Source organism: Acomys russatus, chromosome 3 (assembly GCF_903995435.1).
Source record: "Acomys russatus chromosome 3, mAcoRus1.1, whole genome shotgun sequence".
NCBI lineage: Eukaryota > Metazoa > Chordata > Mammalia > Rodentia > Muridae > Acomys > Acomys russatus.
Genome location: NC_067139.1, coordinates 33427749 through 33499837, shown reverse-complemented (window position 1 = coordinate 33499837; position 72089 = coordinate 33427749). Strand labels below are relative to the sequence as shown.

The 72089-nt window shown below is 43.6% G+C and overlaps 1 protein-coding gene across 2 annotated transcripts; it reads right to left on the bottom strand.

Moving 5' to 3' along the window:
* Positions 1-14013: 14013 nt before the first annotated feature.
* Positions 14014-58878, bottom strand: Spin1 (spindlin 1). Of its 2 annotated transcripts, none has more exons than XM_051171165.1 (6): positions 58769-58878; positions 37783-37989; positions 33199-33247; positions 23493-23746; positions 18088-18321; positions 14014-14274 (listed from the first exon to the last, which is right to left on the bottom strand). In XM_051171165.1, the coding sequence occupies exons 2-6, from the start codon at positions 37832-37834 to the stop codon at positions 14075-14077; spliced, it is 789 nt and encodes a 262-aa protein (XP_051027122.1). In that variant the 5' UTR covers positions 37835-37989; positions 58769-58878; the 3' UTR covers positions 14014-14074. The 2 variants fall into 2 exon arrangements, with proteins under 2 accessions (XP_051027122.1, XP_051027132.1); XM_051171175.1 differs by lacking the exon at positions 58769-58878 and adding an exon at positions 58231-58316.
* Positions 58879-72089: the final 13211 nt, after the last annotated feature.

The following is a 72089-nucleotide window of genomic DNA, read 5'->3' as shown; positions in this document are numbered from 1 at the left end:
ATTACCACGTCTTCTAGAGTGCTGTCCATTTTGTTTAGAAGCAGGAAATTGCTGACCACATTCTCCTAATTATTAAAATACACTATTCACAATTGGGCCCTCCTTCTTAAAAGATTTCTTTTTAGAATTGTGCTGAGAGAACATGACTGTAGACGCCAGCAGAGGCCACAGGGAACCAGGGCCTCCTTGGGCCTGGAATCCCAGGTATTGCAGACATCTGACACAGGTGCTGGGAACCAGAGGCTGTTGGCTCTGCAGCAGTGTCTCTTCTCCATGGAGCCACTTCCCCAGCCCTCTTTTCTTTCCCCAGTGCAGTAGCTAGGGGCTGAACCTAGACCCCACATGCTAGGCAAGCAGCTACCCTTGGGTTACTGAGACAGGCCTCACTCACTATGTAGCTTCGGTTGCCCTTGACCTGAAGATCTTGTCTCAGCCTCCGCAGTGCTTGGGTGCCACCAGACCCGCCTTGGCCTCTTTGTAACAACTAACCTAGCCTGGCTGTCCTGTTGGCTATCATCTGGTCCCAAGTGTCTTTCTGCTCTGTGTTCCCACCGAAAGTCAGCTTTGAGCCCATAAAACTTGATGAAAATATTTGCTAGACTTAAGGTATACTGCAGCCATTGTGATTATTTTTCTTTTACCAGCCTATCAAAGAACACACTTTCAAAAGGCTGAATTGTAAAGGTTGGGTACCTCTACTGGCTCCTGTAACAGGCATGGAGGACCTGATGCATTGTCCCTTATGATGACTGACCCTTTGGGGTTGGCTGCTCTGAACCTTCTGAGTCTTGAAAAACCAGCTTGTCCCATCAGTTTGATGACAGGACACCTGTCTGCTGCCTTCTTGTGGAGGTCAGAGGACAACGTCTCTCCTTCCACAGGGACAGACCTGCTGTCAGGGGCCATGCCGCCACCACGAGCCAGCTGTAGACTTATGACTCCCTGGCCAGGTGGAAAAGTCTCCCTTCTCACTTGGCTTTTTCCAGGGCTTAGCACAGATGCTAATCTCACTAAATGTGTCTTCTCCCTTTCCGGATGAGCTGGGCCTTCTGTTCCCTCACGGATTCAATATATAGTAACTGATCTAATGTTAAATGCCTCTCAATTGGTCATGTACCTCAGCCTTCCTATAGAGCACTGTTCGTGGTTTTACCTCCACTATTCCTGAGGAGATTGGCCTGCAGTTTTCTTGAATGTTTTGTCTGGGTATGGTGTAATTGGAGTGATACTGGCTTCATAGAATCTGGAAGAGGGTTAACTTATAAACCTTTATTCTGCCTGTCAGTTCTGGAGGCTCCAGACCAAGAGGCCCTATGTGCTTGTGTCTCCTATAAGGCAACACACCTCGGTAGGAGCAACATGACCCCTGAGACCACCTCTGAAAGTTCCACTGCCTCCCCTCAATGCCTGTGTGGGACCAGGCCTTAAACACGTGGAGCAGTGAACACTCCCTCCTTTTCCATTTCTTTCAAGTGTCCACAACACTCACTGGTAAAGCTGACACGGAGCAAAGTCCAAATCCTTAATACAAGAATCTCTTTTTTCCATTTGTAAATTGTGTGTATGGGTGCTTTGCTGGGGGTTTTCGTCTCAAACTGGCTTGAACTTAGTGTGTCTTCAAAACATCAACTGCAGGTGCTACTTCTCCCACAGTAACTAGGGCTCGGGTCCTTCCTCAGTATTGCCTTTAAAGACCACTAAAGGGGCTCCTGACCGCTCAACTTTTAAGAACACCTGCTGCTCTTGCAGAGGACCCAAGTTCCAGTTCACAACCACCTGACACTCTAGTTTCAAGGGATCCCATGCCCCACTGGCTTCCTTGAGCAAGCAAGCGCACACACGCACACATACACATGGCCACAAGCAGGAGCATAAACTAACATTCTCCCCCCCCCCCCCCCCCCCGCCTCTCTCTCTCTCATGCACATTAGCTCAAAGTGACTCTTAACTAAGAATCTTAGTAATGTTAAGACATTATTTTCAACTTAAAAAAAAAAAACATTCAAAACTCTGATTACAAAAGGAACCAACCCTTTTCCCTCAGAGGAAAAAATAGCCTCAGGATAAATCATATGTTTACTGAAGGGCCCTAATATTAACTCTGAAAAAAACTGTAATTCATTCAGTTAAGTACTAAGCAACCATGTAAATTAAATCAAACCTATTGTTCTTTCAACAGTGTAAAGAAAACATCAAGCAGCCTTGATCATCAGAGTCCAAACATAACAGCTTCTTTTTCCTCAAGATATATTAACTTCCTTACGAGTTTGATGAAAACAAAACAAACAAATAAACAAGCAGACAAAAACCCCTCACAATATCCTCATCAGAAAGACCAAGCTGGCATTTCCTCACAGGTGGGAGAGATAAGAACAAGGATTAGGTGGTGGCTCCTGCATTTAATCCCAGCACTCAGGAGGCAGAGGCAGGCAGATCTGAGTTCGAGGCCAGCCTGGTCTACAGATTCAGTTCCAGGACAGGCAAGGCTACAAAGAGAAACCCTGTCTCAGAAAAACCAAAAACCAACCAGCTAACACTAAAAAACAAACAAAACAAAACACACCCCAAGGATTAGGCTGAGCACAGACGTGTACCTGCTATGGCAGGGGGATAAAGACCCAGATAGGATGGGATACACAGTGAGGCCTGCATCCGAAGGGTAGGTTGCCCAGTCACCTTGAATATGGCACCCAGACAAACACACCCTCCTCCTCTGCTCCACTTGGACACGGTAAAACCAGAGCAGTTTTAAAGGACAAGGAAACACGGGGCAGCAAGCTGACGTGGTGGGTGACAGCGCTTGCCACACAGCACGAGGACCTGAACTTGGATCTCTAGAACCTAATGCTGGGTGCAGCACTGTAACCCCTGCCTGCGCTGGTGGAATGCAGACTGGTGGGTCCAAGGAGCCTGTTGCCATTCAGACTAAGGAAGCAGTAAATTCCATTCAGGAAGATGTTGTATGAAAAAGCAAAGATGAACAGTGAGGTGGCTAAGTGACAATGTCCCCATGGGCTCTGTCATTTGCATACTTGTTAACTAGCTAGTGGGTAGGTCAGGCTTGGCCTTGCAGAAGGAAGTACGTCACTGGGGGTGGGCTCTCAAGTTTAAAAACCACAACCTACTCCCTTGTTACCTTGTAGTTCAAGGTATGAGCTCTTAGCTCAGTGCTCCAGCGACCACGCCTACCTGCTGCTGCCCTGCCATGATGCGACGGACGCTTATCCTCTGGAACCCTTCCTTCTAAGTTGTAGGTCATGGGTGTTTTACCACAGCAACAGCAAAGTAACTAAGACAGAAACTGGCGCCAGGAGAAGAGTGCCTGTGGAAAGGCCTGGCCATGCTGGCTTTGGAGGACTGTGGAGGGCTGTTTTGAAGACTGTGACCAAAGCTTAAGGAGCCACCCTGCCAGAAGATTGGAAGACAGTAGTGCTGGGAGCAATGTGGACTCTGAGGTTTCAGAGGTGAACAAAATTAGCAACTAGGTGAGGCCATTATTGTGATATTTTGGCAAAGAATGTGGTTTCTCTAAGTCCATGTCCTAAGAACTTTCCTGAGGCTAAATTTAAAAGTAATGGAGTAATTTCAGTAGAGGAGCATTTAAGACAGCCTAATATTGATTCTGTCCCATGATTATTAGTGATCTTTCTTCTGTAGGTTTACAGTGATTTTCAAATGGGCGAATGGGGCAGGAAAAAAAAAATACAAAATGAACAGTTTGAGGAGAAAAAGATGACTGGAAATGTACTGTTGCACAGAGCACAGAATGAGGGGCAGGGCTCTCCAGTGGCAGGACCACACCTAGCCATGCTTCGGCTCCCATAAAGGACTAACAAAGTTGCTGCAATGCAATTTAAGGAGACCAGGGTTCACCCCAGGTGGCATCTGATTTTGGTGTTGACTTTACAGTCATTAAGGATACACAAAGGGCGGCTTTTCGGTCTTTTGGCTAAGATCTAGAGTACACAAGGGGTTGTGGGATCTTCCTCCATGGTATCAGAGACACTGTGTGTGGGTACCCCCCCACACAAACACTTAAGATGAAACTAAAGACATTTTCATAACATAAAGACATAGAAATGGGATTTTTTTCTGGTAATTATGGAAAGTGACTGGAAGCTTCCATATTTCATGCATGATTAAACTAATGGATAATGCACATGAGGCACCAGAGGAGCCGGCGCTGTTAATGCCTGGTCAGCAAATGGTCTGACCACAATTCCGAGGATCTGGTGAAATTGATTCCTGGTGTGTCAGCATCCTGCTGCACAAACAACCCTAGGGGTTCTAAGCATCATCATAGTGTCTGCTAAGCCAGCAACTAAAAACCATTTGTATTTTATTTTTGCCTCCTAAGGACTACACTCTTGGAGCTCCTCTCTCCCAAGGACTGAAATGTCTGCTGGTCCAACTTTGGTACTGGCTCCTGAGTGCAACATGAGAAAGAACCCTGCAAGCCAAGTGTCTGCTCTCAACTAATACACCACATCACCATCCACTCACGCAGTGACAGTACCAGCAGAACAACCTAAGGCTAGTCTTTACAAAACCCTGTTCATTTATTTGTGAAGTCCAGCAGCTGCCCCAACATGGCTTCCAAGCTGTCCAACATCACCTCAGGGAGCTCCACTGACAACTTCCAGACATGGAACAGAGACTGGCTCAGTGAGTGCTTGCCTAGTAAGCATGGCATGCTGAGTCTCAGTCTCAACACACATAGGGGCACACTTGTAATCCTAGCACTCAGGGGGCAGAAGCAGAAGGATCAAAGTTGTCCTTAGCTACATACTGAGTTCAAGGCCAGCCTGAAACACACTGGATTGTATGAAAAACAGACAGAATTCTCCCAAAACACAGAGACAAACCTTAAAGCCATTTCTGCTGTCTCTGAGGTTAGATGTTACCATTGGTTCACATTTTCGGGGGGCAGGGGGGAGAAGCAATCTTCCAACACGATAAGTTGAAAACTCACAATTAAATGGAGAACTAACAAGAATAGCCACATACCTATTTATTTTGTTCCATTAGATTTTTAAAGTGCATAAAATTACTTGTATGTGCCTGACCTTTGGACAATGACACAGGCAGAGCCCTTAAATGTGGTGGTGCACACTGTCACCCTACCACACGGAGGAGGCCCAAGAATCACAGTTTGAGGTCATCTGAGAATTAGAGTAGAGGAAAGGGGATGGTATGAAGGGAAAAGGAGGAGAGAGAATGAATAAGCCAAAGGGGAAAAAAAAAAAAAAAAACCACAGTTTTGCTAGTATCTGAAGAGATTAAAGCCATACTAGGAAGGTCATTGAGATAGCTCACGTGGTAAAGGTGTTTGCTGCCAAATCTGATGATCTGAGTCCAGTATCTCCTACAAGCTTTTCTCTGAAATCCAAAAGGCTGCTATGGAATGTGAGCAGTGCCCCCCAAACCTAAGTAAATGCAATAAAAAAACTTTATGTCAACCTGTTGAGTCCTGCTCTTTGTGACATAGCTGCAGCCATTTTCATATTCAGTTTCCATTCTGTTTATAAGGTAAAATTAAGTTCATTTTGTTAATGAGGTAAAATTAAGTTAAAAAAATTTTTTAAAGATTTATTTACTATTTATACAGTATTCTGCCCATGTGTGCCTGCATGCCAGAAAAGAGCACCAGATCTCATTATAGATGGTTGTGAGCCACCATGTGGTTGCTGGGAACTGAACTCAGGACCTTTGGAAGAACAGTGCTCTTAATCTCTGAGCCATTTCTCCTTTTGCTTCCTAGAAGTAGTGATTCACAAATGACAGCAACAAACCCTGCTAGAGAGTCACGTTAACCTTCTATTTTATGAAGATTCAATGGTGTCATAATCCATACTTTAATCTACACACTTGGCTATACTCTGGCTGTACTCTTGTTATCTACACACTTGGTTACACTCAGGTTGTGCTCTAGAAGACCCTAACCACCGCCTTACCTGGAACCAATCAGCTTAAAGGTTAGCTGATAATGCTTTGTCTAGTTAGCCAAAATGTGTTACTGTCCTCCCCGTGTCTTTTACCTTTGGTTTTTCTATAAAAAGGCTGCCCTAAAAGCAGGTCAATGTCACAGTTAGGCTCCAGAGCCCTTTCTGTGGCCCTGTTCACTATCAGCAGAAAAGGTGTTCACAATAAACCATCAATATCCAGCGGACACCAGTGTCTGAGTGGTTTATGTGGCACTTCTTGGGCTCCAACAAAGTGAGATTAGAAACAGTTTGTAACAAAGACTTGGAGGGCATTAACATCTATCTAATGTTACCATAATAAAGTTTAAACACTTCTAGCTGTGTTTTCTAATTCATAGAACTGTTAATCCTTCTGAAAGGAGCTTCTAACTGTCCTATATTGCAAGGACCAAATGTTTACTACTGCTGTCACCCACACAATCCACATTTCCAAGGTCCATGGGGAAGAACATGGCAGTTTTACAATTACACCTTAGAATTTTAAAGTAAAAAACATAAGCACTGAGTATCCATTAAAACAGAATGAGACTCAGCAGCAAGCAGCTAGTATTTTTTCAGTTGGGAGGATGAGAAACAATCACATGACAAAGCCACACCACAAATGTTTGGCAGTCCGCATACAAATCTAAGGTGAATTTTGACTCAGGGAATTTTCTTAGGGAAGCAGAAAATTCCAAACCTCTACAAAGACAAGTCACTTGAAATCTACCAGAGGTACAGCTGATTAGAAACCAAGCACAGAAGAACACAAGGGAGTCAAGGACATGCTGAGCTGTCTGTCTGTCTGTCTCTCTACCCACCCCCCACTCCCCACCCCCTACAGCAGCACCTTGCTCAAGAATATGGCTTTCCTCTAGAGGCCAGGATTCCATTCTGAACGGCTCTGCCACCTGGCCAGGTGCGTCAGCTTCACCACACATGACAAGTGCAGGGGCAGCATTTCCTGGCTCAAACATCAAACAAATGCACCCACCCTTCTCCCACAAAGCTTGAATCTGAGGTCTCCTTGGCCTCAACAGAGCAGTATACTGACCTTGCAAGCTTGGTCACCGCAGCTCTCATGTATGTCACAAAAGAGGCTAGCTGCTCAGAAACTGTCTAGATGCCTGTCTTCTCTATGCCCCAGGCTGCTCGGACTGGGGACAGCAGTCCTGGTGTGGTGGTGACTGGACGTCTCAGGCACTCTGGGCCATTTATTGTGCAGCTCTCCTCTGCAGATTCAATCTGAAAGTGAAAAATTCTGTCCTTCCTATTGTGAAGAGTCAAATTCAGATTAAGACAGGGCTAGAGAGATAGCTCAGTGGTTAAGGACATTTGGGGCTGTTCCAGAGGAGCCAAGTTCAATTTCTAGCACTAGTATCAGCTTACTTACAAACACCTGTAACTCCAGGGGATGCAGCACTCACTCTCATGTTCACATGCACATACTCCAACCCAGACACAGCCACACACAACACACACTTACATTCATTATTACAAATACAATGTTCTTTAATATTAGACTAAGAATTAAACCCATGGTTAAAACCAGTTCACCACAGAAATAAGGGGAAAACACTGAACAAGCACTTCATGAAAACCAGGTTTCCAGAACTGGCAATATGGCCAAGCCCAACAATGTGCATTTGATCCCTGGAACCCATGAGGTAGAAGAGAACCAACAGCTGTCCTCCAACTTCAACAGATGAGTGGTGGCAGATGAACACCCGCCAATTAAAACAGACAGACAGACAAATAAACCCCCACAGTCCCCCAGTGAACAGCACACACCCAGAGTTAACTCAGCATCAAGACAAGGAAGAGCCGCAAGAACAGCCAGAGTAGGTGCTGTCCCTCTTCCTGGCTGGCTTAGAGGACACCTGCTAAATGCCTGGGAGAAAAGAGAGGCAGCAGACAGGGAATGTCAAATTCACAAAGTCCAAGAGACAAGTTTAGGACAAGACATCTCAAAACTATTTCACAGATTTGAATCATGTTTATGAAGACAATTCAGAAGGCTTTGCCCCAATTTTGAGTCATCAGCAACAGCTGTCTATGCGAACTTCAAGACTTAAAAATGGCCCCCAACAACAGGCGTGGTGGCACACACCTTTAACCCCAGCACTCAGGAAAGCTGAGGCAGAGACAGCTAGGCTGGTCTACAAAGTGAGTCCAGGGTAGCCAGGGACCTGTTACACAAGGAAACTCTGCCTCAAAAAAGCAAAACAAACAAACAAAAGAAAGAAAGAAAGAAAGAAAGAAAAAGATTAAAAATGGTCCCCAGGGGGCTGGAGAGATGGCTCAGTGGGTTAAGAGCACTGACTGCTCTCCTGAGGTCCTGAGTTCAATTCCCAGCAACCACATGGTGGCTCACAACCATCCGTAATAGAATCTGAATTCCTCTTCTAGTGTGCATGAAGACAGAACACTCATATACATATAATAAATAAATCATTAAAAAAAAAATTGGTCCCCAACCCTTTCTCATTAGTCGGCTTCCAAGGTTCAATGCAGGAACAAAACATGTTTTAAAAAAAAAAAAAAAAAAAAAAAAAGCTACTCTTATAGTGAACTTTAGATAATCCAAGCGGTATATAAAACTTAAGTTTTCTGATGAATACAAAGAAGCCATGACCTTTCAAGGGTCAGGATAAGCCTATGCAACTACTGTGACAGCAAACGGAAGTGAGGCCACACAGGGAGAGAGACAATCCTCCATGCTAGACAGGCAGGGAAAAATGCCTTACCAAATCCGGTCTTCGCCAATCTAAAGGCAGCTGTCGATCTGGACTAGCTGGTTCTCTGAAGCACTGCAGGCTCGAAATTGGTGTATGACACAGGACAAACCACTCAGTATAAAACTTAGTATGAGAAGGCATATGCTGAGCCAAAGAAAAACACTAGACCAGACATGATGGTACACGCCTGCAACTGCAACAGCACCCAGGAGGATTAGCCATCTGAGATCAGCCCAGGCTATATGAAATCCTGTGTCCAAAATCCAGAATGGGATGGAGAGATAGTTTGATTTCGACAGTGTCTAGCACATAAACAAAAAAGACCTGAGTCTAGATTCCTAGAACATTTGTAAAAATCCAGAAGTGGCTACACACATCTGTAACTCCAACAGTGAGGGATGGGTCATAGGCAGGATCCTTAGTTAATTGGTGACTTCAAGGTTCAGTAGGAGACTGTTTCAAATAGAACGAGGGGGGGGTGTGTGTGCAGGGGGCGGGGGAAATAAAGGCAAACCCATCTGCCTTCTTCCTCCAGGCGCTACTAGAGTTACCCACGTGCACACACAGAATACATACAAAGCCACCAAATGAATTAAAAGCAACTTTGGAACAAGTTCTTAATTATAGAGAAGAAAAGGTCTGAATTCTAGTGACCAAGAAAACTTTTGGATCAAGTTCAAAGTACTTTCCTGCCAGGGGTGGCAGTGACTCACACCTGTAACCTCAGCATTCAGGAAGATCGTCAGGGATTTGAGGCCAGCCTAGGCTAAAGTGAATCTGTACCTAAAATACAGACATACAAACATACATACATGATCCTTCTTGCCATCAACTGGTAAGTCTACAAAAAACAATCCAGAAGGTGTTACAGTATTGATTACTGAAGTGACCAATGATTAGGTCCAAGGCATTGAGAGACCTGACAAAATAAGTTACGTTACGCCTACACTCCCCCAAAATCCAGGCCAAAGCCTCTATGCCTTGCCCTGCCCTCCTCTTCAAAAGAGGGAGGAAAAGATTATTAGTAAGAAAATGACAAAACAAAAAACTCCAAACTAGTTATCAGCAAAGCGCTTACTGAGTAAACATCTAGTCACATCTCATTAGTGCCAAATGCTTTTATCATCAGAGTTTAGCTCCCAAGTCTCCCACAGAACCACAGCTTATTTAAACACAGACCTGTTTCGCTGGCCATCAGCACCCAACCTTCAAAGGAAACTTTGTCACTTTGTCCAAAAAAGATTTCCTGAGCTGCACCTTCAGTACACAGCACAGTGGCTCATGCGCCTTCAGCAAGGAAAGTTATGAAAGAAAGCCAGACTGAGTCTCGGGGCTCATTCACTTCCCTCACTGCACCCTGATACTCACTCTAGAATCTGACAGGCCTGGCTGCAGCCAGGCTTCGGCAGCACCACACGGAGAAGCCACTGAACACCAAGCACTCTAACAGCAGAGGAATGCAGGAATTTCCCTCTCCTAGCCTTAGTACATTTGTCAGGAAAAAAAACAGACAGTAAAAAGAATTTAGTTAAGAGTATTACTAATTCTCTACTTAATACGTGAATTCAAATTACCAAGGGACGGAACGCAGGTGGTAACATCTTATACTACCAATAAATATGAAGGAAAGCACTATAGGCAACATTCAATGGATGGGAGGTATGAAAAGGATTCAACACACACACATTACTGAGTTCTACGTACAGTAATTGCTTTAGGTGTAAAAGTCACATTTCTCATTACTGTCAGATCAGAAACATCAACAGTTAGATACATGGACGATGACAACCGTGCCTGCCTCTGATGGTATTAATGTCACCACTCACACAAACATTTGTTTCCTTCCGTTTCTATCAAGCCTGACATTTCCATGTGGTGGAAACATCACCTGACTTCAGGACCCCTTTCAGGAGCAGATTCAACACAGCAGCACAAAGCTCAGTCAGAAGTTGCACATAAAGGGTTTATTTTGAATGTTTTGAGGAAGGATAGAGTTACATCATAATTATAAAAATTACTTACAGAATTAACAGAGTTGTACTGTGTATACTTCTAAATGCAGAGAACAGGGAACTGTCTACACGTTGTATAAAATAAAATTAAAAATGAATTCAAGCTCAAAAAAATGAGGTCGTTTATCTAGTTTTAAATGTGAACACGAAGACCTCTGAACTCTACTCATTCATTCGAACTGCACCAATGATGGAGAATACAGAGAGCGCAGCATTCCCAAGGAACAGACATTTCGACCATAATTGTCTGAATATTTTTCCTGTGTCATCTTTGGAGGACTTTCATCTCTTAGACAATCAGCATTAAGTGTTTTCAGGCACTACAATTTGTGACAATCAGAACAGTTTTCTTTCTAATGGGTCTACAGTGTTCAGAGATTCCAGCCCAATGCACTTCGGGGTTTGGCACATAAAACAAGAATAGAAATGAAATCTGGCTTAGAAGCAACTGTGATTTTTAGAGCGTGCACAGTCCCTTCGAATGCTGCGTGACATATACAACTGGAATCACCTTCTGTCGGCGCTACGACTGCTTCACCAGTGCGTCTTTACCCTACAACCACTAGAACAGCACAGTAAGCAAATATACAGGAAACCAAAAGCAAATCCAAAGAAAGAGAGAAAGAAAGAACCTAAGTCTCTTTAACATGCAATTTTAGTTAGTTACATTGGACATTCTACTTAGAAGAGAGCATGCAAAAATGGATGGTCTGCTTTTAAGGTTCTTCTCTGAAGTTTACGTGGCAGCCTGACATCACACACGCACGCACACACGATACGATACTAGAGCAGGTAAGTGAGGAAGGCCAATAAATTTTATACACAGATTCACGTCTTGTGTTGCCACAAGCCCCATGATAATTTTGGAAATTAATGTTGAACTCCTAAATGAGGAATCAACATTCAGATACCAGAACAATGCAAGCAATGCATGCAGATCTGAACTGTGAGCCTAAGGGAAGCCCAAGGTGGCAGGCTCAAGAGGAGTCAGTCACCCTTAAGGGTGGTGGATGCCACCAAAAAGAAAAAAAAAAAGAAAAAGGAGTGGGGGAGGGATGGAAAAACAATTAAAATACAAATGAACGAATAAAAACCTTCCCCTTCCCTCAGCCTTCCGTAAGGGTAATAAATGGAATAGTGATCAAAGTCATCACCACCATCATGCTGCATGGTCCAGATCGGGAGTTCATGGGTAACCAAAGTAACTTGGGGTGCTTGCAGAAAACCACAATGCAAGGCATCAGATAATGGCAGACACATTTTTTACTGATCCAGCCCTCGGGCCATTTCAAAAGGATTTTAACTTTCCAGTCATCGTGCCATGTTCTGCACTGTCAGTGCATGCAGGACACACTCACCCACTTGTGCCACAGATGTCAGTATGGGCTGTAGGAGTCAGACTCAGCTCTGAGGTTTACATGCAGGACGACACCTGGTCACATACACTAGAAGCACCGAAGACTAGGGTATATCACACTGCATCGAGAAGCTTGTCCCTGAATGCCTATGAGAAAACACTGAGCATAGGGTGATTGCAGCCAGGAACAGAACTGAGGTACTGTGTTCACATGGTGAGCAGTAGTGACCATCCAGTGTGTAAGGCGGTCAACCTCCGTGGAGGCTAAATGGTTATCCAAAAACCATGCGCCTTGAACCATGGAATGATTTCTGCATCAGGAAGAGCCCCAACAAGGTAAACATACCTACACTTGGACAACTCTCTGGTGTTTGCTTGACAGCATTCAAATCTGTCTGGCCACAGAAAGGATTTCCAACCTCCACAACTGGTTGTACATACCATCTTTCTCCCAGTTGACAAGCTACCAGGGTTCTTCCAAAACAAAGTGAGAGCAAGTCAACGTTTGGCTGGTCAATCAACCACGTTTCTAGTTCTAGCTCAGCTTCCCACAACCTTACAGGAGCAAACCATGAATGCACTCTATGGTGAAGAGCTGCTATCTACCCATAACCAGCAAGGATGACTGAACCTTCCACAGGGACACATCACAGACATGCAAAGCCTGGCAGGGGCCACAGAGGGAATGGACCTGCATGAATAGCATACCTGGAGCAAGAACAGACACTGCCACAACAGGGTCAAGGCAAGAAGCCATATTTGTCCAACATTCTCTGTGGGGGAAAGAGCCAGGATGAGTGGGAACAGGTAAAGAAGGGGAGAAGAGGCCTTCTGACCATATATCAACAATAATAGTAATAAAAATTAAAAGTCCCAGAGAACTTGATAGAAGGCAACAATGCCATACTGAAAACTTACATTTCTAATACAAATGCACTGTTCTTGCAGGAATTTACCACATATACAAACCACTGATATACTGTTGCCTTTTAAATCCACATACTACAATCCTGATGACCGGTGTATACAAATGGACCAATGTGCTATCTAAAAGCACATCTATATTATTCCATGTGAACCAAGGTCCTGGGCTTTATTTTAAAAGTACTTATGATGAAAGAATAAACAACAACAACAAAAATCAAACAAATAAACAACAACAAAAACCACAGAAAACAAAGCTTAGAATAGAAGGCAGCCTTTTACCCAGATTTCTCAACAGTTTACTAGCTTCTGTTGTGGGTTGTTAACTGTTTATGGCTAATTTATACCTGGACTCAAAGCTAAAAGCCTCCAGATTGAAATGGTACTGTGAAATTCTGACTTCTGAAACAACTAATGTCCCTGTGTGCTTCCTGTGCCCAGTATTAATTTTAAACAAAGAGCAGGCATATTATAAATATGACTGACTTGGGTCAAGCACTCCTGTTGAACTGGAGAAAACATTATCACCCCCCCACCCCAATCCGCAAGGAAAGGAGTGCCAGTGGTGAATGCCTCTGTGTGTGTATAATATATACATAGGCACACAGATGCAGATCTAGACAGGTAGCTATATAGATACATAATCTCTCAAAAAAGGCAGTAACAAAAATAACAAACTATGCTTGCATTGTGGCAGCAGAATAAGACAGTGTCAGAGTGAAGGGGAAAATGGTTACAATCTATCCAAATTTAAATGACTATGATACTAGCTTAACTTTTACCACCTTGCTTGTAACCCCCAACAGACAGCCTTCTTGTAAGAGGGAAGACCCCCCCACATAGATGCTTTGAAGAGGGAGGACTCCCCTCATAGATGCTCTGAAGAGGAAGGACTCCCCTCACAGATGTCTTGTGTTCGAATCAGTCTGCACTGTTCAGAACAACACCAGCTCTGCTGGTGGAGATTGTGGGTTCGCAGGGACATCTAAGCTTTCATTAAACTGGAAAGCAATCAAGTCTTTATGTCTACAAATTATACATTTAATAGTTCCACAAATTTGGCAAAGTTTGTGATGACATCTAGGATGTTTTCACCAAATCGTAGACGTAAATATGGAAGTCATCATCAAACTTGATGAAATAGACAGAGGGTTTGGCCTCTACTTGATGGATGACCATGCCAGTCCTTTTCGAGCCATCTTCTTTGGCATATTCCACTTGCTTGCCTACCAGGCTGTCCACAACTTCTCCTGGTTCCCTTTCTGCTGGAGGCGAATCATCTGTATTAAAAAAAAAAAAAAAAAAAAAAAAAAGCAAGTCAATATTTAGATATATCACTACAAGACTTTAAGATATCCTGAGTCCATTAACACTTTCTTCAAAGAGCCACTCTGTAAATATTTCAGGCGCATGGTCAATGTCCCCCTAATCCCTCATCTATGAGAATGCACCACCAAAGTGGCTAAGGGCAGTCCAGAAGCTAATGGCCAAGATGTACTTCAGGAAAACACTGCTCACATGCTTTGCCCAACCTCATCTAGACAGATAAAAGTAATTTAAAAATTGTAACCCAAACAAACTCCTGGAGATCACATTAAATTATAGCTGCAATTATCTGAAGTTAACTTTCCTGCAGGGCTTCCTGAGAACATGCTGCCATGCCTAGTGCTAAGGGTCACTGGGGTTTACCGTGAGTCTCAGAGCTTCCCCTCCTCAACTTCAATGCATCCACCCACCTTTCATCCAGTCTCAGAATGAAGGAAATAAATTCTCCATGCTTTACAAGCAAGCATGAGGTGAACTCCACAGAGAGCAGGAGAGAGAAAGGCAGGTCCCTGAGGACGGCCCACCCCAAGAGCCCCAGGTTGCAGCTACCCATTGTTGCCACTACTACCCAAATCAAAACAAAGTGGGGTGGGGTTGCAGAGCAGTCTCAAGACTATCTTAAAAGCTCTTAGAGGAGCAGACAAGCCACATGGTGGCAGATGCCTCAGACAAACAAAGCGGCCTCTGCGACCTCGGTGCAAATAGAAACAAGAGTTTCCTAGCACAGCTTCTTAGTGGCTCATATACCGTGTCTACATTAACAACCTTTACCTCCAACTACAGCAAGTCTCTCACTGGGTGACAGTCTAAAACCCAGAGTGATCGCTGGTACAAGCACAGACAATACAAACTGAGCACCAGTGCACAATCAGTTCTTTTAAACCAGAAAGTCAAAAAAGAAAATATTTTATCTCACAAATTCTCTTCCCTCAAGTGGCACTGTCTTACTATCCACACTTGCACAGTTTATCAAGGAATTTCAAATGCATAATCCCATTGACAGGAACTCCTACTGTGGCTTAGTTAATGAGCAAAAGAACTGGTCTCAAGCCACAAGGAACTATCAGAGTGCCAGCACTATTCTAATGGGGGTTAAACTTCCACACAGCTGACAGGAAACCCAGAAGATCAAGAAGTAATTGGAAAAGTTGCAGCATTATGTGTGAAGAGCTTGCATGTCTATTCTGAGCTCAACAGCACTTGTTTGATGGATATTTCTCTACAGGCAGAGAATGCTTTCAAAGAACATTCTTTGGCACATAATCCTAGAGTACATAAAAATTTTCTTTGTAAATATGAACAATTTTTTCCTAAAAATTAAGTAGTCATTCCAGGCCAGATTAAGTTCATCAGTAAATCCCGGTAACTGGCTTCCTCAGAAGAACTTTTAAAACAGGTTTAAACCAGATACGAATCAACAGCTAGACAAATGAAATATGGTATAATCCATACATGGATCATTATTTATAAAGAATGAAATCCTAAAGCATGTTCCAACATGGAGAGGCCTTGAAAGAATGCTAAATATAATGTTACTCAAAAAGAAGGTTTTCTAAGTCATTGGTATAGAATTTTGTATATTGATGCAAATCATGGTCATGTCAAATACTGGTCTGATTTATCACAAGAATATATATCCTAAGTCTAACAGATAGATATGATTCTATAGATATATAAGGTAAAATAGTTAAATAAGCCTCAGAGAACCACAGAATATGGCATTTAAAGATGTTTTTATTATTCTAAAGATTCTTTGACAACAAGAAAAGTTAATTACTGACAACACCTAGCAGACCTCAAAGATGATGATGAGCATCAAAGAACCTCTTTATGAAGTTTGCTTCAAATGTGGCAAACCAGCCACCGGGCAAAATGTCCTCATTTCTGCCACAGACAGAATTCTGCCTAAAAAGTTGACGGCCAAACCCTGCCAAGACAGGGTGAGCAAGTCCTCAATAGGTCCTTGCCTTGTGAATAAGTCTCTGGCAGAGATATTGGGCTAGAAGGAGGAAGATGAGGCTCCAACATTATAGAGAGTGCTGGGTGGCTGTTCAGGCAGTAAACTGTCTCAGTTTTTTCATTTTGGAAGCTGCACTACTGGTTCTCCCAGACACTTAAATTTTATTCCTCTCAAGTCTCTGAGGGGGGTTGAAGACCAGATAGTTTTAGTTTTACAATCAAGTTTAGTTGGTTAGGAGATTAGATCTTTTTAGATCAGGATAAAGGATTTAAGTTAATAGAGATGAGATATGACATTCATTCAGAAATTTAGACCCAACAAGACAGGAAAGATGTTTATTTCCAGTTTGACAAATACAAATAGCCAAATCACTATGGATGTAACATTTATATAACTCATGATTGTCTCATGGTTCTCCCTGCTGTATATAGTTTGTTTTATTCGTGTGTAATAAGTATGTTTTTTAAAAGAAGGAAGGATGCTAAATAAAAACTAGTCACAAAAGACCACATAAAAACCCATTTACACACAAGGCCACAACAGTAAAATGTACAGGAAGTAAAATTATTGGCTGCTTAGGGCTGTAAGGACAAGGAAATCAAAAATAAAAAAAGCTGGGCATGGTGAAAGCAGGGGGATGAAAAGTCAAAGTCACTTTTAACTGAGCTGAAGAGTGAAGATCTAAGCTACCATCTCAAAAATCAGGGTAGGATGAGGGGTGGTAAACAGTGTGGGCCTTTCTAAGGCAGCAGTGCTCTGAAGCTAACAGACTCAAAGAGCACACATCTGTGAATACACTAAAAGGCACTGGGTTGACTTTTCAGTACAAAAATTCAGCAAAAAGAAACAGTTGTAAGTTTAAAGCAAAACCTGCATGAGCACACAGGTACACTCCTGCCAATCCCAGCACTCTGGAGCCTGAGGCAGGAGGATTAAATTCAAGGCCAGTTAAAGATAAAGTAAGTTCCGGACCAATCTCTGCTATTTGACTGTCCGAAAGAACAAAGACTGAGCTTTTCACAACCAGGTCATCGCCCTTACTTTCTACTTTTCTGTAATCCAGCTGCTACTGAAAGTTCTCTCTAAGATCAATTTTGTTTTGTTTTTATGGTGTCAGTGATACATCACATGACCTTATGGGTGCTTGGCAAGCCCCTCTAGCATCGAGTTCTATCTCAAGCATCCAATTAGCTGGTTTCAGGAAACCAGTACTCACAGATAAAATTATCAATGTCGATGACCGGCTTTCATCTGGGAAAAAGTAGGCAAAAGTACTAGACTTACAATGAGCTACTAAAAACAATGAAAGAATTTACTTTATTCTCTACATGGCCACATATTTTCCATTAATAAAAAGATTTCATTGAAATATCTCTAAAAAATTAAAATAACCTTTCCAAATGATCATTTAATCATCTAAAAATAAAAATAAAACCAACAACAATAACCAAAAAAAAACCAAAAACAACCAAAAACAAAAAAACCCCTTTTGACTGTATTTGTATACAAAAAGGGCCCAAACTGGGTGTGGTGGTGCATGCCTTTAATCCCAGTATTCAGGGACACAGAGGCAGGTGGATCTCTGTGAGTTTGAGGCCAGCCTGGTCTACAAAGCAAGTCCAGGCCAGCCAGGGCTACACAGAGAAACCCTGTCTTAAAAAACCGAAAGAAAAAAGAAAAAAAGAAAAAGAAAAAAGGCACAAAGATCCCCAAACATACCTGCAAACCTGTTACTCAAGTATTTAGTTAAAATACAATTCCTTTCAGATTACCAAAGCCAAAAAAGTTGCTGATGTGTCAGACTTACTGGAATCGGGCATGATGCGGAGATCGCCTTCTTTGTAGTCATCTAGGAGTTGGTACATGTACAAGACAGGGTCTTTCTCATAGGTGATGTAAAACCATGTGTTCATGACAGGTGCCCGTGCCAAGACCATTCCCCTCCACTCATCTTTAGAGCCATCCTCTGTTTCAAACATGTGCTCCACTGCTTTGCCAATCATTGTGTCCGCTAAGTGTGCATCGCTGATCCGAGATGTTGCTATAATTAAAAGAGCAAAATAAAATACTTCAGCAAGTGTTTCCCAACAAGATTCAACTTTGCCCATGCAATAGATTACTAAACATGAGACTGGTCAAGGGACCCAAGATGAGCAACTACCAAACCAAATGTCAGGGCCTAGCACAGCAGTACATTAAACAGGAAGAGCTGGCCCAAGGTGGGTAACAATCTGTTTCTGGTCTCAGGTGCTCAGTATTACACCTAAACCACAGAATATATGGTTTTGTCATTGCTCACTTAGCAGTTACTTTAAGCTACAAGTTAGCATCAGACTCAGAGGAAGGCAAGAAGAGCAGGGTCTCCACACCTCCTTCCTAGTAATATGTGATTAAGTCCTCTGAACTCTACATGTGCCCATCCACCCTCACATATATAATACAAAAAATTAACCTAACATATCTTAGTTACTGTTTTAAAGAAACTGCAGCTTTACTTCTTGTCACTTGATTTTCATGTTCTAGGAAACAGTTATTTACTCTTATGCCTATCATCTAGTCTCTATAGCAACAAGAGTGATCACTGTGGTCCCTAGAGAAAACTGGCCCTTAAAATGCCCCCATCTGGTGGCACACGCCTTTAATCCCAACACTGGGGAGGCAGAGGCAGGTGGATCACTGTGAGTTTGAGCAAAGACAGAGAAACCCTGTCTTGAACACCCTCCCCGCAAAGTCCCTATATGTAAGCCCTTCGGTCTCTCCTCAACTTGAAGTAGGCTCAGTTAGTCAGTCTACCCAGAAAACGTTCCTTCCCTCTTCAGGGGACAGGCAATTTCCATAGCAAGGTCCTTAGAGCTCTCCAGGACAACGAGGGACAGTGGTGCCACCTCCCTCATCAGGCGCTGTTCTGTTCTTAAGTTAACAGTACAGTTACCTAAAGCTGTCTGGTTTTTTGGAGCTACTGACCCTGTAGCATCTGAATATTCCAATGAAGCAAGGGCCCTCTCTCTGCTCTTAGCACTTAGAGCAGTTTCTGTGTGGTGTCATGAGATGGCCCAGGAACAGCCCTAGATCTACTCTGTCATTCATGTAAGAAGCAGGTGAAGAATTGCCAGCCTCTCTGTGTGTTGCTTTTAACACTGGACAAGTTATAAGGTGTCACTCCAGTCCTCACATTCTAGACAAGTCTTTCCAACTATTCAGTTCTCCTTTCTAGTCACCCATCCAGTTTATCTGTTAAAATCAAAAGGAAAGGAAATTCACATTTTCTTGGCAAGTAGTCTGCTACTAAACCTAATTAGGACACATAACCTGTTCATGGTGTTACATATGCAACACCAATCAGAAACAGGACAAAAGCTCCCCTGCAGGACACTTAAAACATACAGAAGTGCAAATTTAGTAAAAGTAAAACAGTCAAGTTTTGAATATCTTAATGTTGAATTAAAAATGTTTAAGATAGTATTAATTATGTGTATATGGATGTGTGCAGAGGCCAAATAAGGGTGAAAGATCCCTTGCAGCTGTTGTGATAGGCATCTGCTAGATGCCTGTCCTGTTCAGTGGGTGCTGAACTGACTGTGGTCCTCTTGAATGTTCAACAAGCATTCTTAAGTGTTAAGCCATCTCTCTAACACCCTTACTGTATAGTTTTGGAAAACAACTTCATTCATTCAAGCTATCATCTTTCAGTTACGTGAGATCTAGGCCCACAATGATCTGATGTTGAAAAAAAAAATTCTGAGTTTTCCACCAGATAATTCCAGACATTCATCTGACATTATAAATTACACAATTATACAAGTAGTAGTTCCTTCATGGTCAGTTGCAACACAGTCTGAAATAATTACCATTAAACTTTTCAAACTGTTACAACCATGTGTCTAAAAAAATACACAAAGAAATACAACTCCTGGACAATAGCCAGCACAGTTAAACTCTTCTGGGGAGCTGGAGAGATGGAGCACTGTCTCCTCTTCTAGCTTGAGGTCCTGAGTTCAATTCCCAGCAACCACATGGTCACAACCATCTATAATGTGATCTGATGCCCTCTTCTGGCCTGCAGGTGTGCATGCAGGCAAAACACTATATACATAATAATAAATAAATAAATCTGGTGCCCTCTTCTGGTGTACAGGCATACAAGTAGGCAGAACACTGTGTGTTATAAACAAATAAATCTTAAAAATAAATAATTAAACTCTTCTCATTAAAAAACAGAAGAACTAGCCGGGCAGTGGTGGCACATGCCTTTAATCCTAGCACTTGGGAGGCGGAGGCAGAGGCAGGCGGATCACTGTGAGTTCAAGGCCAGCCTGGTCTACAAAAGCAAGTCCAGGACAGTCAAGTCTACATAGAGAAACCCTGTCTCGAAAAACTAAAACAAAACAACAACAAAAAAAGAACAACAACTTGGGGCTGAAGAAATGGCTCAGTGGTTAAGAGTACTGGCTGTGAGTTCAATTCTCAGCAACCACATGGTGGCTCACAACCATCTATAATGAGGTCTGGTGCCCTCTTCTGGCCTGCAAGTGTACACAAGGCAAGACACTGTATAAATAATAATACATAAATATATCTTTAATAAAATAAATAAAAGAACTTGAAAGAATATTTCTCCAAAGATGATATACAAATAGCCAACAAGCATGCAGGGACACTCATTCCCATTAGCTGTGTGCCCTTACACCTACAGATGGCTACTATCAAAACAGAAAACAAAGCAATGTGGGCAGAGATGGTGAGCTAAGACTCCTGTGCTGGCGGGGCTGTAAGATGATCAGCAACGCAGGCAACACTGTGGCAGTTGCATTGAGAAGACCACGCAGGCAACACTGTGGCAGTTGCATTGAGAAGAAGACCACGCAGGCAACACTGTGGCAGTTGCATTGAGAAGACCACGCAGGCAACACTGTGGCAGTTGCATTGAGAAAGACCACGCAGGCAACACTGTGGCAGTTGCATTGAGAAGACCACGCAGGCAACACTGTGGCAGTTGCATTGAGAAGACCACGCAGGCAACACTGTGGCAGTTGCATTGAGAAGACCCCATGATCAGGTAAAACCACTCCTGGGGGGGCATCACCCACAAGAACAGGAAGGTTTTAGAGAAGCCACACCCACAGCAGCTTCCAACATGGAAGGAGTCACCAATAAACAACATGGGGTACTTTCAGGACTGAGAGGGAAGGCACTCCTGCTATGTGCTATTTTGTGGATAAACCCTGAGTTCATGACACTAAATGAAACAAGTCAGTCACAGAAAAACCAATTCTCTATGACACCATTTACAGGTGAGTATCCACTCCTAAAGAAGAGACTAGTGGGCACTAGGGGCTAAGCAAGGGGAAAGGGGGAGAGGCTGCTTAACAATCACAGGCCTTCACGTCTGCAAGCTGAAGAGGCAGTGGAGATGTTCCACAATATAACATGCTAGCACTAAACACTATATACGCACAAAATGATCCAAACAAGTTCAGCATTGTTTTCACTATGTTTCCACACTACCCATCTTGCCCTGAGTGGATCTTTATTTTTATCAATCTTGATCATGTTTGGCGGGAGTGGTCAGGGATGGAAGGCGTGCGGGTTGTATACAGACTTTTCCAACAGACAGAGGGAACTCACTGTGCAACTGTGAAAAGATGAGGGTGTAACAGGCTTAGGGACCGGAAGGGTCTCCAGATCTTGCCTTGAGAACCACTAATGTCATCATACACACTTCAGCTATCTTTTTCTTCATTTCTCGTTATCACTATAATTACAGTTCAATGCACTCACTGGACTATAAGACTGTTTCCTCCTAACACAGAACCCAAAAAGCAAGTACCTCTAGATTCTACGGTCATGATGAACACTAAAGTTAGGATTTAATTGTCTAGCCAAGTATGGTTGTTCATACCTAGAATCCTAGCCCTCCAGAGCCTGACACAGGAGGATGGCAGTGAGCTCAGGATGAACCAAAAGAGCACCAAACTACTTACTAACTGTATCAGACACACAGTATCTTCTTATCTTGCGGATCTGAAGCATCATTTGGATTTCTCTCTTCAAACTGCTTTAGTTTGCAATCATAATCTATGTCCTCTGCCAAATGCTAGACAGCCCAAAACTAGAACGACACCACCAGGAATGCTCACATGCTCTGCTCCTTGCCTATGAACAGTCAAGTGAGAAGAAACAAGCCTTTCCCTGGAAAGCAGAAAGACTGAAATCCTGGGTCAGAAGACTCATCCTAACACCTCTTAATCACCACATAACACAACCAAACCACAGGGGTTACAGCTTCCTAAGGTGCCAGTAAGACACTTTAACACTTGCATTTCCAGCAGGAGGCATGACTGAGGTCAAGAGTGCAAGATTATGTACTCAAGAGTTCAATCACACTAGGATGACTGGAGGGGGGCAGATGCATGGCACACACCTGTCATGCCAGCTACTCAGTCAGGAGGCTAAGACAGGAGGGCTGTTTGAGCTCATGAGTTGGAAACCATCCTGGATAAGGCTCAAGTTAGCAACAGTTCTGCCCTAGATGGGGTTACAGACCCATTCTGTCTCTAAAAAGTTGAAAATATAAACATAAAAGTTTGTAAAAATGAAACTGTGCTTTACTGGAATGAGACTTTCCAGATCTATGAGGCTTAATTTTCATATTAAGCCTTAAATTCTGAAAGAATATAAATCAGTATTTTATGACGGAGTAATTAACAGCAGTAAGATGCTTTGAAACATATACTTACATAACATTAACTTGCATATATCCTACTTAAAACTGACATCAATAATCTCTACTTTTAGCTTAGACTGAGTGCCTTAAGGGACATTTACAAGGCAAAACTGAAACCATGTGACATAACATCAAAGTTTTCCACTTCCAAAACTTCCTAAAGAATGGATGTGTCCCCTGCAGTTCCAAGCACAATTACCATTCGTAACAGACAAGGAGTAAAACAACCCAAGAGTTCCTGAACCGATCACCAACAACGAGACTGGAAACCTCTAATCAAAGATCTACCTTTACACCTCTTCAGGCCCTGAACTGTGGTTTCAGAGCAGCTACTCCAGATCAGTGTTGTATCTATAAGTGATAAATATTTATCAGAGCTGTTCTGAGGTCTGATACAAGTTAAAACACTAATAGTGAGAACCAAAAAGCATTTAATTTCTACTTTTAAAAGTAACAGTGTTTTTAAAATAATAAGTTTAGAAACTTACCAACTCTATCAGGGAGGACTTCAAGTGCCGAAACTCTTTCATCTTTATTAAGTTCTAGTCCATAAACACAGTCAAATCCATCATACTTTATAAGATACAGGGAAGGATTCACCGGCACCTGGTCCAGGACAGTCCCCTTCCACTGGGTGACAGGGCCGTTGCCCTCTCTCCACCCATGCTGGATCCTGCAGCCTACGATGTTCCGCCGGGGCTGGGACACAGGTTTGCTTGGTCCCACACTGGTCCGATGTTTTCTGTATTCACACATACAATGTATTATTCTCACAAGTACACATATCTGGGCCCAAACAAACCACTAGCTTGCATGTTCTTTATTACACATGACCCTAAGGCACGGATAAACACCTACTGGTAAGCCAGAAGAACTGCAAGTTTGAGGCCAGCTTGGGCTGCAGAGCAAATCTGCTTCAAAAGCAAAGGGCTGAAGAGATGCCTCAGTAGATAAGGCCATTTGCTGGTTTCCAGCATCCATGTGGTATTTTATAACTGTCGGTACTCAGTCAGGCATGCAGTTAGTACACATACAAACACACGTGACAGAGGCACTCACAAACACATTTTTTAAAAAACATAGTATTTTACTACTGAAATAAACTAACTACAAACAAGTTGGACTGTGTGTGTACACACTACATTTCCTCACATCAATTTCTCACAAGCACATTTTAGTATTTTATGACAAACTATTATATAATACTAAAAGTACTGCAGCAACAAACTATGGTGTTTCTGTACTGCTATTGATTGAAATGATTACATAAAATGCTAACACTCTATTTGTATACACACACATGCATGTACAAGATTGTATGTGCCCATACACCCAGGATCCACCCATCTCTGCCCCACCCCTAAACTGCTGAAGTTACAGACAAATGTCCCATCTGGGAACCCAAACTCAGTTCCTCATGTTTATTCAGAAAGCATTTTACTCCCTCTGTCATCTCCCCAGTCCCCTATCTGGCTCCTGATTTGGGGGCAAAGGTGGGGGGCACACACTCCATTTCACTTTGAAATACAAAGCAAAGAAAGACAAGACTTTGGCTTGGATGCAACCTGGCCCAAACCAACTTGCCAGAAGCTACTATGTGCCAAGAGCAAAACAGAGCTGAAACAGTTTCCTTCCCACTTTACAAGTATACATAGCAATGACAATTAATTTGTTTATAAGAAACAAAACTGTAGTTACAGTAGCTAAAGCTGTAATTATGTATGTACACACACACACACACACACACACACACACACACACACACACACACACGTTTAGAGTAAGCGCCTTGTTTTAAACATGTCACAGGAGCAGAGCTGAGGAGGCTTGGGAAGTCTGAGGTGAGGAGAGCAACTGTTATCTTCCCCATGTGGAATCCTGCTAGACAATAGACAGAAATACCTTAAAGAGGACAGACCCATGAGTCCCTATGGAGGTGTGGCCAGGAAAACATAGCCATGTAGTAGGTAAAACTGTTACTGGCACTAAGCAAATACAAAAAGCCAGGAAAGAGAAGTTTTCCAGTTGGCTGTGCCAAGGGGTTGCCCAGATTAGATGCTTGTTTCTGGGTGTTGCTGAGAATGTTCTGGAAAGAGAACAGTATTTGAACTGCTGGGCTAAGGAAAAAGGATGTGAGCTCAGCAATGCAAATGGGCTTCACTCAACCTGCTCAGGGCCTGAACATGACAAGCAGGAGGATGTCATCTTTTTTGCCCCGCCTAAGCCAACAGGCAGGAATATGGTTTTCTCCTGCTCCTGGACAGCTCCTCTGATGGCTCCTGGTTCTCTGGCTTTGCACTAGGACTGAACTGAATCATCAGCTCTCCCAGGTCTCTGGCTGACAGACTGCAGGTTGAGACGACTTCCCTGCCTCCATATTGCATGGCTCAACTTCTCATAATCTGTATGTTCTATCTCCTACTGGTTCTCTTACTCCAGAGAATCCTTACATAGGAACATGTATCACAGAATGGAAAAGCTCAAAATGAGAGGGCTAGGTAAAAGACAATATGAAAAAAGCCAGGCAAGGTAAGAAACAGAACCTGAAGATTTAGGTCATGTAGACAAACCTAGAGAAATCTAAGCATGCGTTTCCGTTTGAACAGAAATGAGTAATAAAGGAAGGCAGAGGGCAAAACCTGAGAAGTGAGCACATGGTGACAGGTGGGTGTAAAGGCTGCAACAGAAGTTGTGCTGTCTGTCAAAGGCAAGGCACTAAAAGCTGGGCCTCAAAACTGTCCTTAAGTTAAAGCACCTCAGAAAGTGTACCTTGGAAGCCAGGCAGTGATGTTGCACGCCTTTAATCCCAGCACTGGGGAGGCAGAGCAGGCGTATCTCTATGAGTTCGAGGCCAGCTGGTCTACAGAGCGAGTTCCAGGACAGCCAAGGCTACAAAGAGAAAGCCTACCTTGAAAAAACAAAAAGCGTACCTTGGGAAGTCAGAAAAAGAATAGCTTAAGCTGAGACATGCCCCTGTAAAAACAACATTCTTTGAGCATCCAGGCAAAGGGACCAAATAGTGTGTAAGATAAAGAAATTAAATCCGGCATCAATAATCTCTCCTCCAGGCTAGCCTGGGAGGTAGGGGAAGAAGGCCCCACTGACTACCCTTCTAATAATACCAAGATAAACAGCATATATGCACACGAGCATGTGCACACCACAATGCATTTGTAAAGGTCAGAGGTGGTCCTCTTCTTGCACATTACTTGAGTTTAGGGGAATTGAACTCAGGTCTCCAGGCTTGCATAGCAAGCACTTTTTCTCTCTGAGCTATCTCACTAGTTCCCACAAGATTGTTTCTTACTGAGGATGGTGGTGATTCTAGCAGAAATCACAAGATTGGAGCTCATCCCAACAGCAAGAGGAAGTAGCTAGAATGTCTGCAGTGGCACATCAGCTGATAGCTGGTTCTGTGACACTATGAGATGGTGCTGCACCTTTGCATGTGCTCACATGTCTCTGAAAACAGCAATTTTTAAGTGTTCTTGGGTAGTTTTGGTGTATTTTGTCCACTTAAAAATAAATCCATACTTTATGGCAGTAAATGAGGAAACTGTCTGCAAACTATTTTATGTATCACGATGTGCTTTCTTTTCTCCCTCAAATGGTCACAAATCCTCCCCCTCAACTTCAGGTGTAAGTGACTCATGTCAGTATTTGATAGTCAATCAAAATGTGTGACTGTCCTGACATTATAAATTTAGCACAATTCTCAATCTCTTATACAACCATCATGACAAGAGAAGAAAAGCTCTGATAAAGCTATCCAAAGCTCGTAACTACTAAATACTCAAGAGATCCAAGCGGGGACTTGTAGACACATTTGTAGTTTCTAGGAACAAAATATCTGTCCTCCTGGGGGGCTGCACATGTCTTAGAACATCAGAATCCTCACAAGCTGCCCGTGGACTTTCATGCGCATGTCCCAGGGAAGCACCTCTACAGGAACAGGCTTTCAGCAAAGGCTAAGGGGGGCGCCTCAACTCACCAAGAAAGAGGTTTGGCCACACACACCACTTCCTAACTTCAAGATGGGCCATTGTAACTTCACAGATCCTAAGTAATAGATATTGTTATTTCTGCTTAGGATCGCTTTGTCTATTCAGAATCTTTGCTTCTTCTACATGAATTTTGGGGGTATTTTTCTAGTTCTGTACAAGACATGACACTAGGATTTTGATGGGAACTGTACTGAATCTGCAGAAAGCTTTCATTTCCACAGTGTGAATTCTGTGAGGATCTAAGATAGGCCTTTCCCACTCTACTTCTTATGTTGGTTCTAATGTAAATCATAGTTGGGTACCATTTCCTTTTCATCCTTATTAATTTATTTTGTGTGCATGCGCATCTGTGACAACTTGCAGAAATCAGTTCTCTCCTTCCACCATGTGGGTCCTGGGGATAGACCTCAAGCTATCAGGTTCAGCACCAAGCGTCTCTTCTGGCTGTGCCCTATCACCAGACTTTTTCACTTTTTGGAGGCAGGATCTCACTCAGTAGCCCATACATTACATGAAATTCTCAAAGAATAAAAACTAATTTTTAAAAAAGAAAACACCGGGGCTGGAGAGATGGCTCAGTGGTTAAGAGCACTGCCTGCTCTTCGAAAGGACCTGGGTTCAATTCCCAGCACCCACATGGCAGTTCACAACTGTCTGTAACTCCAAGATCTGACACCCTTACACCAACACACATAAATTAAAAAACAAAAACAAAAACAAAAAGAAACCACTGAGCCAGGTGATGGCACATGCCTTTAATCCCAGCACTCCGGAGGGAGAGGCAGGCATGGAGTTCGAGGCCAGCCTAGTCTACAAAGTAAGTCCAGGACAGCTAAGGCTACATAGAGAAACCCTGTCTTGAAAAAACAAAGAACAAACAAAAAGAAAGTGCTAGAATGACAAGTTAACACTGAGACTTTCAACTCAATAAACTGTTCTAGACTCTAGTAAAATTTAAAATGCTTGGGAGGCTGAGATGACTCAATAGGTCTGTAGCTTCCTAAACAAGCAGGAGGAAAACATGGCAGGGTTTTGATCCCCAGCACTCACATCAACTATATTTTGACAGAGGAGACAAAAGAGCCTGGAACAAGGTGGCTAGACTAACTGAATTAGCGAACTCTAGGTTCAAGTGAAAAACTCTGTCTCAATATAGAACATGACAAACTGAAGAAAATACACCTGACGTCAACCTCTGGCCTCCACATGCACACATATCCTCCCCCTCATCACCAATGTGAGCATACACGCACACACGCACACAACATACACACACACTTAAGGATTGATCCAAGATATAGTTACTCTTGTATTTAAAGAAAACTCATTTCTCTCAATATTAAAAAGAAGTGGCAGAAAAACAGGAAAGCTCTCTAAGAGGCTCTTTTAAGAAAGGAGAAACTTTGGGGGACAGAGTATCTTTTAAGACAGGAGACGATGTAATGATGAAGAAAGGGAATAATGGAAAGGGAGATTTAAAGGTGCAAGGTAGAGAAAAGACTATGGGACGGCACAGTTAACATTAAGGGCCTTATGGTGTGCACGCCTTTGATTCCAGCACTTGGGAGGCGGAGGCAGGTGAATTATTGTGAATATGAGGCCAGCCTGGTCTACAAAGCCAGTCCAGGACAGCCATGGCTACACAGAGAAAGCCTGTCTCGGAAAAAAAGAAAGAAAGAAAGAAAACATATTGTCAGAAACAGTAGCATAAAGATAGTATCTGTTAATGCCTCAAATCTAACTATCTTATCTTACTTTTGCTTTTGTAAGATGTAATAGCTTTTCAGGACTTTCTCCTATGCTTTAAGCTAACTACAATTCTGTGTTTTCAATAAAGCAATTTATCATAAAAAAGTTAAAGGCCTTTAATAAATACTATCTTCTGTGTCTGCGTATGTGCTTGAACCCTAGCGGTCAGAAGAGGAGCCTCAAGGACTGGAGCTATAAGTGGAGGTTCTAAGCTGCCATGTGGATGCTGGGAGCTAAACTCTGCTTTCTTACAAGAACATTAAGTGTTCTTAATTGCTGAGCCATCTCCCCAGCCCCCAAAACCAAAACAACAAAGACCATCTAGGAATAACTAAACCAGCAGCTGGGAAGACCTCTACAATAGAAGCTTTGCAAAACCAAAGAAAGAAGATACTAGAAGGTGGAAAGATCTTCTATGCTCATGAACTGACAGAAATCATACTGTGAAAATGAAAGCTGCCTACAGATCCTGTGCATTCCTCATAAAAATCCCAGTGACGTCCCTTACAGAACAAGAAAAAACAACCCCAAAACTGTTATGGAAGCACCAAAGATCTCAAACAGACAGAGCAACCCCACCCAAGCAAACAGCAAAGGATTCCTAGACCATATTCTCTCTCATACGGAGTCCCTTGATTTGAAGCTTTGCACTTGGGAGAAAGTACAGCTAATGCTAAAAAGTGGTCAGTGAGAGGGGAGGAAAGGCTTTGAGGGGGGTTAGGTACAAGAAAAACAAAGAGGAGAACAATACAGAATGTATGTGACACAAAAGCTGAAGGGAGAGTCTACAGGAACAGTAGTAGGGAGGGGAAGACAAGGGTCAATAAAAATGAAGGATGTATGAAAAGCGTACAATGAAACCCATTATTAATTTTTAAAAGTCCTATTGTGGTAGCCAATATTTAATACACCACATATGTACAATGAGCTTGTCAACTATCACAGTTCCATCATTAGTCAGTCTGTCACATTGAATTTGGCTTTATGAACTAATTCCTGGTGACTTTTTCCCCCAGTCTAGCTAGTACTGTTACATCAAAGCAAATCTTTTTTTCCTTGGATTCTACAAAATTCAGGAAGAAATAGTTAAATAAAAATCTTTGGCCAGGAGCCGTGTATGGTGGTGCACAGTGGTGGTGCACGCCTGTAATCCCAGCACTCAGGGAGGCAGTGGCAGGCAGATCGCTGCAAGTTCGAGGCCAGCCAGGACTACAAAGCGAGCGTAGGACAGCCAAGGCTACACAGAAAAGCCCTGTCTCAAACAAACAAACAACTTTAATCTCAGCACTCAGAGGCAGGCAGATCTTTGTGAGTTTGAAACCAGCCTAGTCTGAGTCTAAGACAGCCAGAGCTATATAGAGAAATTGTCTCAAGAAACAAAAAATAAAATAAAATAAAATAAACTTTGTCTTTTTGTAAGATACAAATGAACAATTAGAAAAACTTGTTTCCCTGGCAGCTATTACTTATGTCTAGGTGATGCTATCATTTCCAGGTGTAAAATAACAGCACAGAATCATGATGAAATAGAACAGTATCTTCATGCAAGTCACCATGGGTTCATCTACACCCTGTCAGAACACCAGCAATGCCTGAGGAGACTCCACAATACCTAAGGGAGTTAATTCAAGACACATGTTTTGACAGACAGTAACACGGTGGTCCACTTGGATGCCTACACCAAGTACTATCCAACCTAAATATTCTGACTCAGCCATTTTCAGGTAAGTCAAGAAAGCCTGAAGCTCTGTGTGGTTGTGCTTTTCCTTAGTCCCAGGGCTTGGGTGGCAGAGGCAGAAGGATCTCTGTGAGTTAGGCCTGCCTGGCCTACATGAGTTCCAGGCCCACTAGGGGAAGATACATAATAAGACTTTGTTTATTTAAAAAAAAAAAAAAAAAAAAAAAAAAACAAGGCAAATTAGTAAAACACATGACACCTCCCTTTTTAAAACACCACCTTGGGCTGGAGAGATGGTTCAGAGGTTAAGAGCACTGACTGATCTTCCAGAGGTCCTGAGTTCAATTCCTAGCAACCACATGGTAACTAGCTCACAACCATTTATAATGTGATCTGATGCCCTCTTCTGGCCTGCAGGTGTACATGCAGGCAGAGCACTGTATATATAATAATAAATAAATCTTTAAAAACAAAAAACAAAAAAAGAACCACCACCTTGAAATGAAGACCTGTCCCCCATTCATATGGAGGAGGGGAGAGTTGATATCTAAAAATAAAAACAACAATCCACTGTAGCTAAGTTCACTTAAATGCTTTTCCGACTTTTTTTTTTTTTTTTCAGTCAGGACATAACGTAATAGCATCGTCACCCAACAGGTCCCCATCCCACAGCAAGAACACAAATGATTTTGCTAGCCTGTTGAGGCCCTGGATTAGATCCTCAACAGAGATGGCAGTCAAAACAAATACACACCATGTCCCCTGCAACGGAGATGGACTCCTGAATTCTCCTAGCACCCCCTAGGGGCATGTGTGGGCTCTGACTGCAGCACTGCTCTTCTCCCTTCAGCTCTAACTGTAAAGGTCTCCCTGAGCCCTCCCACTACTATAGGAAACAACAGGACAGCGGCTGTGAGGATGGAGAGATGCGAGAAGCTGAGGTTCTGCTGGTTTGCATTTGGTTTTCATTTTTTTAAAAATCTCTTGTAGAGAGAAACCTACATTGAAGAGCTGAACGCTCACTAGTCTGGTCTAACACCCCAGAATGGGAAGAAATCTGCAACGCTCCGTGTCCCTCTCACTCCATGCAAGACATTTATAGGCAGGACCCAACAAAGGAACTTTTGTTTTTTCTCAGCCTTCTGTCTGCCTTCAGATCTGCAGTAGGAACTTCTTTCATTTCACCTTCTGGGGCACAGCAATATCCTTAAGGCTTCTGGCCTTAAACAAGCCTATGAAAGCAACAGTGGTGTTCCCCAATATCAAACACAGAACATGAGCTCTATGCATTGGTATGCCTATGAACCCCGTGATGTTATGCTTTTAGTTTATTCTTTGACAATTTCATACATGTATATCATATATCTTGTGCCTTAAAGAGTAAAACTCATGATATAATGAATGAATGCTCAGCATTACTTAGGAAAGAAACAAGAAACCTTGCACAAAATGCATGCATAACACAACTATGGGATCAAACAAATGTCTAGCCTCTTAAGTCAATGAAATGTTAACAAATGGTAAGTATTTGAAAATAGGTTTTTAAAAGGGGCTAGGATGCTCAAATACCGTGCCTTAATACTCTTAACTTCTTTTAGGTGGCAAAATCTAATCTGAATGAACTACTTTGGCCTTACAAAGGTGTAGTTACTTGTCCCCTACCCACTGCATAGGATTTGTGGTTTTTATTTCTGCCTTACTGTTAATCTCTATTTGAGGCAAGAGTCAGCGTCTCATGTATGCCGTGCTAATGAGGAGAGCTACCACATAAATAATCACATCCCTGGATACAGCAAAACCAGGAAGACGGTAAGGAAAGGTAAAGGTTACTCCATCTCTGGGAAGAGCACTTACCTAACTTATAAATGTTTGTGTTCTAGGTCATTTCTTAAGGTAAGTATTATATTTATATTATGCACTCATCTGAATGAGAGACAAGTCTGGTTCAATCACCAATTGAAGGAAGGCGCTCCTGTTTTACAAGAGCATGACCAAGAATCTATTCTCATCAGCTCCACGGAAGCAGCTAAAGGACTCCAAGATCCACCGAGAACCATTTGGAGTAACTGTACACTGCTGACACATGATGAAAGGGCCTTCAGCGGGAACTTAGATCCCTTAGATCAAGTCGTTGTTAGAGTGCTATACCCACGATGCAAGAGTACAGTCACCACCGCATGGCAACTGCAGGACTACAGTACATTTGTCACTTTAAACACATGACTATTGCAAGCCTGGTGACATGTGCTTGCACATTTGTGATCCAAGCAGTATGGAGGTTGAGACAGGAGAATTATAAATTTTAAGCCAGCTCAGATTACACAGTGAGACAATTTTTTAAAGGCTTTTAAATTATATTTTATATATAATGTATATTACATATAAATATTAAATTATAAATTACAAGTACAAAGCAGAACGCGGCAGCTGGCTAGGTAGACCCTAGCATCAGATATCTCTGTTCAGCTCTTTGGCTAACAGCGGATCAAGACCTGGAGAGGTTTAGCTTTAATATGTGTCTCTGTTGTTTCCCAGCATCCAGCTGGCTCACATTATGACAGAGGATGACCATGACTCAAAGGCTTTTAACAGCTGAAAGTACATGCCTAACACACTTCATCCAGACCAAGGAGAAGGAATGGACAGGGAGGATGACCACGCACAATTACTACGCATTAAGTGGAGGCAAGTTAAGAAAAGCAGCTCTGGCTTACGAGGTAGTCCTGGGTACTAGTTATCTAAAAAGAGGCTTAAACTGCTTACTTGTGAGACGTCCTCTTCTTCATCATGTTTGCAGATACGCCAGCATGGCCTACAAGAGAGGAGAGTTATGGTCAGCAAAAAGTGGATTAAAAACAAAACCTTGCTTCATAAAGCCTAAAACAGGCCATTAACCGCCAACATGTTAGCCTTCTGAAAAGGAAACAATATGGGCAGCAAAATTATCAGTGGTTCTTCACCCAGCTCAGCCATAAAAGCAAATCCAGTTACATGTACAAAATTAGTAAGTTACGCTCCTTCCTTACCATAAAGCAGTAAATGGTACAGAACTCAACTCATCTTCCCCCTCATAATCTAGGAAACATAGGAACCATCTGGAACATAGGAACCAACATAGACACCAGGCAGCAAAGGCCTAAAAGAACTGAGCGCAGACCAACAAATGAAGGAGCCACCCTGAACTCATTTCTGAAAGCCAGTGAGGGAGGGAGGACTGTTTGTTACTAGCACATAGCAGTACAGTGTATACAAGGAAAGACACTCAGAAGAGAGAACATTAAAAGCATACTCCCAGCACTTGGGAGGCAGAGGCAGGCAGATCGCTGTGAGTTCGAGGCCAGCCTGGTCTACAAAGCCAGTCTAAGACAGTCAAGGCTGCACAGAGAAACCCTGTCTCGAAAAACCGAAAGATAAGCACATACAAATACTCCCTAAAATGAAGAAATATAAAGAAAACAAGTCAAAGCAGTAAAAACTAAACCACCCGCATTGCAAATCTCACTGGATGTGATTAGTAGACCATGTACATCAATAAGCCAATCCAGTGTGCAGTGATAAAAACTTCCCAAACCTGCATAAATAAATAAGGAAGAATGAAACCATGCTAGAGACACAGAGAACAACCCCATAGGTCCTACACATGGAAAACTAGACTGCAATAACGAGCAGGGGAAAGCAAAGGCCAAAGTGGATGAAACTCATACAGGCTGGTGAACAAGCAGCAAGGTAGCTGTGCACAACACCCTAACTAACTTCTGAAAACCACTGATAATATTTTCACAAGTGCAAAACAAGCAAAAACACTTCCAAGCACATTAGATACAAGGAAATGAAGATATGATTTCAAAAAGAACTTAAACCAGAAGACAGTGGCTCCATCTTCAATCCACCTATTGACAGCTGAAGTGTCTTCCAAACAACTGCAGACAAAAAAAGTCCTGCTGCACCAAAAAAGACTGAAACAGGTTTAAACCTCAGGACAGATAATGTCACCATGGATCACAAAAGATACTTCAAACTAGTATAGTTAATTAACCCAAAAGACACAATAACCTTAATTATACATAAGCCTAATTACAGAGTTCTGAAATCCAGGAAATGGGGGGCTGGGGAGATCACACCTACATTATGTGTAAGGACACTCATCCAGATGTACTAGCCATGTGCTGAGTCATAACATGAGTCTAATATCATCCTTAAAATACCCTGAAATCATACAAACTGCATTTGCTAACCAGATCAGCATTAAATTGGGCATAAATAGAAAAAAGCTCTCTGAATAGTCTTATACTTAGAGTGTAAGACACAATCACACTGTAAATGGCAAGTATTTTGAATAGAATTAAAAACAACAACAAAAAACCACATGGGGCTTAGAGGCTACAAAACAAGCAGTGCTTTTACTTATCAGGTGTGCACATTAAATGGCCAGGTATGCAGTAGAAGACTTTTTGTTTATTTGTTTGTTTTTCAAGACAGGGTTTCTGTGTGTAGCCTTGGCTATCCTGGACTCGCTTTGTAGGCCAGGCTGGCCTCAAACTCACAGTGACCCACCTCTCTCTGCCTCCTGAGTGCTGGGATTAAAGGTGTGCACCACCACGCAGTAAAAGAGGGCAGAAGGCTTCTGAAGGGAGGCAGAGGGCCAAGACAGGAAGGCTTCAGCACTATTTGAAAACTCCCTTCTCCCTGGCCTTTACACCTTTAATACTAACTAAAAGTACATTATAGCTCTCAATCAAAGGCAAAGATGGCATGTTGGAGACCTGACTGCCACAAGGACCACCTGGACCCACAGATGGAAAAACAAAGGTAACAAGAAAAGAGAAGTGCATTGCAACTACAAGGTAGGCCAGAAGTGGGAGCAACAATCCTTGATGTGTCCCTAAATACCTCTGACAAGGTGCAAAGAAAGAATTAATTCAAGGTATCCAAGAACTATATATACTGTACAAGGTGTTTCCATCCTCTCTCCCATCCCATAATATCCTAATCCTCACAACCCACCCCAAACCCAATGATCTTACTCTGGGCACATAGTACACTGGCTTCTGAAAATGAGCACCTCAAATGTCAGGCCATTGTCTCTGTCCCTTGAAGTAAAACTTCAGTGTATACCACATATCATGTCCCAGTGCTGATTTTCTCACCGAAAACCTACAGTTTCACTGGGTGAGGAAAGATAAGCATTATGCCAAAATATCCATCAAATCCTGGATATGAACATGCAATTAAAGCCACACAGTGAGACTGGAATACTGGAGACAAGCAGTAGTATGGGTGCCTGAGATGATCTAAGAAATCAGTGGTGACTGAAAACAACAGTGCACTCAAGGGACTGATGAGACAGAGGCCATACAAGGGGAGTTCAAAGGCTCCTAAAAAATTAAACCAAACAATCTCTCTAGTTTCTAAAGAGTTGAAGTTACTCCTGCTCCGCTATCCTTACAAGTCAAACACTGAAAGTCTCAACCATGCTTAAGAGTGATCAGAGAATGGAAAGCCACATAACAAGTAACTGGTTCTAACTCAGAAGGAGAGAGACAAAAAAGAGGAGGACAGCCTAGATAAACAGACCCCACACAGACCCCACACAGGAAGTCATCCAGGAGGAGCTCCAACTGGTGCTGCTGGAGTTAGTAGAGCCCAGCCAGCCAAGGGAACTGAAGGCAGGCTCTAAAAGGGGCCCAGACCTTAGTTTTATCACCGAAGACTGCTAATCTGGTCAAGCTGTCCTGTGTCCCTAAGGCAGGGTGGCTAAGAATCACATAACATGACATTCACACCCTGAGTATAGGTTTACAAGAGGTTGGCCCAATCCCAGGACCAGAGAATGAGCTAATGGAAAGAGTGAGCAACACAAAAAGACAGACCAATACGAGAGGCGATGAAATCACAAAAGAAAGAAGCCAGGCATGAATGCATATCTACAATCCCAGAAGTGGAGAGCTGCAGCAGGAGGACCACATGTAAGTTCAAGGCCAGCACAGTCTATGTGCTAAGTTCAAGGCTACCCATGGTGAGACTCTTAGCTACAAAAGCCGGACTTCATTAAATTGAAAACACTCTGCACACTGCCCATGGTGCCTGTGGACAAGAGAATCAAGGACACAAGGCCAGTCTGAACAACAAGTTCTGAAACACTAATAACCTCACTTAAACCCATTCACAGATTTTTTTTTCAATGTTCAAATGCCAAGAAGGTTAAATACATAAGAGTATTATTTGTCAGTTGGCACAGGCCTGTGATGCCAACACTGGGGTCAGACACAGGAGGATCAGCATGTTAAAGATTCTGTGGCAAAAAGAAAGAGAAAAAAAGAGGAAAGAAAATTAAGGCAGGCTGGCTGGCTGGTTTGCTTTTTTTTTTTTTTTTTTAAAGATTTATTTATTATGTATACAGTGCTCTGCCTGCACATACACCTGCACGCCAAAGGAGGGCATTAGATTACATTATAGATTGTTATGAGTCACCATGTGCTTGCTTGGAATTAAACTGAGGACCTCTGGAAGAGCAGACTGTGCTCTTAACCACTGAGCCATCTCTCCAGGCCTCATTTGCTAATTTTATAAAACATTCCATATGGTCTTTTTTCATTTGAGAAGAGGGAGTTTTAAAAACTAAATTTCTAAACCAGGTGGTGCTGGTGTATGCCTTTAACAATCCCAACACTGGAGAGGCAGAGGCAGGTGGATCTGAATTCAAGGTCAGCCTAGTCTATAGGAGTTCCAGGACACCCAGGACTACACAGAGAAACCTGTCTCAAAAAAAACAAAATCTGTATTTTTATTCCTGTTGCTTTTAGCCATGTGCCACAAATATTAGTAAATTCCTGGTCCTGGGGAGGGGTAAAGGCTTGGTTTTTAGTTTAGCTTTCTTTCTGAGACAAGACATCATGTAGCCCAGGCTAGCCTAGAACTTGGTATGTAATGGAGGATGGCCTAGAATTCTTGGTCTTCCTGACTTTACTGAGTGCTGGAATTGCAGGGTCCCAGGGCGGCTTTCAATTCAAATCTTCAGCAGTACAGCTGCTTCAAATAAGTATCTAAAAACTAAGTAAGATCTTCCTTCTGGCCCAAAGCCATTCAACCTCCTAAATCTTTCTAAATCCAATGATAACATCCCATAAAAATAAAGACTTTACTATATTCTGCTTCTGAAATTCATTTGTTAGGTTTACCAGTTACCTATAAACCGGTAGGTTATACAGAAAACAGTATTTAGCACGATGGTTCCCTTTCCCAAGAAACTGAAGCTCTTCCTTCACATACAGCAAGGTGTGGATAGAGCACACACTGCCTAGGGTCTATGTGAAACCACACTGACATACACAATGCTAGAATGCTTACCTGCATCAGCTCTGGACCGCTGGCCAGGTGTCTTCCCGAATGGGGTCTTCATTCATCTGTATTTACGTGAGCAGCAGAGCTGCTGAACTAGGGTGAAAATCCAGTATCCTCAGACAGGAAGCTTCCCACGGGTCAGTGTTCTTGTTAATCCACCATCCAGGTATCTCTTTTACAGGTTCAGCAAAAACCCGTGGAATCTGAAGCACTCTGTAAAATGAGCATCAAGACAGCAAAATGCCTAGTGAGCCTCTAGATATGACAAAATGTAAGCATACTTCTCAGCTAAATGACACTGATACCTGAGCAATGACATGGTTCCCAGCAAAGGCAACGCCTGACAGGGAGAAGGGAAGCCTGGACAGGTGCAGACCCAGTGTGGAGAAGAGGCTGTGCAGAGAGTCCTATGCCCTTATGGCCTAAAGCACCTCAGAGCTAGGCAGCAGAGTAGGTGAACCCCAGGATTTAACAGAGCACAACTTTTTCCCTGGTAGAGTGACATGCAGCTGCAGACTGAAGCTTGAGAAAAAGAAGACAACATAATCTTGCTTTCCCCTGTCTGCTCCCAACCTCTCAGCAAGACTCCACTAACCCAAGAGCACTCCCAAGGAAATGTTCCCACCACACACATGCTAAATATTTCACAAAAGTAGCACCATTTACACCCAATGTGGTCCCAGGACCCCAATGCCCAGGTAGTAAAACGTTCCTTATACACAATCTCAACCACTCTTCCAATTGCTACAGGACCGTGCTGCTGCTGCTCCTGTGCTCGGTCTTATTTTGGCTGGTTACTTCTAAGTGCTAAATAAACAACTTCAGAGATCTATGTATGTACCACCACAACTCCATGCCTTTACCATCTTTGGCTATTCAGTCTCTAGCTGAGATTACAAGGAAGGTCCATCATAACCCAATGGTCCTCCCTGCTGTATCCATTTCCCCCAGCCTCCCCTTGGCCCAGCCCCCTTTCTGCTGTGCTTACAGAGGTAAAGCACCAAACATGAAGGTAAAGCGCGCAGGCTCTTATGTGACCTGAGCCCCTTGCTACTCTAGCACTGATGCACCTCCTGAGCCCTGCCATTATTCAGCCAATTCAGCGTGCAAACATGGGCTCTTTTGTCTTCTGTTGTCACCATCTATGAGCATGCAGCACAGATGTGCAGAGAGCCCAGGACAGCCTGGGGTGTCAGTCCTTACCTTCCTGTTTCAGTCAGTATCTGTGTACTGAGGTCAGAAGACAGCCTGGAGCATCAGTCTGTCTCTGCTGTTCTTCCGCTATACCTGACACACGAGCTGTCTAGGATTCTCTGTGGGACTGTTGGGATTACAGATACTCACGCTATGTCTGACTTACATGGCAAGTACTTTTTACCACTGAGCCACCTCCCCAGCTCTACAAGGGGACTTTTGGAGCAAAACAATGTGCAGTCAAGTTCCTTTTCAAAGCCACACCTATTGCTAACTAATTAGAACTTTATGATTGTGGAATGAGCCAGAATGCTTCAGAGCCTGTCTTGGTCTACCTTTTGGGATGTACAGAATGTCTCTTTCATACAGTGTCTGAAACAAGATTTCCCCTCTTTGCTGTAGTTTGCCTACCCAATGTTCCCAGTAGTATACTTGAAAATGTCTTTTTTTTTTTGGAGGGGGGGGGTCCCAAACCATAAAAATTCCATGAAGCTATTTCTACATTGGAACACGGCATTTGGAAAAGACTGACTCTCTTTTCATAGGCCAGCCACAAAAATTAATTCATATTCCCTTTGATGTAAGAGTTGTGTTTACTGTTGATAACAATGCAACATTTCTTCTATATTCCAAAGTAACAATCAGTGAATACAGTCTAATCTCAACCAACTCCTATTTAAACCATCAAGAAATGCAGCTGCCTTACCAGGACACTGGGTGGAGCCGCTGAGCCCTGTTCATGTCTGAACAGATGCCACAGAGTGCTCTGAAAAGTCAGATAAAGAGCATACTGAAAATGAACTGCTCTTTTGACTGGAACTAATTCGTTTGAGTTTGTTATGTGGTTAGTTCAGTGAATAAAAACTGAAAAAAAATCTTGTAGTGGATTTTTATGTTTCTTTTGAAACTCAGTTATAGTATGTTTTTGTTTTAATCCCAAGTATGGGATACAGGGCTGTTTTCAGTTTGTCTGAGGCAAGTATGTATCTTCTGGAAGTCAGAAGGAGCATGTGCTGTCTGCTGGTTAGCTGGACTGCTGGATATCCTGACCACTGAGATTGGTATTGCCCTAAAGGACCCGATGACCCTACCCAGCTGGAAGAAGTAAAGAAGGCTATGTCCGCTGTCCTTCCTAACCTTTCTCTCCTACCTAGTATTGGGGGGTTGGTGGAAGGGAAATAGAGGCAATAAGGAACACAATTAGTTTTTTTTTTTTTTTTAAGGGTGTTAGCAAAATCTAGTCATTTTTAGGACAGCAGATGCCCTCTTCTGGCCTGCAGGTGTACAAGCAGGCAGAACACTGTATGCATAATAATAAAATAAAGATTTTTTTTAAAAAAGAAAAGACGAGGAATGGGGAACAGATATGCGTGCGTGCGCACACACAAAAGTGGAGGGAGTTTGGGGAGGATTTACAATGAAGATTAGGCCTTCATCTCTGGGAGATGAGAGAAATGAGCACCTCTACGGTGAGCCACCTTACTTTCTGCTTCCTGTCACTTGGCATCAGCCCTAGAGTTCAAAGCCAGTCTAGGCAATAGAGCACCACTGTTTAAAAAGCCCTGTGAACGTAGCGCCAGAGCAATGGCTCTCAACATGTGGGCTGCAACCCCTTGGGGGTTGAGCAACTCTTCCCAGGGTTTGTAGATCATGTATTTACATTATAACTCATAACACCAACAAAATTAGTTATGATGTAGCAACAAAAATAACTATGGTTGGGGGTCACCACAACATGAGGTATATTAAAAGGGTCACAACATTAATAAGTTTGAGAACCACTGATATATATACCATCTAAAACCTGTAACGGATTCTCCACCACTTTGCTGTAGCCTGCCTAATATGCATGAAGCGCTAGGTGTTATCTCTACATCTGCATTAAATCAAGTGTAGTAGCACACACCTATAATCCCAGCCCCAGGAGGTGGACACTGAAGGGTAAGAAATCCAAGGTCATTCCTCATCGGAGAGCAAATCTGAGGGCCATGTCTGGCATACATGAGACCCTCATCTCCAACAATAGTAATAGCTTTATTATAAAGGCCTTAAATATATTAAAGTTTTACCTGACTCTAGTCCAGACCTAACCCCAGTTTACAGCAAACACAAGTCAACAATGGGAGAAAACAAGACACTAAAAGTCTGTATGTGATAAGTAGCCCCTACTGTTCAAAAAGTCATAATAAAGTATATATACACGTTAAGAAGATTAAAGGACCCAATTAAACACAATGGGTAAACCATACAAAGACTGAGAAGGGAAGGTACTACCAAAGCTGTCTTAAGACAGCTGGGGAAATTCAAACAGAGATTAAATGTTGACCTACTAAGATACTGCCATTCAGTTTCAAATACAAAACCAGGAAACCATGATAAGTACTCACAACTGCCTTATGACTCTACAAGCTTGGTGTCAAATGACTCAACTCAAAACATGCACAAGGGTAAAATGAATATGGAAAATTAATGTTCACCAACACTCAAAACGTTTCATAGTAATACAAAGTTGGAGGAGATTCTATCTCTTTCTGAAGCCCATCTTTGTTAAATGTAGCTAATTACCCAGGCTAGCTACTGATCTTAAATATATATCTCATGAGTTAATTTCCAAACAAGATTTTCCTTCAATAATGATCCCAAAGTCTGTCTATAAGATGTTAAAGTGACTTACAAAAATGCACTATACCGAGTGGTCACAGCATGGCAAACACAACTGTGTGGACTTTTTCAAGCCTTCCACACAACAAGCTGCAGACACCATACCTGCATTATCCTGGAAACTGAAAAGGCCAGCAGAATACTACAACCTTGTCAAGGCCACACAGACCTTGCTGAAATTAATGTTCATCAAATAAGCACTTAAGCAGGTATGGTAGAGCATGTCTATGACCCCAGTGGGAAGCCTAGACTACACAGTGATGCTGTGGGTGAGGTGGGCAACGACATGTATTATACCTCAGAGGTTGAGGAATGGATGTTCCTGCCTAGCATTTTGGCCCATGCCTTTAATCCCAGCACTCAGGAGGCAGAGGCAGGTGGATTGCTGTGAGTTCAAGGCTAGCCTGGTCTATAAATTGAGTCCAGGAAAGCCACAGTGACAAAGAGAAACCCTATCTCAAAAAAAGAAAAGAAAAGAAAAAGAAATGGGTGCTCCAATTTTTCAGACATCAAGCATAATGGTTTGTGATACCTGTAATGAGAACTAAGGCGGGAAGAGCTCAAGTATTAGTCAACCTGGGTCTAAACTAACAAGCAGTAATAACCACATGTGAAGGGGCTGTTTATAAGAAGAAATTTGGTAACTGATAAAGCAAAATGTTCCTATCAGGTCCTCTAGTGGAGAAGTAAGTACACAGGAGTACTAACAACCAAAAACGTGCCATGTCAACCCCAGTTTGAGCTATCAACCAGTTAGTTGTGCTAACACATGAAGTGCTCAAAGCCCTTCACTAATAAGATAATTAAAGGATGTAGGCATTAGGCAGCCTCAGGATGAGAGCCAGTTCCCAGGATGGAAACTGCCAGGATGAGAAACTAGAACATCCAACCTTTAACTCAACCCTCCAGAGAGGGAAGGGGGGTTGGAGACTGAGTCGGTCAGTCGCCAATGCCCAACAACATACCCAATCTGCCTGTATAAATGAGGGTTCACTAAATCTCAACTATCATTTCAGAGAGTTCCCACGTAGGTTGAGTACAGGGGGCCTTTGTAATAAACCAGAAATACAGCAAATGCACACCTTTCCTTAGGCCCACACTACTTTAACAAATCATTAAGTTTCATAAGGTATAGCCTATGGATTAGAAACAAAGATGACAACCTAGGCTTACAACTTGGCATGAAGTGCATGTGTGGTCTCAAGGATCTAGTATTAATCTTCATAGGACAGTGTCAGAACCAAGTAAAACTGCAAAACCAACCACACTATTCAGTGTCCACAGAGAACTTGTAGGTGTGAAAAAGCCCTCTATGCTGAATGACAGTAAAAAAGCTTTTCATTTCTAGCATGGTGGGAGAAACTCGTATTATCAAAAACATTTGCGTGAAAGGAGCATCTGGCTAAAATCTGAACACAAGCTCTAAGTGGACAGGAAGTAAGGTATTTCTTGGGTAATGCACTCATTTACAAAGAATAACACATCTGTCTTTAAAATGCCATAATGTTTGCAATCTAAAGCAACTTTCAAAATCTTTCATAGAAGAAGCTGCCACAGCAAACAAAACCCTGATGGAGTGTACAGCTTGGACCACTCAAATAATAATTCCAAGCCAGCCGAGGGTACAGAGACCCTACCTGAAAAACAAAGTCAACACAGACACTAGCAGGCAAATACCTGATGACAACTTAATGACCTTCTAGTGCTGGGGTCAGCTTTGGTCAGAAGTTGCTTTTTGCTGTGGACTACAGTTACTGCAGACTTGTAACTGGTCAAAGTGCTGAGACTAAGGTGTGCTGAAGGCCTCCCTCCAGAGCTCAAGGAATGCAGCAGGAGACAACCGAAAGAAGGTAAAAGCTAGAAGAGGAGGGATGCGGCAGAACATTTCTAAGCATAACATGGCTGTTTTAGCAGCCGTCTGCACAAGACTGGTCCAATCAGTTACGTCACGGAGGAGGAGGAGCTCCTAAGGCCTGAGGCCTGAGGAGTTTTGAGTATTTACACGCAGTTAATGTTGGAGAGTGAGGTAGCCACTGGTCAGTTGCCCATACTCCTGTAAGTGACCATTCATCCATACTGCTGTAGGTAACCTAACCCTGAGTAAACTCAGTGAGCTGTGTAATGACATGAAGAGACGAAAAGCAACTTGTTGGGAAGAGGAAGAGGTGAGCAGGAGTAGAAGAGAGACAAGAAAAGGTAATGGGATAAAGATGATCAATAAATACCTCATATATAAGAATAAAAAGAACAAAGCCTCACTGCATATAATTAGAATATGCTAATAAGCCAGAAAAGAGAGAAAAGTCAGTGAAGAGGGCAGCAAATTGTCTAAGTGTGCAAAAGCCTTGCAAGCCTAATGAAGAAGAAATTCAGTGGTGGAATGTGACTAGACAGCAAAGGTTAGAACTGGTTTCAGAAGCACAGAGGCTATGTTCAAAAGTCAGCTAAGGTTATACAAAGAAACCCTGTCTCAAAAAACCAAAAAGTATATAACTTACTATAAGGTTTTTTTGAGACAGGGTCTCATGTAGCCCAGAATGCCTTTAAGCTTCTGATCCTCCTGTCTCCACCTCCCAGTGCTGAAAGCACAGATGCACACCACCACATGTGGTTTTATAACAAGAAGGAAGCCAGGGCCCTATGCATGCTATGTGTGCACTCTACCAAGTGATCTGTATCTCCATTCCATTATTCCTAATATAGTATTTTTTAAATGGAGCTGCCAAAATGGTTCTGTGGCTAAAGGCATGTCTGCACAAACCTGACAAGCTGAATTGGATCCCCAGATCCAATAAAGATGGAAGGGAGAGCCAATTCCAAACTTGTCTTCTGACCTCCAAATGTGCACTATGACATGTGCCCAAACAGAATCTGGAGGGAGCATGTACAGATACATTGAAACTGCTCATTTCAGTTTTCCAACATTCTTGAAACCTCCCACCATAAAAAAAAAAAAAAAAAAAAACAAGTGCCACAGGCCATGCAGCTGAGACGATGGGCATGCCCTGAATTTTGTCTCCAGACTGCTTCATGCTGCTGACATGCCTCTTCATGTTTGTCACTGCTGTACCTCTCCTGTATGTGGCACGGCACACAGAGGTCCTCACTGCCTATTATTTCCTAGGTAGTTACCTACTCTGTTGGATAGATTTCGTGCAGTATCAATGTGAAGATGCACTTTCAGGAAACAATGCTATTTAGATGGACTGATGATTTTATAGCTCCTGATAATGATTTTATAGAATTCCTGATTTGGTTCAAGTAATTTAAAGCCTCCCCCTCCCCAAGAATAGCAAAGGCTGCATAAATGAGTTCTGTGAACCTTCATATGTCACAAGAACATAAATTGCACTAGAAAGAACAGATGAGGCAAATTTACAATGCAGAAAAACATTCACTCTAGGTTAGATCCAGAGCTAAAACCAAAGGTCTCGGTGTGCACCATGATAACTAATTTAAGCTATAGGCCTCAAAAGTAAGACACAGGATAAATGAACTGTTCCTTGGTAAAAATCTAACATATGACATAAAACAAAAAACTATTGCTCTGAACTTTCAATGAACTCATGGAATGAAAGATAGCTGAGGAATGTTAAGTTAGATGTGAGTCTTAATGGAAAGACATGTAAACAATTATCCTGCTATAACTGCTCAAACGTTGTCACTCTTGTTAACCTATGACATAAAAAGGTCATTGCTTTGAACTTACAGTGAACTTACAGAATGAAAAGATAGATAAGGAATGTTAGGTACAAGTTTTAATGGGAAAATATGTAATCTAAAATCCTGCTCTAACTCCCTCTTAACAACTTTGTCTGTCTTTATGGTAATTGCTTTTATGGCCATGAGGTAATTTTTCTTATGTAGAGAACTTTGTTTCAGAGAGTATAAAAAGAGCTAGAAAAAAAATAAAAGTGGCTGGAGCCTACGGGCTTTATTCCATTCACCAGATGTTTACCTATATATGTGTACATGACAATATAGATGTACGTATGATGGGTTGTTGGAGTTGGAGCTTTGCTCCATCTACCATCCACTGTAATTCTAAGACTGCAATTCAGAACCTTCTTGGGAACTAAATAACATTTACTAGAAATTCCAAGTAAAAATGTTCTAACATATGCCATGTAGGTCTAAAAGCCTCTGTAGATCAACTTCAAAGTTAACATGAAGAGTCGAGGGATGGAGTACTTTCTTTGGTAAGTAATTTGCCTATGAAAAACCTTGAGTTTGGTCCCCATCACCACCAAAATGAAAACTTAAAAAGGGAGAAAAATAGTTCTATTATTTCAAGTTGCTGGGGGGAAAATTGGCTATCATAAAAATTTTTTAATGGTATATAAGTTCTTCAAAGCCCAAAACACCAATTTAAGCCTCAGTCTAAACCCATAGATACCAAATTTTGACAGTGACCACAAACCTACAGACAGGAGGAACTGCTACACTCCTTCTGAAATAACAGCACCCTTTCCACAGGAAGGCATGACACACTGCAACCTGACTCTCAAAAGAAGCCACAGATCTTACCAACCATCTTTGAGTATATTGTAGACCTCAAAACACCTAAAACCCATCAAATGTCACAGCTACCAACCTGCTACTCTAGCAGAGACCAGCCCTATGCCAGAAGCACCAGGCACTCAGGCACCGACCACAGTGCAACTCAGGGCCTGGTCCTCGTTACCCTGCAGAAGCAGAACTAGTGATGATGACCCAGCAACACATGTAGCCTCTGTGTAAATCATCAAGAAGTACCTCTATAGCCTAAAACTTCCAGAGAGATGGTCTCACAATCAAGGTGTGTTCCCAGCTAATTAATGCTAATGCTAATGAGATGATTGGAAAGGGGCTGCCATCCCAGAAAGACCAATCAAGGGATTGAAGGCAGCAGCTTTGAACCCTAGACAGCAGCCAGACATCAAGATGACACATGAACCATTATCGATTGTGGGCACACATGATCATATGAGCATTGCTGGCTGCTGACAGCACTCCACATGCTGTTATGTAGCTGTTCCAGAAGTCATCGACCTGACTGCAAAGGAGGATGGATGCCCTCACAACCTCACCCTGAGCGCCTCCTTTGTATCCTTTTCTGACGCAAAGCTATAATCATGGAACACTGTACTTTCTCTGCGGCTACTTTGTGAATTATCAAACAATGACTCAAAGAGCATAGAGGTGTATTTCAGGGCCTCCTCAACTTTTTCCTGGAGAAATTTTACACACTGTAAGTATAAAGGTATATAATAAGTACACAAATTATTTATTAATAAGTCACAAAGAAATTTACTTTAGAAAAATTCTTTGGTATATTTTAATTTTATTAAAAATTAAAACAAATAGAAGAATGCACTTCATACACAAAAATATTAAATCTTAGCCAAAATGTTTGGGCCTGTAGAATGAAGACTATCACCATGCTTTCCCAGTTGGCGGGTATTCCTGACTCTGTGATCATCACTGCTGAGAACAGCATCACAGGAAAGCACAGTACAAAAAACAGGGCCATTTTAGTAAATTCTCAAGTTCTGTACTAAGTCTAAACCAAAATTTGCTTAATGATTTTTTTATAAAATAATTCTAACAGTAATTTTAAAAATCAGACACTAGCGCAATATAAGCCAAAGCTCCACTGATTTGATATAAGCTAAGAAATGACAACAGGAAGATACGATACTGTCTTCATTTTCTGCAAGAGTAGGCAATGTCGGTCTGTACGGTGAAAGCACTGTGACTACCACCACACCACTCACCGCAAAGCTGCAGCAGACAATACGCATGAGTACTGTCAAATGCCTCACTCACTGTTTGGACTCTGAACACACTCAGAAACCTTTTGCTGCTGCTGATTTTTCCTACCCAAGCCCCCATGTTCAGTTATATGATCCTGGATGAGAAGGAGTCAAAGTTCCTGAACAGATGGTCTGTCTTCAAAACTAACAGAAGTACCAGCTCCTTTTCTCACATTTTGGGTGAAAATCAGATTAAATGAAGGAAAGAAAAATTCCATTCCTTTCAATTCATTCTCTCTAAAAATAAAATAAACGCTTAATACCAATGGTTATCAAAAGCGAATAAAGAACTTAAAAACTCAACCTAAAATTGGTTTGAGACACTGATATTCAAAGGGCAGTATCACTTTGAAGACACAGCAAGAGAATCAGGGGGTCAAGGTTATCCTTGTCAACAAAGTACAGGATCAAGGCCAGCCGGGGCTATACCAGACCAAGTTTCAAAATACCACTGAGTTTACTACTGCACATTAGATGCTCTTGTTACTGGTAATTCCCAAACACCATTTGAACACTTTCCTTAGTCTTAAAGTAATTTGAAACCAGACTAGTCACTAGACACAGCATACAGAACACAGTATGTAAAATATAACATTCTTGTAATTCTAGCATTTTAGAAGCTGAGGGGGGAGACTGCTGATTTGAGGCTATCCTGGACTACATAGCAAGGTCCACAACAGTCTGAGCTACATAGCAAGAATCTGTCAAAGAAATGAACGCTCTCATCAGTGGATTAGTGCAACACCTGAGATGTGCAAAAACTTGGGTCTGGGTATCTGTGAATCACCTTGGATGATATGCAAACCTGTTTGTCTTGGGTTTATGTTCTGTCCATAATTATTCCACACACTTAAAATCTATTCCCTCAGATTTTTGTTTGCACAGTGGCAAAATTGTACAATCTTCTATAAGTCACCTCAAGACAAATGCAGAAGAGCAATAGTAGGGCAGGTCTTGAGGAAAAGGCAAGAGAACACCCAGGAGGAGGCAGCAGAGGGAGGTCTCTGTGGCTGGGCTGGAAGGCCTCTCCCACGGGCACAGCAGCTCCCAAGGTCCCCAGATCAAGTGGTTGTGACCATATGCCACCGGATCCAACATCTAGGTTTTCACTCCCTTCTGGTCAGTACCCTCATCCACTGTAGCATAGCTGTTTCTTCAGGGTTAGACTTCACTACTGCAGTAGTGATGCAGAGCGGCTAGGGAAGACCCATGTGAAGCCTTCACAAGATCCAAAATGGGGCCAGTACCATTCTCTCCTGAAGGGCTGGTCAAGGACTCAGGAGAGACCTTTCTGTCCTAACAACAAGAAAAAGGTAAACAACTGCCCAGCGTGGAATTTTTTGGTGGTGGAGGTGCAAAAGTGACTCAAGCTCTTCTTGTAAAGTAACCCAAATAAACTTACTGGTTCACAAAATCCTTTCTTTGGTCAGTTGGTGCCCTTTCTTAGCTGGGGTGGAGAGACCTCAGGAAGCATCTTTACATCTCAGGGGAAGCTGTGTGACATCCATCAGCATTCCACATGCACCATCACGTCCACACTGAAACAGCACCTGGGCTGAGTCTTCTGACCCTAAGTTCATCACTACTGTCGTAGTGTTTTCAACTTTACCAGAACTGAACTGGACTCCCAAATCTCCTTCCCAGTGTTTGTGACCTGGGCTGGCCGTGAAGCAGTGTTGTGCAGGAGCCAGAGTATACAAAAGCAGCACCCTTGGCTGAGCACACACACTGACTTCTGACCCAGGCACCCATGAGCTGCTGCTCTGCCTCCTGAACTAAGCATAGGTATTTTGATTTGTCCAGAGTTCTGCTTTTGCAGGCCAAGCACACGAGCAAAGTCAGAGAACAGGAAATGGCACGAACAGTGTTGGACAGTAGCTTCCAATGTGCTCTTCCCACTCATCTTCCATTCTCAAATGCCTGCCCTGTGGGCTTCCAAATCTAGCACGTCACAGAGACAACTGTCTCCCACAGGCTTCTCTGCTGGCTCAACTGTCAACTCAACTTGCTGTCACAAACCCCTGGAATCATATGGCTCACCCACCTATCCTATCAGTGCTGCTTCTGAATGGCTCCTTACCACATGATTCTGAAAAACTCTAGACCAGAGGGAGGCTCAAAGCAGTGTCAGGCACACTGGAGGCCCTCAGAGTCAATCTCCAATATTGAAAAAAGTAATAAAAGCTGCAACTGCTTACTTAACCATCACCATATGGTAAATACCTGTGCAGCCTTGATTTCCTTTCCTTTAACTCTAGCTACTGCAATCAAAACCCAGATAGTGTGCACTGAGTACTAGAAAAGCAATTATGGACAAAACAACAACATTCTCTGCTTGTAACGAGATCAATCTTTTTTGAGGAAAGTAGTCAATTCTATTAAGCAAAGTAACTAACACTCACTAATTCTGAAAAGAAATAGTAGTATTTATTTTAGGGAGGCCAAGAACTGTAGGAAACTGTTGATGGCTAAAGCGGGTACTGGGCACATTAGCATCCCACCCCAATTCATACACAGCAAAGTGAGGCTTGAGCAGAAAAGGAAGATACGGAATTTTAAAGAGAAAAGCAACAAATACCAAGATCCCAGAACTTCCCCTCAGTAAAGAGTGCAGACGGAGAAAGGGACACAGGCGCCCCACAGCTTCAACCATCAGTGCAAACTGAGGGCTGAAAACAAGCAGTGTAAACTCCACACAGCTCTGAGTAGCATTATGAAATCCTGCCCTATGTTGTCAAGAACAGTAATTACCCTTCTACCCACCTAAGCACACTGCACACTAACTACCCACACATGATCACATGGCAGGCACGGGGCTCTCCCTTCTACACTATCACAGTACCTGAGTGCTCATGTTCAAATCTTATTTTACTTAATAAGAGCACAAATACAGTGATAATGTCAGTTTGGATATGCAAAGACAGGTCATAAAACACTTCCTTTAGCAAAAAAGGTAGAAATTCTAGACTTAAAGAAAAAACAAAACTAGTATGCCAAAGTTGTCAGGATCTATGGTAAGAGTGAACCTTCTGGGGCTTGAGAGAGACGGCTCGTGCAGAGGGCCCAAGTTCAATTTCCTGCATAGGGTGGCTCACAACTCCAGCATCAGGGGATCTAATGCCCCCTTTGTCACCTCCACCAGGAACCATACACATGACACAATACACTACCACCCGAACACACTTCTACGGAAATGAAAATAAAGATAATTTTTTAAAGATTTATTTATTATTATGTATACACTGCCCTGTCTGCATGTACACCTGCAGGCCAGAAGGCGGCATCAGATCACATTACATATTACATATCGGTGAGCCACCCTGTGGTTGCTGGGAATTGAACGTAGGACCTCTGGAAGGGCAGTCAGTGCTCTTAACCTCTGAGCCATCTCTCCAGCCCATAAAGATAATTTTTAAGCCGGCATGGTGGCACATGCCTTTAATCCCAGCACTCGGGAAGCAGAGGCAGGCGGATCACTGTGAGTTCAAGGCCAGCCTGGTCTACAAAGCGAGTCTAGGACAGCCAAGGCTACACAGGGAAACTATGTCTCGAAAAAAAAAAAAAAAAAATCTTCAGTGAAATTATAACAGAAAAACAGACTCATGCTAATTTTGCTGTTGAACTCAAACTGCAAAAGCTGGAGTGTGAAGTGCAAAGGCATTGAACCTGTGGATGGAAGGGAAACAAAACCAGCACTTCCACCCGATAACAACTCACTGCTCCCAAAAGCACTGACGCGGTCTAAGGACTTCACCATGGGTCCCTAGATCATTGACATCAAGCAACCTACAGCATAAAAGAAGAAAATTAAAATATGTGTCTCTATTTTCAAAACTAAAACACCAAAAAACAGAAACACATTACTGGGGCAGGTGGGACTGATGATGGGCCAACAGAAATGGCACTATGGCTTCTGAAAGCTTTTCTGATTTATGAATTACATCAATTTACAGATATGTAACATGGGCCCCCCCAAAAAAAAGAAAAGAAAAAGAAAAAAAGCAAACAAAAACAGTAAGAAAATTAAATCAGGCAGCATGCAGTAGCCCAGTATGTAATCCCAGAATTTGAGGAGCTAAACCAATAGGGCCATAAAACCTTGTCTCAAAAAGCAAAACATTAAAAGCATTACATTAACCATTAAAGCTAAGAAAGTTTAAGAGTTTAATGCAAATAAACCATCAAACTGATAGCACAACTGAATTTTTTCCCAAGGGAGCTATTTATTTACTTGCTTATTTGTGTGTGTGTGTGTGTGTGTGTGTGTGTGTGTGTGTGTTCAGTCATGACAGTAGACACAGAGATGGAATTTTGATTGTCAAGTTTGCCTGAACAACTGCTTTTATACTACTGAGCTATCCTACCAGTCAGCTAATATTTCTAGGTGACTTTATGTTTCAGAATATCAACAATATATCCTATATAGTTAAAATTTTAAGAAAAAGAACTGTCAGTCAAACAACCTACAGTTGCTCTGCCTACTAACTGTATTTTCAAATGGCTATGTCTGCACTATAGGATAATGCAATTGCATTGATGTTGCTAAGATTGCACATTTCAACATCAGAGAAAAAAGAATGAATTCAATGTGAAACCTTAAAGTACTAACCTTGAACTAAAGGATTCCACACAGCATCAAAATATGTATGTCCTAAATCAGCCCAAAGGAAGCATAATAGTAGCATTAGCAGTAAGGACATAACAGAGCAGACAGGCCTGAAACTCCACTCCCAACCGCTGTTAAAACCATAAGCATTTGGCTGAAAAGTACAACTGGAACCACAGACATGTCATGCTAGGAAGCAAAAACACAAAACAGGTCTAAGATTAACACAGCATGTCAGGTAAAGGTCCAACATGCTCAAGTTGGGACAAGCTGAATAAAACACTGGGGGAAAAAAATCTGTTGGGCCCCATGGTGCACACCTGTGATCGATCCCAGCACTCAGGGAGGCAGAGGCAAAGGCAGGGTATCTCTGTTAATTCGAGGCCAGCGTGGTTCACAAAAGAGGGTCCAAGGCAGACAAGGCCAAACAGAGAAACCCAGTCTTTAAAAAAAAAAAAAAAAAAGAAAAGAAAAAAAAATCAGGGCTGGAGAAACAGCTCAGCTGTTAAGAGGTCCTGAGTTCAGTTCCCAATACCATATGGTGGCTCACAACCATCTATAATGTGATCTGATGCCCTCTGCTGGCCTGCAGGTGTACATGCAGATAGGGCATTCATATACATAAAATAAATCAATTTTTTTTTAAGTCTACAATAATCCAGAAGACAGCAAGTAAATCTTCCCCAGATCCCAAAAAAGACTGTTACATAGCTTGTTGCTGTAATAAAATATCCTGACAGAAATAACTTGAGGGAGAAAGGTTTGTTCTGGCTCAGAGTTCAAGGGAGTAAATGCAAATCAAGGTAGCAGGAAGTTGAAGCCTCTGGTCACAGAGCACTTACAATCAGGAAACAGAAGAATGCATCTGCTCTCTGTTCCCTTTCTCCGTTTCTATAGTCAAAGATCTCAGTCTTGCCAGCCACAGTGGGTGGGTCTCCTCACATCAATTAACTTAATTAAGATAATCTTGCACAAAGCAAGGCAGGCTCAGAAACCTGTCTCCCAGATGACTAGATTTCCGTCACAGTGACAATTCACAGAAACCATCGAAAGTGGGAAAAAGAATATTGTTTCCCAATTCAAGCTGGTAATAGCCATTTCAGTATATGGTAAGATTGACAAACCTAACATAAAAACATAAAACTAAAAGCCTGGATTTTACAGGGATGTAACTAAGGTGTGGCAGTGTAACCCTGGAATCCCAGCACTCTGAGTACTTGGGGAGTGGAGGCAGGAAGAACAGAAGGGTGAGTCCAGCCTGGGCTACAAGAGATCCTGACTAAAAAGAGAAAGAACGAAACAAAGAAAGAAAAGCAATTATAATCTTAAAAAAAAAAAAAATCACAAACAGTATTTTTTTTTAATACTTACTAGTCTCAAGGCCTTGTTTAGCACAAAAACCTGAACCTCAGCACTTAGAAAAATAACAACCTTTGGCTTTTCACTTACTCTGCCAAAATGTGACTAATGCATACATTGAGTGGATCTACTTTTAACTTGACAAGAACATGCTGGTGAGTCCAAACCAAACCAACTTTCCCAACCTCAGCCAGCTTCACCACTTCTCTAAAAGGTCCACCCATTGTCAGGAACCCCTGCTGCTAAGGTTGCAGTCCACCAGGATCAGGAAGCCTTGAGCTCAGTATAAAACGGAAAATTCCCTTTGTCCACTTTTCTGCCTGGGGAGCCCAGGTCCCCACACCTGAGGAATGTCTCATGATCCTTAAGGAATTTACAAGTTCAACTCCCTTTCTCTGGGTAAGAACCCACCCAGCAAACATCTAGTAAAGGAGGCATTCCTTAGCCCTCCAGCCAATGATCTAGCTACACCCACCCTGGAAATCCCTACCCATTCCCCAAAGTTCTATATAACCCTCATTCACTCCAAATAAAATCAATCTGCCTCCCAGAAACAGGTCCCAGAAGTCTTCATTTCTGCCCACACTCACAGGGCGTCCAAACTCCCCGTCAGTCATCCCTGCTCCCTTGTCCCTCGTGGACCCATGTCGGCAGACGATTCCCAGGAGCAGGGAGGGTCACACAGCCATCTTTTATACTGCTCTACAACACAAGTCCAGGCCTGGTCCTGTGCTAAGATGGCGCATGCCTTTAATCCCAGCACTCGGGAGGCAGAGGCAGGCGGATCGCTGTGACTTCGAGGCCAGCCTGGTCTACAAAGTGAGTCCATGATGGCCAAGGCTACACAGAGAAACCCTGTCTCGAAAACCCCCCCCCAAAAAAAGATGGCTTCCTGTCCTAAAAAAAACACCTGGAAACACGGAGGCTTGGTCTTTTAAGCCCAGTACTTGGTAGGCAGAGGCAGGAGGATCTCTTTGAGTTCAAGGGCAGCCTGGTCTGTTTAGCAAGTCTCAGTTTAGCAAGGGCTGCGCAGTGAAACACTGTCTCAAATAGTACCAACTACGTTCTACTACAAATAACTACTAACTACAGTCATGTGAAATACAGTACACAAAACCTGGGCCCAAATTCTCAATACAAATTAGCCACATGAAACCACAGGTGTTAAGACATCTGTGTCATCTGGATTACCACATGCCAGGAACTATAGTGAACTTTGGCCCACACCTGATAAGGTTCTTAGGCCTTCTTGGAGTAAAGGTAACTTCCACCAACTTTTAGTTGGATTTCAAAGCCTAAATGGATGAGTAAATTCCTCTCCCTAGAGACTATTAACTCCTGAAAATGTCAACTCTTCTCCTGCTATGCCCCTCCACTATTTGGGCTTCTTTTCTTCCCTAAATATTCTCAGCCCTGGTGTAGCACAAATTCTCTTCCCAGATTTTCCTGGGTATATGAGTCCACCACTGTAAGCATTTGCACTTTCCCTATAAACTATTAGATTGTAAAGACACACCTCTTATGTAAGTAAGTCTTACAGGACTCAAGGAAAGGACAATACTTTTTTTCTTTTTAAGATTTATTTCTCAGGACAGCCAAGGCTACACAGAGAAACCTTGTCTCAAAAAACTGGAAAAAAAAAAAAAAGATTTCTTTCTATCTTACATTCATGGATGTCCTGCCTGTTATGTATGCCCATGTGCACTTTGTGCAAGCAGTGCCCATGGAGGCCAGAAGGGGGCAATGGAGTCCCTGGAACTGGAACTACAAATCTTTGTGAGCTGTCATGTGGGTGCTAGGTACTTGACAGGAGTCCATGACAGAGCAGCCAGTGCTCTTACCAGCTCAGCCATCTCTCCAGCTTTGACTTTAGACTATTTTAATTAGGCACTGAATAAAGACAACTTAAACTAGATTCAATATTAAGAGACTTCTGAGCAAGCTGTTTACTTCATCATGCAGACAAAACAGACACTAGCTAGTAACTGTGGCAAAGCTGGGACAGAGGGGGAAGGGATCAACACTGACTTGTCCAGCTGGGTTTCTGGAACTATACTGGGGTACTCCACAAGGCAACAGCCTAGATAAAGGCAGGTTTCCTCCCAGTCTCAGGAGCCGAGGCTTTAAAATCTCTCCGCCAGGTGTTTGGCCAGTACAGCAGAGGTGAGGTGAACCCAGAGGGGAAGGCCCTGGCTCCCAGCCATGCAATTCCTGAACAGTGTTTTTCACAACCCCAGGCTTCCAAGCAGAACAAAGCAGCTAGGAAAAACAGCATCTTACAGCTTCTCATTTAGGAAGAGGGAAAGAATACACATTTAGCTGAAAATATGTGTTCTTAGATGTCTGTATCAAACTGAGGTTCTGCTAATAAGCATGCAGACATCATTCCAACCTCCAATACCTAATCACAATAGGTCTCTGCTACCTAAACTGAGCTCTCCCTGCCTCTGCCACCCATTAGTGGTGGGATTACAGGTGTGTGTCATGCCAGCGGCTCCCTTCATGTTATTCCCAACATACTAGAAAAAATGTTGCAAATAATTAACAATACAGTTAGTCCAGGTGTAACCGTGTTAGCTACCCTGAAGATCAAACTCTACAAAAAAGTTCTTCCAGAGGACTAAATCTTATCAAATGGTAAGGGTGAAACTTTGGACTACCCACAAAACAAAACAGTACAGACAGACCACATCAATCCCACACCACCACACTCTAATTACAGGAGGCACTACTACCTAAGATAAGGCATAAGGACAGAGTCAAAAAAAAAAAAAAAAAAAAAAAAAAGTTAGAAGCCATGGTCTTGAAGCTCAGTCTTGTACGAGGCTCCTACAAATCAAAATGGAGTCACTCCTACTGAAATTAGCCAAACTGAAACTGAGCTGTTATCTGACCTTCTGAAAAAAATCAGAAAAGACAACAACCCAATTTCCCCAGCACACCATTTCAACCTACAAGAAAATGATGTTCCCTCAGTTTGAATCCTTGGCAAACACTATCCTAAGTGCCCTGATGTGGAACTAGATGTTTCTCTACTGACTTCTCCCAGTTTCCATTTTGCAAGGGAAGTAACTTTTTTAAATCCACCAATCTCTTTCATCCTTTGTTTTCAGTCCTTTTCTGTCCCATAAAAGGATGTACCAAGCTCACTTATGGCAGTGTTTTTCAGAATTCCCAAAATAAAAATGTGAATTGTGACCCTGAAGAGGGCACCTCATCCCTCAGAAGGACAGAGAATGGCAGGACCTCAAGCAGGCAGCTTCCCCAAGTTACTGGCACTCTGTACTGACGTCTGCTTTGGAGCTGGCATTAAAGGCACTATCTAAACTGCCCTATCCAACGACTGGTGGTTGTGGGGGAGGGGCAGGGTGTCAACCACATGAAAGAAATGTCTTCATTACCTAAAACAATCAACTCTACTTAAGGAATGTTCACATAGTAGTTCCTTTGTTGCACTGGGAGGCAAAAACCTGAAGTCTGTGAGTAGAGGAACTACTCTACCGCTGAGCTCTGTCTCCAGCCTCCTGCAGACTCTCTGAGACAGGATCTAAGTTAAACTACCCAAGCTGGCCTTAAATTTCCAACACCCCAACAATTGGGGTTATACGCCTTTTACTGGGCCTGGTGCTAGTACTGTAATTAATCTAGGGGTGACCAAGTACAGACTAGATGTAGAATGCAGGATGGCAGCCTCATCCTATTCTATGTGAGACTAGCAGCATCAGATTTTGGCTATCCCAGAAGGGCTTACAGCCCACTCCCTTACACACTAAAAGTGGAATTTACTAGAGAAATCAGTGAAAACTACTTTTAAAAAACCTTAAGCACGGGCTCAGCAGTTAAGAGCACTGTCTTCCAAAGGACCCAGCTTTGATTCCCAGCACCCAAACGGCACGCACATCTTTCTAACTGCAGTCCCGGGAGTTCAGAGCCCTCTTCTGGACTCCTTGGGCACCAGGAACACAGCCAAATATTCAGGCAAAACGCCCATACACATACATTTCAAAAATCCTACGGATAACAAGATGGCCCCTCACGGGGTTGCACTCCAGGATGAAACAAGATACTGAGATCAAGGCCAGACTTAGATCAAGAGACTTTATCCAAATTAATTTAGACTGAAGCCCCTTTTGTTTGATTAATTTCATAAGCATTTCTGTAGTTTTAAGCTAATTCCATTTTAGTGTTTGTAAGAAACACTACACTTTTTTTTATAAACATGTAAGGCTACGTTGATAAACAATTATCAAATCTGGTCATGAAGATCTTATAAATCAGTCATCAAATTTTTCGCGTTTGCCCATTATCTAATACTGAAGGGGTGAAAAGGAAGGCTTAAAGACGCGCCTCCTCTCCTCTATCCAAAATTTCACCACCTATAAGTGTGCTCAGGATGTGTAGGTAAAAACATCTAAGATCCGGTTTCATTTTCACTGCCTAACAAAAGCTATGCAGAAAGCAATTACTCTCCATCAATCCTATCAGGCTGCAGTTTCTTCCAGAAAATTCCAAGGAAAGTTACTGAGGTATTCGCATTTCAGTATGGATACCATCTTCCGCACAAGTCACACCGAAATCCTTTACAGCACTTAAACGTATCTTGTTGGGGTTTCGATATACACGATAAATAAACAAACCTTTGAACCAGGAGTAAGACTTCACACACAGAGAAAAAAAAAAACCTTACAAAACTGAGACCCAATCCACAGATTATCAAAACCAAATCAATATAAAAGCAATTGCGTAAACAAACTTTGAGATGCGCATGCAACGACGTGGATGACTGAAGCCATTTCTCAACCCGACACCCCCCTCCTCCCGGAAAGGCCCACAACGCACCATCCGTGCAGAAAGCCGCCGGGGACCGCGACCCCCGGCGCTGCGCAGTAACCGCACAGCTCATATATTCCGGCGCATTCCGGGAGGCAAACCCAAGGTCACGCAGGCCCGCACCCTGAGCCCCCTAGTCAGGGCGTCACCAGGGTGACCCGCCGCGGGGGTCCCACCACGCCCCTCCCCCGCCCGGTTACGCAATGCCCCCGCCCCCGCCCCCCGCCCGGCACGGAACAAAGCGCGCGGGAAGCGGCCGCCGGGCTGGGGCAGGGACCCCGCCAGCGCCATGTTGGCGGGGGCGGCGGGGACCGGGCGGGGGCGGCGGGGACCGGGCGGGGGCGACGAACAAAGGAACTCGCTCACACCCTGGCCCTAGCCCGCCGCGCCCCGGCCCCACCGAGCCCGGCCGGCAGGGGGCGCTGAGGGGCGCCGCCCGCGGACAATGCGCCCGGGGCCCGCGGGCTGTGCTCACCTGGGTCGGCACGCCGCGAGGCCCACTGGCATTCCCCTCACAGTACTGCACCCGGCCCCACGCACGTCTCACCTGTGGGCCACCGAGGCTGCCCGCGGGGCCGCCGTGGCTCGCTCGTGCTCCCCGCCGGCCCAGCCCGAGCCAGACGGCGCCTCCCCACCCCCGCTCCTCGCCGCGGCCGCCGCCCGCCCCCCGGCCGCCACGGCGCACGCGCACTGCGCCCGCCGAACTGCGACGGCCGCGCCGCCCCGGCGCCCGGCGCCGCCGGACGCATTGCGCAGGCGCGAGTGGAAGGCGGAGCCTTGCGGCGAGGGCGTGGCCTGGCGCTGCTCACCTGGAGGGTGGGGCGCGCTCCCTAGGCCTCCAGGTACGCGCTAGGAAGCCGAGGGCGGGGCTCAGACCCCAGCTCTCTCAGGAGCAGAGCGTCGTTCAGAAGACGAACCTAGAGTCGCGGGCGCTGGCTTTTAATCTTGCACGAGAGGACGGCTTTCAGGAACTGTGCTGCCTCTTTGTCCTGGGACATTACATCTGCTGTCTCTCGGCCTGGCTAGCTGCATGGGGGTGGGTCACGTGACCTTGCGCAGCGCAGGTGCGCTCTCGACTGCGGACCAGCAGCTTTGGAGCTGCAGGATGCGAGCCCTTTAAAAATATACATGGGCTCGCCAAGCTACCTTGAAGACACACCGCCTTGCTGCACGCCGCACTGCGCAGAAGCTGGGGAGCTTGACTCAGCTGCAAAACCTAGGCCTTCCTGTGAGCACCTGCTCCGAGCACCTGCTGCAGACACCTGGCCGGGCCTAGCTGCAGCCGCTGTCCTAGAACTCACCCCGAGCTCCTCGCGAGGCTGCAAGCCAGGAGGACATCCCCGATCGCACGTCAATCCGTGCGACTTCGGTTCCAGTTAAGACGCTTTTTGAGGATTTTCTCAGCTGTGTGCAAGGAGAGGGAGAAAGGAAACGTGCAGAATGGTTTGGTGTGAGGGAAGTCGAGTGCAGGACCTGAAGGTTCTTCTGGGTATGCATCCAGTCTGGCGCGCTCCTGTCTCCTTCCCTCCTTTAGCCCAGTGTCCGGATCCAGGCAGTCACCGACCTGGTTCCTCGAGTGCTGTAGCACTGCCGCATTGTAATAAGCCTCCTGCCAGAGTGTTGTCAGGTCGAATTACGAGACGTTATTGGAAAGCCCTTTGCGCACTCCAAACCTGCAGCACGGTTGTTAGTTCACTGTGCTCTTTGGGATTTCACTGGCACCCTTTTCCCCCCAAAATAAGATTGATATGTGCCTGCTCAAATTAAAGTACTTGTCTCAGATGACATCCTTGGCAGGAGCAACATAGGCAAAGAACGACGAGAGGACTAATTTCAGCAGAGACACAGGCAGCTCGAGAGCATTGTGAGATGATTAGCTTTTGTTGTTGTGTTTGATGTTTGATAGCGGAGACTGACAGGAACAAGGAAGGGTGTGATGGGAAGCAGGCTAGAACACTTCCGTTTCCTTGATGAAACGCCTGGGTTTCTCCGCTGTTCTCTGGAGGAAACAGAACTTACAGAATGAATATATACATATGGGGAGGAGTTTTATTAAGATAGCTTCCAGGCTGTGGTCCAGCTAGTACAGCAATGGCTGTCTCTACCAACAGCGGGTCCAAGAATCCAGCAGCTGTTCAGTCCACGAGGCTGGATGTCTCAGCTGGTCTTCAGTTCAGGCTGGAATCCCAGAGAAGCAGGCTCTGATGCCAGTGAAGGGATGGGCTTGCCGGTAGGAGTGAGAACAGGCAGGCAAAAAGCAAGAGCTGCCTTCTGTGTCCTTTAAATAAGCTGCCAGCAGGTGTGTCCCAGACTAAAGGTGGGTCTTCCTACCTCAAAAGGCCCGGATTAAAGGTGTGGCTTCTTACCTCAAAATTTCAAGATCAAATTATTTAAGTAAAAATCCTTCACTGATGTGCCCAGCCATTGGGGGCAAGGGGGCGCTTAATCCTGATGTAGCCAAGTTGATAATCACGAATAGCCTTCACTTCTGCCTAGCAGTTACTGACATTTGGGACCTGGTAACTGGGGGAAGAGAGTGTTGGGTTGTTTTGGTTTGATTTGGCCTCATCCCTGGTTTCTGCCTGCCTGAGGCCACTAGCAGACACTACTGACCAACCAAACCCTCCAAGCTTACCTTCCTGCCTACCCTTTCCCAAACCCTGGTTTTAATTTCCCTCTACTGATAGTCTTCAGCAACCTGTCAAAAATATAAAGGCCATCCATATTCCAGAGCTAGAAACACCTAAATTGGTTTTGGAGACAGTGTTGGTTGGTTGGTTGGTTGGTTGGCCAGAACTTTTTATTTAGCCAAAGACGATCTTGAACTCCTTCCTCAGCCACCTGCCTCCTCCTCCCAAGAGCTGGGGTAACGAGCATATACCACCACATCCAGCTCAAATTAGACTTTTGCTAGGCAGTGGTGCATGCTTTTAATCTCAACACCAGGGAGCTGGAGGCGGAGACAGGCAGATCTCTGAGTTCGAGACCAGTCTAGTCTACATAGAGAGTTCCAGGACAGACATAAAGAGACCCTCTCTCAGGGGGGAAAAAATAAGTTTTTCAGACTTGGTAGTAAGCATTTTCACCCACCATCTGCCGGCTTCAAAACATTTCCATGGACATAAAGCCAGCGCAGTAAATAGTGAATCCAAGTAATAGGCTTGTTAATTGTCACCGTATAGGCTTTTCCAACTTCTTTGAATAACTGAAAATAGGATAGTAACCTTAGCTAGAGGGCCTACTTATAATTTTCCTCCCACCACAAGCTGATTGTGCTAGCTAGTTTTATGTCAACTTGACACAAGCTAAAGTCATCTGAGAGGAGGGAACCTCAATTAAGAAAATGCTTTTGTAAAAACCAAGCTGTAAGCAAGCCTGTAAGACATTTTCTTAGTTAGTGATTGGAGGGAGAGGGCCTAGCCCTTTGTGCATGGTGTCATCCCTGGCCTGATGGTCCTGGGTTCTATAAGAAAGCAGGCTGAGTAAGCCAGTAAGCAGCACTCCTCCATGGGCTCTGCATCAGCTCCTGCTTCCAAGTTCCTGCCCTGTTTTAGTTCCTGTCCTGGATTCCTTCACTGATGAGCTGTGATGTGGAAGTGTTGAGACCTGCTTCAGCCTTTAACATAGGGTAATTATAACCATTTTGTTTTTTTAGTCTCCATCTTGGTTATAAGATGAAATTAAGTTTAAGTTCTCAAGCCCTGCCTTCCAATGAATGTCTCTATGTTTTTATTTCTCACACTTTGTATACTTTGTTACCTGAATAAAGTCCTGTTATCTGTAAAGTCCCGCAACTATAGAACCAATCAAATTAAAGGTCAGTTAGAAACACTTTGTCTAGCCAGTCAAAATGATGTAATGTTCTTCCTATGTGTGGATCCCTGATTGTGATTTTGTTATCTGGTTTTTGCCTGATTGCAGTTTTGGTGGTTATTGCTTTGTTACTTGGTTACAGTTTCTTGTTTTTGTTTTTATTTTTAATTAAAAAAAAAAAAAAAAAAAAAAAAAACTGCCTTAGAAGCAGACCAACGCCACAGTCCGATTCCCAAATTCAGGCTGTGGCCCTGACCAGTCAGTTTTTGTTTAGCATTCAAATAAACTTCCATCAATCTGAGTCTGGTGTTCAAGTGGACAGTGTGTGGCTATTCTTGAACCCTAACAGTGTAAGCCGAACAAACCCTTTCCTCCCCAAGCTGCTTTTGTTCATAGTGTTTCATCATAGTAATAGAAATTCTAGGACATTTTGAGTAAACACAGAGGCAAACATGAAAGGTCTCGGTCAATGCCAGACCAAGGTCTGTTTTATTTCTGTTCCTGTACTCCTCCTTGGGGAAGTTTCCTGCTCAGGAGGGATACACTTGTGATACAGAAATAAGAGAAGAGCCTGCTATCTAAGGCATGAGGAGGTTAGCCCTAAATTAGACTATAGTGTGTTCACCCATTGGTATCAATAAAATGTTTGAAGCATACCATTGTGTCCTTATCAAATTGGGCCTTATTAGTGTACAATTATTCAGCACAAACAAAAGAGTTTAAAAATCCAGTATATGTGCCAAACACAGGAGTAACTCACCGGAAGCTCCGTGTCGGTGTTGTGGTTGAGTATTGCCCAAAGGTTTATTCGTTGGAAGCTTGTCCCTCTTTTGGTGCTGTTAAAAACAGTGGGAGCCAGGAGTGATGTCACACGCCTTTAATCCCAGTACTTAGGCAGAGGTGGGTGGATTGCAGTGAGTTCAAGGCCAGCCTGGTCTACAAAGGGACTCTAGGATAGCCATGGCTACACAGAGAAACCTTATCTCAAAAAACCAAAAGGAAAGAAAGAAAAGAAAAGAAAAAGGAATGGTGGGCATTTCAAGGCCTAGCCAGAAGGTATCGAGTTACTGGAGCCAGTGAGTTTGCTCCAGCAGGAAGAGTACTTGCACCCAAGGTTGACAACTTGAATTTGATCTGGAACACATATAGTGAAAAGAGAAAACCAATTTCTGAGGGTTGTCATCTGACCGCCACAGGTTGCCACTCACACCGACACATATAAAATGACATTTTTAAGTGTAACATACTTAAATCTAATAAACTCTAGCTTTGGTTCATCCCTGGCTCATCCTGGAACTCTTTTTGTAGTGAAGTCAAGGATCCTGAGGGCCTCTTAAGGATAAGTGAGCTCCTTGGGGGGCTAACAAAGATTCTCACGGTGAAATGTTGACCTCCAGTAGAGCTGCTGGCGCCAGCAACTATAGATGTACTGATTTGCTGGCCAGGCTCCTCTTGACAGAGGGTGTTGAAATGACAGTGGTCTCACAAGGACAGGCAGTTTTGTTGGTCTGCATCGGTACTAGAGGTAGAATTCTTAGAGCCACAATTAATAAATACATTCTTGTTAAACCAGGGCTGGCCCATGCCCACCTCTACGTTGAGGATAAATAAAAGTTTGACCTAAAGCAGCCTCCGAAATGGTCAACTGCACCCTAGCTTGCTGTGTGAGCAAGGTATAGCCTAACACGAGTAGGCTCCTGTTTACAAGTGACTCTCAGCCACTCCCCAGCTGAGCTTCGGCTGAATGCAGACTTACTAACTGAACACACCAAGCTCTAGAAGGCAGATGTGGACTCTGAGTCACTAAACGTACTTTCCGTATGGCAGTTGCTTTTCTGTAGCCCCAAGCATACCCTAAGTATATGGTAGGGCCAAGCATGCTTGGTTCAGAATGGTGCTTCTTGGTTCTAGACCCTGGACTGTCTGTCTTGCTCATAGACTGCTTACTCGATTGCTTTCTCTGGTGCAGAATCTCACGGTCTTAAGGCTGTGCCTCCAACTCATTGTGTAGCCAGGGAGGATCTTGAGTTTTGGATATTACTGCTTCTGCCCGCAGTGTTGGGATTACAGGAATACAGCACTACACCCAGTTGATTCACTACTGGGGACAGAACTCAGGACTTCGTGAGTGCTAGGCAGTGTCTCTGTCAGCTGAGCTGTCCCCAGCCCCAAAGATTTTAAACATAACAACTCAGGGATTCTCCAACACTCATTACAAGAGTGGCGCCATGGGGGTCTATGGAGGTAACTGGGTCTTAGGCCACCATAGCCTGTGTAGGTGATGAAAAAGGTCAAAAGGCCACAGAGGAGAAAAGGCAGGATCAGACACAGCTGAGCATAGCCAACGAGCTTGTCTAGCAGGATCCTCTCCAGGTGCTGGGTCACACTTGGTGTCATAGGAGGCTGGAGGAGGAGGTTTGGGTATGTGCCCCAGGCCTTCAGATGGCTAAAGTTAAAGCTTTAAATTACTGTGCTAAGGAGACTGATAAAACAAAAAAAAATGCCTCCAAACTGTAAGCCCCCACTTGCCCAAGGACAGCTAACTTCCTGGAATGCTGGGGCTATTGTTGATGATGGAAGATAACAAGCCCTGTGTGTTTGCTTCTGTGAAGAAGCTTGATTGCCTCAGCTGTGCAGGATGTGCTTGGTCACGTGTGGGTGGGAAGTACATCAGGATGTGGGCTTGCCTCTGATTGGATGAAGGTGGGACGTACATAGCCTTGTGGGTTTTGCCTTTATAAGCCTCTGACTAATGTTGTTTGATGCCATACTTACTCTGGGAATCCCAGGTATAAACCTAACCAGTGTCCATCACCCTGGCCAATAATTTTTTTTTTTTTTTTTGTTTTTTTTTTTTTTGGTTTTTCGAGACAGAGTTTCTCTGTGTAGCTTTGGCTTGGCTGTCCTGGACTCGCTTTGTAGACCAGGCTGGCCTTGAACTCACAACGATCTGCCTGCCTCTGCCTCCCAAGTGCTGGGATTAAAGGCGTGCGCCACTACCACCCGGTTCATCCTGGCCAGTATTAATTAGGTAAATCTTGCTTCAAAAACTGGCTCAAAAACTGTGGTAGCAGTCTTGGTGTCACCCGGTGGAATTAACAGTCACTGTCAGCCGAGTCTCCCAGGTCTTTTCCTGTATGAAACTGCTTCTGTCCTCCGAAGTGTCTCCACTGTCCAGATCAAAGCTTTGTTGAAGGAAGGGGTTAACCCTGGATTTCCCCTGAAGATATCTTACTTTCCTGTAGCTGTGATAAAGTACCCCAGCAAAAGCAATTTAAGAAAGGGCTTATTTTGGCTCAGTTTGTGGCACAGATGGGGACATCAGAGTGGGAGGAACTCCAAGCTTCTAGTCACAGTCAGGAATAAAGAGCAATGAATTTATGCTGCTGCTCAGCACCATTTCTCCACGTATAAAGCCTAAGATCCCACCAAGAACAGGTACCACCCACAGAGGGCGGATCTTCTCACCTCATTAAGACAATGCCCCAGTGGGTATTCACAGAGTCCCATCCCTCAGAAGACCTTAGAGTCTGTTGGTTGACAATTGCACTAACCAGCCCTGATCTTGAATATCACTGGGAAGAGGATGCACATGAGCCAGAAGGCCCCTTTCAGGTAGGCTGGCTGAAACTAGTTTGGGTCAAAGATGGCTGCCAGGGTGACGTCATACAACTTCTAACTTCATTATAACCCCATCTGCATGCAGACAACATACCTCCAGAGCCACAGTAGTCACCAATTGCCAGGACAACAAGGAAGGACCACTCAAGTCACACAGGCTGGAGGTATAGGTAAAATTTATTACTGACACATCAGAAGTCCCAATTGTTGATATGTCAGGGTCCCTCAGCACTCGGGAGGTGAAGGACCCCGAGTAGCTGTTACAGGCTAGTTTTTAAAGGCTAAAACCACAAAGCAGGTGGGGTTGCTTATCAGGTTAGACCATATGGACAGTAGGACATCTGGCATTGGGAAGCTCTTTGTGGGGGCTTGGGTGTGGGTCTCCAGAGCGCTTACTGAAAGCCGTTGGGGACATCTGATATATGGAAACTTACATGTAACTATTCTGGGAACTAGGGTGGAACTTTTGAAGTTAGCATTAACGAGAACTGGGAGAGGCGAGCAAGGCTGGACAAGCGAACAAGCATCTTGTAGTTTACAATTTTACAGTTTCTCACTATAAGGAGACAAAAGAAGAGGCTCAGAATGCCAGAAAACTCTTCATCCATTTCCAGAAAAGATACTGATACCCCTCCTTTTACTAGCCTATCATCCCAAGGGTTGAAAAGTTAATTTGGGAATTTACCTCCCGCTACTGTGACTGGCCAAGAATAAAAGTCTCTTTGCTACTCAGTTAGTTGGTCTTGATACACATTTCCAATCAAAGAAGGAAAAAAAAATTGCATATCTACAGGGTTCATTGAAGACTCTACTGAAGACTGGTTGGGACCTGTAGATGCATTAATTTTTAAAATTGATGCCCAGGCATAGCCCACAGGGGCTGACGTGAGACAGAATATGAGGGACCATAAAAAGGGACACGGGAAAGAACCGGAGCCCCTTGCTGCTGCTGCCTGAGAACCCAGTGAATCTCATGAGTGCCAGCACTCCATAAATCTCTCCCACCTTGTAAAACTCGTTTCAGGCCTGCTGTATCACTGGAATTTAATGCCCCCCCCCCTCATTTCCTTCCCATCCTTTATGCTGATTCTTTTAAACCTAGCCAATCCTGAAAGACTGGGAGATCAGACCCCAGCCTATAGGGAAAGGACACAACCTCCACCTGCATTAGAATAAAAGCCAAGTGAGCTTCCCAGTGTGCTCTCTAGTGTGGTGTGGGCTGTGAAGGGAGTTCCACCACACTTGGTGTATGCAATGCCGGAATGACCCCAGGGTTTCATGCATGCAAGACAAGCCCCCTACACACCGAGCCAATATCCCCAGGCCAACACAGTCATTTTCTACTATAGCCAAATATCTGGCCACTGGTACAGTGCCATCTCCTCCAGGGTTCCCTCCCAACACCGAATGAAGAGAGCCACAGCCCTTCCATATCCTGGCCTAACTTACAGCAAAATGAACCACAAGAGAGCTGAAGGCACCCTCCCCCCGGAGGGAACACTCAGTGTACATGTTCTGTTTTTTTGATTGTTTCTTTTTGTTTTGTTTTGTTTTTTGTTTCTTTGTTTGTTCGGTTGGTTGGGGTTTTTTTTGTTTGTTTGTTTTTGTTGTTTTTTGGTTGGTTCATTGTTTTTTTTTTTGTTTTTGTTTTTGTTTTGTTTTGTTTTGAGACAGGGTTTCTCTGTGTAGCTTTGGTTGTCCTGGGCTCACTTTGTAGATCAGGCTGGCCCCGAACTCACATTGATCCACCTGCCTCTGCCTCCCAAGTGCTGGGATTAAAGGTGTGCGCCACTACACCTGGCTTTCAGTGTGCATGTTCAAGCATGTTTGTGCTGCATTCAGGGAATGTCATATGGTACTGGGGAATGTCTACTGCGTGGAAAACTTTAGGCTAGGTGCAGCAATAACATACTATGCCCACGCCTGACCTGGCTTTCTTTCCATGTCCCCCAAGTACACTGGAAGCACCCTTTGGGCTACTTTCTGCATAGCACACAAATAAATGCTTTTGAGTGTTACCTTCTCTGATAAGCTTCCTCTGACAACACGGGATCAGCACATCCTCCCCACTTCTCTCTCACCTGTATTGGATGGCACCGGTCCCATCTGGTATGCCAGTATTGGTCTATTTGTTCTTCTATTTTCTGGGCCCTCACCCATTATAAAGGCCAAAGGAGAGCCGGGCGTGCTGGCACATGCCTTTAATCCCGGCACTCTGGAGGCAGAGGTAGGCGGATCACTGTGAGTTCGAGGCCAGCCTGGTCTACAAAGCAAGTCCAGGACAGCCAAGGCTACACAGAGAAACCCTGTCTCAAAAAACCAAAAAAAAAGGCCAAAGGGCAGGGACAAGATTGTCATAGATGACTGTAGGCTGGGAAGACTAGGTCACGTGGGTGTGTTAGACCATAGAGCCTATGGAAGCCTTTGAATATAAGGATATTGGGGGTGTTAAACTTTTCTTATTTGCTTTTAGGGAGTTTTGTCAAATATCGAAAGTTCAGAGGAAAGCCAGACATGGTGACACAGGCCTTTACTCCTAGCACTTAGGAGGCAGAGGCAGGCAGATCTCTGTGAGTTCAAGGCCAACCTGGTCTACAAAAAGAGTTCCAGGACAACCAGAGCTATTACACAGAGAAACCCTGTCTCGAAGGGAAAAAAAAAAAAAAGATTCAGAGGGTTAGTGAGATGCCTCAGTGGCTACAGCGCTTGCTGTACAAGTGCTAGGACCAGAGTTTGGATCCTCAGCACCAGTATACGAGCTGCTAGCTATGGTCATTGTCCTGTGCTCTTTGAACTCACTGAGACACTGAGAAACTCATCTTTCCAGACTTCTCTTTTTTTTGGGGGGGGTGGTGGTGGTGGAGGTTGAGATAGGGTTTCTCTGTATAGCCCTGGCTGTCCTGGAAGTCCCTTTGTAAACTAGGCTGGCTTCAAACTCACAGAGATCTGCCTACCTCTCCCTCCCCAGTGCTGGAATTAAAGCCCTATACCACCACGATGGGCTCCATTCCGGACTTTGAAGCAAGTTTGACTGAAAATGTCATCCAAGGCCACTTGTCTGGGAATGGGCTGGTCAACCTCAGAAGAGCAAAACAACCTAAGACTAAAAACATTATGTCCTTGAGAACAGATAACAGAGGTTGCTATTGCTTATCTCTTTATACAAAAGTGCCTGGGGTGTGTGTGTGTGTGTGTGTGTGTGTGTGTGTGTGTGTGTATTGTGTAGGTGGGGGTGGAGTAGGTGGGGATTGGGGGAGTGTACAGAAGTTCTCCCCTAGGAAGCTCAGCCCTGGAGGGGAAGCCTCAATTAGCAACCCCAGCTGACTGCCTCAACTTACCCAATCAGCTTCTACTGTGTGTTTGGGGCACACCATTGACATCACTCTGTCTAGGGCTGTACGTTTTTTTCATTGGAGCCTTCCCTGAGGGGACACTACTCAGTCTAGGGATTCTCAGTTGTGAAATCCAGCTGGCTGTCTCAGTGAGACTTCCACAGTTGATTTCTGCTTTCTGTTTTTTAACACCCAATTGGATGTTTTTCTTCCTGTCTCCTTAGCTCTTGGTATTTACTCCCTTACTTTGGCTTATTATATACCTAATAAAATCATTCAAAATCAAAGTATGGCTGTTGAAGCTCTTTCTCCACACTGTATAGGGCAATATCCTTTGTGCTTCTGTCCCAGCCCGCGGGACAAATCCGAACCAGGGTTCATCTGAATGAGGGAATGGGGATTGAAAGTGGGGTACAGAGACCTGAGAAACATTGAGTCAAGTCTGGAGATTTCTGACCAAGACTTGCTTTAAGGCAGACAAGTAAGACTTTATGTAGCAAGGTCAACAGGATCTATTCTAATCCCATTCTCCCAAGCCCCTAGGCAAGAATACAATCCCTGAATAGCTCCCTGTAGAACTTCCTTAACCCTCTGGGTAGCTCCCTGTAAGGACTTCTCTATTTCTTTCAAAGGTAGCTGGGCGTGGTGGCGCACGCCTTTAATCCCAGCACTCGGGAGGCAGAGGCTGGCGGATCGCTGTGAGTTCGAGGCCAGCCTGGTCTACAAAGTGAGTCCAGGATGGCCAAGGCTACACAGAGAAACCTTGTCTCAAAAAACCAAAACAAACAAACAAACAAACAATCAAAGGCAAAAAAACCAAAGATAGCCTAGAACACAAGACCTCCTTCAGCAAGGGTCAACAACTCAAAGGTCACAGCGTGCAGCCTAAGCAGGGGATTTCTAAAATGGCTGAAGTTAGCATGGCTCTCCACATGTTTCTGTCCATTGGGCCTGTTGTTTTATATATGTGTTTATATGTACATATATGTCAGGTCAAAATTTTTTCCATTTCCCCAGTTTCCAAAAGGCAGAGGGGACACATGGCTATCCAGAGTGCCTATTAGTATATCAAAGCACATGCTGGCCTCCAGGCTTCCTTGGTCTCACAAGTATCTGTTAAACATTTCAAAATCTTCCTCCCCTACCCTAGCTGTCTCCCATAGGCTTCTATGCTGCCCAGCTATTCATGCTCTTCTTACTGCTATTTCTGCTATACTCTCTAGGTCTCCCTCTCGTTCTCTCTTTGTCTCTCTCACTTCCTCCTCTCTATGTTCCTCTCTTCTTTATCTCTGCACTGTGTTTTCTCTGTTCTCTCCTCTCTGTTCTCCCCTCTCTCACAGATAGCCCTGGCCAGGTCCAGTCTACTGACCATGTTCAATCTACTTCTTTCTCTCTCTTCCAGATGCCCTTGGCGGTTCTTTCTCTTGTATCTACAATAAAAACTTTCCCTTAACCACCCGTGGAGTGGTCATGTTGTCAGTTTATACAATATGTTTGTGTTTGTGTGTGCATGTATGTATGTGGTGGACAGAGGTCAATAAAGTGCAAGGTGTTTTTTATTTTTGTTTTGTCCATGACATGGAGACAATGAGAAACTGTAAAATTGTAAACTACAAGATGCTTGTTCGCTTGTCCAGCCTTGCTCGCCTCTCCCAGTTCTCGTTAATGCTAACTTCAAAAGTTCCACCCTAGTTCCCAGAATAGTTACATGTAAGTTTCCATATATCAGATGTCCCCAACGGCTTTCAGTAAGCGCTCTGGAGACCCACACCCAAGCCCCCACAAAGAGCTTCCCAATGCCAGATGTCCTACTGTCCATATGGTCTAACCTGATAAGCAACCCCACCTGCTTTGTGGTTTTAGCCTTTAAAAACTAGCCTGTAACAGCTTCTTGGGGTCTTTCACCTCCCGAGTGCTGAGGGACCCTGACACATCAACAATTGGGACTTCTGATGTGTCAGTAATAAATTTTACCTATACCTCCAGCCTGTGTGACTTGAGTGGTCTCTCGCGGCGACCCTCTTCCTGAATTGGACTCCAGGGTCCAACAACCTATTTATTGTTGTTATTATTATTATTATTATTATTATTATTATTATTATTAAAAGCTTCAGTCATTATAGCTGGACATATACTCAGCTATTCTAACCCCACAATACTAGAGGAGCTTGATAATAATGACAATGCGAACTTCCGAATTGGGTACAAAAATCAGCATTTGAATACACAGTGCACAAAACATTCTCCAACAGGCCAAGTATAGGTGTTGTTCCTCGGGCAATATCTACTTTGTATTTTGAGGTTTTGTCTCTCATTGGAGTCTGGAGCTCATAGATTTCACCAGATTGGCTGGCCAGCAAGTCCAAAAATCCCCCTGTCTTTGAATTATAAGCACGTAGCACCACCACCTCTGGCTTTTTCTGTGAGCTCCGGAGGCTGCCATCAGGCTCTCATGATTGCACAGTTTATGACTTAAGCCATCGGGTCTGGCAAATATTTTTACCCCAACATCCTAGACTGAAGCCAGTTTGTGTGGCTTGGGATAGTGTGATTGAGGAGGCCCGGTGAAGTAAGTCTAGCCAACTCCATGACAGGCTTCAGTTTCTTGTTAGCTTGGAGCAGGCCTGAGCCTCCATTCCTCAGAGACAGAGCTTTGAGGTTACTGGAAATACCACAGATAATGGGCAGCCAATCAGGGACTGCCTAGCCACCTGGCCTCAGGGAGATAAGGTTGCTCAAGATTAGTTTACTGTCAGTCTAGAAATCTCTTGTCTTGTGAGTAACTCATGTCTGCTAAGGTTGCCTTTTCAGTCTTCCTGTGCTTTTTCAAGTTTGAATGCTCCAATCATGTTAAAGGTCTCCACCCACTCTCTTGGAATTCCCCTGAAAGCCTTTAAAAAGAGCCTTCAAGTTTAGGTGACCTTGCATGCTGGGCTTCTGCAGAAATAAAGGCTCCTTGCTTTTGTATACAGCTTCGGACTCCTGGTGGTCTTTGGGGATCTAGTGATTTGGGCATAACAGTAATGCCTGTGAGAAAGGAGCCGAGACTAGGCAGCTCTAATAAGAGCTAGACCTCAGAAGCAGGCTTGGATGCGTTAATGG

Coding starts and splice junctions, on each gene's coding strand:
- Spin1 (XM_051171165.1), bottom strand. CDS start 37,834: ATGAAGACCCCATTCGGGAAGACACCTGGCCAGCGGTCCAGAGCTGAT. Junction 33,248..37,782: donor GCGGTCCAGAGCTGATGCAG/GTAAGCATTCTA, acceptor CCTCTCTTGTAG/GCCATGCTGGCGTATCTGCA. Junction 14,275..18,087: donor CCGCATCATGCCCGATTCCA/GTAAGTCTGACA, acceptor TTTTTAATACAG/ATGATTCGCCTCCAGCAGAA.